General features: G+C 39.0%; 1 protein-coding gene across 1 annotated transcript; it reads right to left on the bottom strand.

The window, feature by feature from the left end:
- Nucleotides 1–26,108: 26,108 nt before the first annotated feature.
- LOC141599963 (beta-hexosaminidase 1) lies at nucleotides 26,109–60,959 on the bottom strand. The gene is made up of 15 exons (XM_074420113.1): nucleotides 60,462–60,959; nucleotides 60,279–60,362; nucleotides 58,839–58,874; nucleotides 54,095–54,206; nucleotides 42,557–42,627; nucleotides 42,273–42,403; nucleotides 40,875–40,891; nucleotides 40,385–40,433; nucleotides 40,144–40,244; nucleotides 38,775–38,834; nucleotides 34,332–34,365; nucleotides 32,894–32,992; nucleotides 27,645–27,704; nucleotides 27,295–27,545; nucleotides 26,109–26,520 (listed from the first exon to the last, which is right to left on the bottom strand). Exons 1-15 carry the CDS (start codon nucleotides 60,807–60,809, stop codon nucleotides 26,345–26,347), a joined length of 1,629 nt encoding a protein of 542 aa, XP_074276214.1. The 5' UTR covers nucleotides 60,810–60,959; the 3' UTR covers nucleotides 26,109–26,344.
- Between the last annotated feature and the right edge of the window lie 11,130 nt (nucleotides 60,960–72,089).

Below are 72,089 nucleotides of genomic sequence, written 5' to 3'. Positions count from 1 at the left end.
TCTACTGCAAGCTTTGGCCAAATTAAAAGTAGCGCATAACTCTACTCCCGAAGATGTAGTCAACTTGGTCTTCCAAGAATCACCGAAGCTAAGTAATCCTATTACTTTCTCAGATGAAGACTTGCCACCTTTTGGCGTTAGTCACAACCTTGCTCTATACATCACTGTCATCTGTCTAAAGAAGAATGTGCCAATGACTTTGGTAGATGATGGCTCATGGTCAACGTCATACCCCTCAAAACGGCATATAAACTAGGCATGAAAGAGTCGGATTGGACTCCCACCAATCAAGGTGTACGCGCATATGACGGTACGCGACGAAAAGTGGTTGGACTTGCTAGCCTAACCATAGCCACGGGACCTATCGAACGAAAGGTCAACTTCCAAATAGTGGACATCGAAGCTTCATTCAACATACTTCTGGGGAGGCCTTGGATTCATGCTTCCAAAGCAGTGACATCCACCCTTCACCAAAAGATCAAGATCCCACTCAATGGCAAAGTTGTGACGATCACTTCGTCGCCTATCAAAGCAATAATTGAGAAGCAATCAAACAATCAAGTCCTTGCGGATCCCATATACGAACTTGGGGGCTTCCAAAGTGTAAATGTCATAGAAAGTGAGTTGGCACCCTTATACTATAATCCCTACTCTAACTTAGTGGTCAACCACATACTCAAAAATCGGATACTTCCTGGAATGCCTTTGAATCCGATTCGGAAGAACACCTTCGCGCCATACAAGAAAGGCAACTCATCGAGAATACCACTTGGACTAGGATACAAACCCACAATTGAAGAAGTTCTCGAAATGCTCGCTCAAGTCCAAAATCGCAAGTATGTAGGAGTCCAAATGAAGCCATATCTCCCCACCTTAAATGGATACTTCGTTCAAGAAGGAAGTTCAGAACTCTTTCACGGGTTTCCCGAGCCTTGGCATTACCTTGAGAGGAAGTTAGCCGGAATCGAGATCTTTCACGATTGCTACTTCATCCCTCCAGAAACGGTTCCTACCGTCAAAACCCGTCAAGCACCTTGCTTAGACAAACAAGCTGTTAGCCTCTTGTTTGGAGAGGACCGATTTGTTAAGGCCGCGCAAGATGAGATCATTACTACGATACTTCAAGACGATCGCTTCAACCCCACCGCTTTGATCACGAAATCGACACAAAGCGGCGAAAGGATGGAGGAAATCAATCAAATGGACCAACAATCAAGGAAGACTCTTCAAGCTCACCACCGGAGAAGGAGAGATGTTCAAAGAAGAACCAAGACGACGAGTTCGAATCGAGTCGGAGTCGGAGTCGAGTCGGAGTCTAGAGAAGTCATTAGAGAGTCTACTCCTGTTGTCATCCCCACTCCCTTCGTTCATCCTAGCCTAGCATCGAGTAGTCACGGTAGTTCGGGGAATGCCCCAACTACTGTTCCTTTGCCGCCACTGACCATGGATCAGTTGGCTTCTTTGTTTCAACTTTACTCAAATCTTAATATGAATAAATCGGGTTACGCTTACTCTTTGCGTTATCTTGAGTGCAATGCATTTATGATGATACGAGGATGACCAAGACCCAGACTTGACCGAAATACCTCCCTACGTGGCCAAAGAAATACTACGGGAAGGGGAAGGGGGACCGATGAATTGAGGACACCGAACCCATCAATGTAGGAACTGAACTAGAACCCAAAGAACTTAGGATAGGGACTACCTTGAGCTCTACCGAACGGACCGATTTCATAGACCTACTAAATGAATTCAAAGACGTCTTCGCTTGGTCCTACAAAGACATGCCATGGATCGACAGGGATATTGCCGAACATAGGATTCCGATTAAGCCAGGCTTCAAACCTGTGAAACAGAAGCTTCGACGAATGAGAACAGAATGGGCTCTAAAGATTAAGGAAGAAGTTGATAAGCAATTCAAAGCCGGGTTCATCAAAGTTTCCGAGTATTCCGACTGGGTAGCTAACATAGTACCCGTACCCAAAAAGGATGGGAGAATCCGAGTTTGTGTTGACTTTAGAGATTTGAACAAAGCGAGTCCGAAAGATGACTTTCCTCTACCTCACATCGACATATTAGTGGACAATCTGCACCACGCATTACTATCCTTCATGGATGGGTATGCGGGTTATAACCAAATCAAGATGGCCATGGAAGACATGCATAAGACCGCGTTCGTCACCCAATGGGGAACCTATTGCTATACAAAGAATGCCGTTCGGATTAATCAACGCCAGAGCTACATACCAACGCACCGCAACTACACTCCTACATGACATGATGCACAAAGAAGTTGAGGTATACGTAGATGACATGATCGTCAAATCCAAGGAGAGAGAGGGACATATTGCGAACCTTCGCAAGTTCTTCGCAAGGCTACGAAAGTACAACATGAGACTCAATCCTCAGAAATGCACATTTGGGGTAACGTCTGGCAAACTCCTAGGATACGTCGTTAGCCAACGAGGTATAGAAATAGATCCCTCCAAAATCAAAGCTCTGATTGAAATGCCACAACCTCAAACAGAAAAAGAAGTCAGAGGATTCCTGGGAAAAGTTCAATACATAAGTCGATTCATATCGAAACTTACGATGATTTGCGAGCCTATCTTCAAGAAACTCAAGAAGACAGACCACACCATGTGGGATGATGATTGTCAAAAGGCGTTTGACCGAATCAAGGAGATATTGGCTAAACCACCAGTGCTCATGCCACCACAACAAGATCAACCTCTTGGTTTGTATCTCACGGTAACAGAAACCGCAATGGGTGCCATGCTAGCTCAAACCGTAGGAAGTGAAGAAAGAGCTATTTACTATCTAAGTAAGAAGTTCTTGGAATACGAGTGCAAATATTCACAACTCGAAAAGACATGCCTCGCTCTTGTGTGGGCAACAAAGAAGCTACGTCACTACATGCTTAGCTACTCCGTCAAGATATTCTCCAAAATGGATCCAGTCAAATACCTCTTCGAGAAACCTGTCCTCAACGGACGCCTAGCAAGATGGACCATGATGCTCTCGGAATTTGACCTCAAATACGTGCCACCGAAAGTAATAAAGGGTCGCGCCGTCGCCGAATTCTTCGCAGAAAATCCCATCAACGACGCACAAACAATAGATACTTGGTCATTTCCCGACGAGGATATACTCCAAACAGATGTAGACTCCTGGGACCTATACTTTGATGGAGCATCAAACCTAAGAGGATTTGGGATAGGGGTGTTGCTCATTTCTCCTGAAGGCGAGCATACACCGATTGCCGTCAAACTCGACTTCGAGGTGACAAACAACGCCGCAGAGTATGAGGCTTGTCTAATTGGACTACAAGCGGCAGTAAGCTTAGGCATCAAAAACCTCCGAGTGCATGGAGATTCGTCACTAATCATCAACCAAGTTACCGGATCCTGGAAAATCCGAAGTGAAAGCCTAGCACCCTTTCAGGCTAGGATAGACCAAGTCGCTCAATTCTTCGATCACGTAACCTACTTACACCTACCTCGAGAAGAAAATCAATTTGCAGACGCTCTTGCGAAACTTGCATCTTTGATAAACATGCCAGATTACATGATGGAAATGCCTTTGTGTATCGAACGACGGTCGGAGCCGGCTTATGTCCATCAAATTACCAATGAAGAAGAAATCACGCAGGAACCCTGGTTCCAAGCAATCCTAAACGAGCTATACGCCTATTGTCTTCACAGTACGTTCTCATGCAAGGAGAGTTGTACAAAAGAACACCTCTTGGTGTAGTCCTACGTTGCCTTGATCATTCACAGGCACGAAAGGTGATGGAAGAAGTCCACGACGGAGAATGCGGTCCTCATATGAGTGGACCTATGATGGCAAAGAAAATCACACGTCTAGGGTACTATTGGACCACAATGGAATCCGATTGCATCAAATATGTGAGTCATTGCCACAATTGCCAAATCTTCGGGAATGTACAACATGTCCCTCCTTCGTTGCTCTATACGATGACATCTCCTTGGCCATTCTCCGCGTGGGGAATTGACATAATTGGGAAAATAACCCCAGCAGGAACAGGAGGTCACTGTTTCATCCTAGTAGCAATTGACTACTTCACCAAGTGGGTAGAAGCGGCTTCCTACACCGCTCTTACGGCCAAAAATGTAGCCAAATTCATACAAAATAACATCATCTGCCGATATGGTTGCCCACATGAGATCATTAGCGATAATGGATCCCACTTCCAAGCCGAAACCGAACAATTGCTAGCCAAATACAAGATCAAGCATCATCACTCATCGCCCTATAGACCACAGACTAACGGCGCGGTAGAAGCGGCTAACAAAAATGTCGTCACAATCCTCAAGAAAATGACTGACAATTATAGAGATTGGCCAAACAAAATACCTTTCGCTTTGTGGGGGTATCGAACATCCGTCAGGTTGCCCACTGGGGCTACTCCTTTCTATTTGACTTACGGCATGGAAGCCGTACAACCAGTCGAGCTAGAAATACCATCCTTGCGTATTCTACTAGAAAGTCAAATCCCGGAGGCCGATTGGAAGAGGGATAGATACGAAGAACTCATCCTCCTGGATGAACGTAGGCTTCGTGCCTTGCATAATGTCCAAACATATCAAGCACGTATCAAACGAGCTTTCAACAAAAGGGTTAGGCCAAGAAACATCAAAGAAGGAGATTTAGTTCTCAAATCGGTCGAGCTCTTTTACCGTCGACCCAAGGGGAAAATTCAAACCTAATTGGGCCGGACCATATCTAGTCAAATCAATACTCCCGGGGGGTGCGGTTAGAATCACGGACCTAGACGGGAATGAGTTCTCAAACCCCACAAATCTCGACCAATTGAAACGATACTATGCCTAGAATAGAACAAAAACGCGCCTCGCGTAAACCTACGTGTCGCTCTTGTGGCACTAAATAAACGGCCCCTGGCCCATTTGAATGTCACTATGCTCTTGCATCTTGGCAAACTTGTCATCCTCATATCATCAAACAAACTAAATTCGCACCTCCCGAGTAAGCAAAGGCTCATGCTTATTTTCTATGTTCATTACAAGCTCTTGCTTCGAACAATTATTCTTTTACATTTATTCGAACTACGCGCAAGGGTTTGATTTCGCTTTTTTTAAGTGAATACGTAGGCAATCCTTCACGGGATTCAACCCACCATTATATTTAAAAATGTAAATAGAAGGACATTTGCATTGCATTTGAAATTCGACAAGAATAATTAAAGAAAATCACAACGGTTTCATAACCACTTAACCTTTTTTATTTCATTCAATTTCTAATAATAATACGGCAAATAATAAAAATAGACTAGGCTAGGATTCTAAAAATCCCTCCTTTCTTATTACAACAATAAATAATAATAATCAAATAATAAATAAGACTTGGGCTATTCCTCCATCTTTCCCTTGCCCTTGTCGTTCTTGTCATATTTCTTGTCACGGCCTCGAGCCGGGCGCTCTTGCACCACTTCAGACCTAATCACCAACGGTCTTTCTCGAGGCCTGACTCTTCCATTCTTACCAACCACCATCTCTGCGACAGGAGTAGTCTTCGATTTCTTCGAAGGATGAACGACTTGGAACCCGGCTTCTTCTTCTCCTTCAGTCAGATGCTTCTCTTTCTCTTTCTCTCCCTCGCGCACCTTGTAGTCCACGGGCTCGCGCTTCCTCAGTCTTTCGCGCTCTTCCGAAGTTGCTGCCTTCCTCCACCTCAGATAAGAGTCCGACACCCACAAAGCATTGGAGGAGAAGTTCAAGAACCACATGTTTCTTTGGGCCCACTTCATAGCCCACTCTCTTCGGCTCTCTGTAGTAAGCGCCATAGCAGTCTGCGGAACGGTGTCAAGCCTAGGGATCATCTGCTTCAACCCGACTTGCCTCATCAATCTCTCAGGGAAGATACATACCATAAACTCCAATCCAGGAATGCGCACCGACCTAGTAGGATCCAAAGAAGACACTCCAGTGACAGACTTTAGGTGCCACCACGGAACGATCCACCTGATCAGCGGGCCATCGTCATTCTTCAGCTTGTTCTTCCAATAATCGCAGACCCGGGTGAAGTCCACCATGTACAGTCGTGTCCTCATCGAAATCATACGGGCATGATAGGAAAGTGCATGAACTGGGGGCTCGAGCAATCGGAGCCGTTCCATAAGCCAAACCTACCAAAAAACAGGGATTAGACACCCAACGAAAAAAAAAAAAAAAAAAAAAAAAAAAAAAAAAAAAAAAAAAAAAAAAAAAAAGAAAAAAGAAGGGTGTCTTTTACCTGTAGGATAACGGGACTCCCCAAAAACGGAAGATCGCGGTTGGACTTCCTATTGTCCAAACCCAAGATAATCTCCCTAAGCATAGACAAGTCGGGCTCTGCGCACTCCATTTGCTCAATAAGACCCAATAGACGGGGATCACCTCTCAAATCTTCATCAACATGTCCCCGAAGGACGTATACATGCAAAGAAACGAAGCCAAATGCTCTCCTCCTCGCAACATAAGAGACAGAGGGTCGGCCCCGTTGATGAATCGGTCTATAAAATCTAGCATCCTCACACCCTTCGGAGTAACAAGACGATCTACCTCAAGTCTAGTAAGTCCAAGCAAATCTCTAAACTTGCTCTTATACCCTTGAGCGTAGAAGGGATGGCGGTAAATGTTCGGGGTCCCACCCGCCAATAGCAGAATTTCCTCCTAAAAGGACAAATATCACCTCCTGGGAACGCAAAAACATGATAATTTGGGTCCCAATAGTCAAGGCAAGCATCCAAGAACGGTTTTACAACCTTAATGAGTTTCAAACTCAACAAAGACCCAAGGTTATAAGCACCCATATCATGCTTCTCAATGTTCGAAAACTCGTTGGTCCATTCCTTCAAGCGAATCTCTAAGGTATTCATGATGATAATTTTCTCTTGAAAATTTATTGGGAGTTTTTTATATGTGAATCGACGAAGAAGAGACGGTAGAATTATTTGATTTAAAGCTTCGTCGACGCTTCTATTTATACTAGTTGCTGTTTCCAAAAATCCGTCAGAACCGACCTGCTTGGGAACAGGCGCGGCGCCTGCTGCGCCTCTTCAAAGGGACGCAGCTCATGCTGCGCCTCTTCCCCAGCATCACTTCTGCGATCTCCGCGTTTGGATCTTTCCTAATTCTATAAAACGAATAATTTCCTATTCCTACGGGATTTTATTTCGGTAAATCCGAGGAATTTACCATGCTTCAGGTTTCCTTAAATCCGCAAACGCGCGTTTCGAGACGACATCGACATTTTCCGCCATTTTCTCACACTTTTATATTTAGTTTTCATTTTAATTCTTTTTTTATTTCATTTTCTTAATTTCTACTTTTTTTCCATTTTCTAACTTATAGATTTCTCTTTTTCTTTTTTTTTTCGGGGGTAACCCTCCCTACCGTCCGGTCATTTCCGGCAAAATTTTTGCATTTTCACGTCCTTTCGAGTCTCATTTTGCACTAATTAAAGGCCTTATGTGTATAAAATGTATGTGTTACGTGAATTTCTATGTAAATTTCGGCAGCATGACGGTGCAAACCGTTGTCTACCAAACCTGTTCAAAAGCTAACCTGCAGGTACAAGCAACACAACCCAGCAGCAAAAGGCACTCAGGCCGTCGTATATACAACAAAAAAGCAAATATACAAGCAAACTGGGGGCTTGCGCCCCAAACCAAATCCAAGTCCAAATAAACTGGGGGCTTGCGCCCCAAACAAATCCAAAAAATGTTCAAAATCAAAACCACGCAGACTACTGCTGGGCACCCTCCAGCTCGGCAACCCTCGCCATAAGAGTGGCGATCTCGGCGTCCCGAAACTCGAGCTCCCTCGATAGACGAGCCGTCTCCTCCCGAGACTGGGTCAACTCTCGCTCCACTCACGATCGGCTGTGGACAACAAGAAATTGGCTCGTGTCAATCAATTCAAACAAAACTGAAAAACCAAAGATCAAGGAAAAACAAATGAGGTTCATACCTGACGACCTCGACCGCCGACGAGTGCCTCGATGGCCGTAGCTCGTAGCCGGTTGGCCACCCTCCAAAGTGCCACAAACCGAGATGGCGCGACTGCGTTTCAAAAGAATTCTCGATGGAATCGAACCAGTTCAATCAAATGTGTTCTTACACGAAAACTATGCAAAATAAGAACTCACCCTCCGGATCGATGTCTTTGCCGATCATCTAAGCCAGCATCCGTCACAGCTACGTCAAAGTCACGCAGCTCGGAGATCGTCGTCCTCCCAGTCGCGTCAGTGTACTCAAGGGTCTCGGGGTACACTGGGGGCTCGATGCCCGCCGCCTCAACCTCCTGCAAAGACAAATAAACTCTCATTAATCGGTGATCTTTCATCGTAATTCCCGAAGTCAATCAAAGAGAAACAAAGGATACTCACCACTACTGGCCAGTACGCCAATCTCCCGTAAAGGAACGCCGAGTAGTCCTCACCGAGGCGTAAGAAGGTCGTCGCCATCGGCACCGGCCAGGTCCGCCTCCTCTCGGCCTCGGAAGCGTCCCGAACATCGTCCTCGGAGGGTCAATGGGAACCGTCAATGCGCCCGAGAACACCGACGAGCCAAACGCTCGCCTAAGTACCACACAGACCCGGGACCGACGCGTCACAACAACAACAGACTCGGGCTCCTAGGTCGAAGGACCTCGGCGACAAAAGGAGGCGCCTCGGCGTACTCCCCGCCCATGTCCGGGCACCCACTGCGACAAGATAAAGGCAAAGGTCATTCCTATGATCAATTTAAAACAAAGTATGAGAAGAATAAATGCATACGAAAGGGATACTCACGCTGCTCAGCTGAAGAGCGTTCACATCCCGCCGGTAGACATTGTGAGAAGAACGCTTGCTCTTCGTCCGGACATGACCCAATCCCTCACCACGGATAGGCTCTCTCCGGCTCGCTCCGTCCTCTTGGGCGCGAGGCCCGGGAAGTAAGAGTACACCCACGCCTGTAAAACAGGATAGTCAATGACGATCTTTCGATCTTTGATAAAAGAAAGGAATTTACTCTGATCTAAAGAAAGGTTCATACCTCCAACAGTAGCCCAGGTCCGACGGCACCAGGGGAAGTCCCCTTCTCCATCAACTCCGGACGAACCATGGCCCTCATAAAGCGGATGAGGACCGCAAAACCAAGAATGACCCGGTCCCCAACGCCCTAGGGAGCTCGGTCGGCAAGAAAGGGGAGAAGCTTCGTCGACAGACCTCTCACCCCGGTCTCCGAGGTAAATCGAAGACAAGAACCACCAAAGCCACGACGAGCCCTCTCTGCTCACCAGACAAGGAGGGGGAGCCGTCTCCCTCCCATCGATCACCACCGATGCCGGGGTCTTCCCCGCAAAATAATCTCGAACGTAGGTACTGGGTACCAAACCCGGCACCGCAACAGCCTTCGGCGACAGGTTCCAGCCAATCAACCTCCTCGCCTCGGCCGAATCCGCCCTCATGCCGGTCTCCGGCCACACCATCTCCTCAGTCCCACACGGCAGACCAGAGATCATGCCGTAGTCCTCCAAGGTGACTCCCACCTCACCAAAAGGCAGGTGAAACGTGGAAGTCGTATCCCAAAATCGATCCAAGAAAGCGCGGACCAGGCTAAGGTTGGCCCGCAACTTCCTCTTCACGATATCCCTCCAAACCTGAACCAGAGGACCGAACGCTCCACGCTCGATCATGGCTCTCTCCTCCGCCGACAGCCGCTCGTAGTGCTCCATCGCCGTCGTGTACCCCGAGAACGATCGGATGTTCCCGGCCTCCTATTATGATTCGAAATAAAGCTATCTTTAGTTTTAAGTAAGTTTGAAAGGAAATTTGAACAAAAATAGAAAGGGATAGGCAATGAGTTAGGGAATTCCTATTTACCAAGCTCTTCACCATCTGTAGGACAAGTGACCCTCTCGCAACCCACACAAGGTGCCTACTCTCCCAAGTCTCACCCACGCGGGAGCTCCTCTCAGCTGACGACCCCCTCGTCCAAGGTGGGCCCGTCTCGGAATCTCCTCCTCCTCGGCAGCCTCCTCCTCGGGAACCTCGTCCGCAGCAGCCATCACCGCAGCGTTGAAGGCCTGCTCCAAAGCCTCCTCCACAACAGCAGCATCTACGTCCATGGGAGTCCTCCCAGAAGTAGAAGCATCGTCACCTGCAACATTAAAGCGAATACAGGCCGCGTCACGTGACGGCGAACCTTTGTTAAGGAGTTTTCGAGCCTCCGGAGCCCTGAAAACTGTCTTTTTCTGGCCATCCTTGGCCATATTCCCGCCAACCCAATCACTCATGTGATAAATTGGGTCAAGTCAAGTCTAAGTCAAAGCCTAGTCCCGGGTTCGAGTCGAAAATTCGGCAGCATTTCGCTATAATGGCGGTTATGCCCTAGAAAGGTGCCCTGCAAAAGTTGTCACCAACCAAAATTCCGAAATGACGGGAAGTTTACCCATCATCCAAGGGTCCCAAATATCAAATTTCATCGCCAATGGGCAATCCTAAGGCCATTTTCGAAGCAATTTACGATCTAGCTGTGAAACCGTCTCAAAATTCGCTCAAGGGCTCAAAACTCGATGAAAATTCAAAGCAAATACATGGTTATGTTCCTAACATTACCTATTATCCATTTCTAGCATCAGTTTAGCGAGACAAATCCATTTGGGGGAAAAGCCCCAAATTTTCGATTAAATGGGTCGAAAACCCTAGATATTGCGGCTCAAAATTCGACAAATACGGATGATTAATGCAAGATTAAGACACATACCTCGATTAGTCATATTTAAAGCAAGCTTTTGAATCCAACCTTGACGAAAATGGTGAAGATTTGAGAGAGAATGGAGTGATTTATGTTTCGAATAAAATGAACATAAACCCTCTGATTTCGCGTTTTTACGCAAGAATTGCCAAATTGGGGAAAAGACACAAAGCAGCGCCGCGCTCTCTTCCAAGAGACGCAGCTCTTGCTGCGCCTCTTCCTTTTGTTCCCTCCATACGAATTTTCAAAAATTCGTTATGAGTTCGTTATTTGTGGGTCCATCTTTGGTGCGCCTCTTCTTCGATGCTATTATATCATTTTGGTCCGTTTCGACGATTTTTCTTTCGTTTCGGCCCGCATTTTATCCAGCGCGGCAGTATTTTGCAGTATTGTCCGAACCCATTTTATCCCGCGCAGCAGTATTTTGCAGTATTGCTCAGTTCGTTTTGCCCAGCGCAGTAGTATTTTGCAGTACTGCTCACGCAAGACTTCTCCCGACGATCAAGATGTTCCTAGTCGTCAATATGTTCTCCAACAAGAGTTTCGCTTGAGACCGACGCAAGCAGATTCAACCTCAACCCCAAGTTTTGCCTGAGTTCGTTTGAGACCAACGCAAGCGGATTCCCCCGCAGCTTTCTACCGACGTCCCGCGCTTTCAATATTTCTCGTTTCCCCACGGAGTCCGACAGGGTGTCGTTCTCCGGAAGTTCCTATGCTCAAACCTTAGGTCGAAACTCATATTCAGGCCTCCTTCCCGTCGATGCTTTCCTTTAGGGTCCCACACCCTAGCACCAATCCTAATATATCTTTTAGGTCTTACCCTTAGCTCCCAAGCTCAAACCTTAGCTCCTATGCACCTCCGAAAGCGTCTCGAGAAGAAGTCTCAGGTATGGTCTTTTCTTATGGCTGGCGAGCCTCCTTACGTAGTCTAATGGACTTTAAACGACCCTCCCCGATAGTCGACAGACTCTAAAATGTTCCCGACGGCAGGTCCTTGGCTCAGACCCCTTGAGCCGCCTCGCGTCGCCATAGTCGTCAGGTTGTAATCTTCGATTGACCTGATGGCTATACTTTGACTTTCGCCTTGTCCAAGCCTCAGTCAAAGTGGGGGCTCAGAGACACCTCGTTTACGCACCTCTCACAAACCACCCGGTGATGATTGGGCCGCATGTTTGGTTCGCGGAACGATTTGTGACAGTTCGTAAGATTATCGTCAAGTGATTGCTCAAATATTAATGTCAACCTCTTAGTTGTCATCTACGTCCCGATACGGTCGTTTTGGCGATAATTAGAGTACATTCGAGTCCGGTCAAAAACCGTCTCCATTTTCTGATAACTGTTAAATCCCGAGTCAGAATGTTCTGGAATGTTCCGGATATTTCTATTCCATATTTCTCAAATTTTATCTTTTGGCAAATAATATCCCGTAATATTTACATAAGATATTAGAGATAATCGAATTAATTCCGTCCTACCATAACTTAAACACGGAAATCTTTCTTAAGCAGGAGGAAACCTCCTGGGAACAGACGCAAAGACAGTGTCGCGCCTCTTCCAAGAGACGCAAGTGGGCTGCTGCGCCTCTTCCCAGGCCCTTCTTTGCATGATTTACGTATCTTTTTTATATCTTTCCGAGATTCACTTCCAAAGAGTCTCCGAAACCCTATTCCTTCACGTGATTAGTATAAATAGGAGCCTTCGTTCCTCATATTTCTCACGCGAGTGTCCGCCCTTCTCTTCTCCCTTTGCATTCTAGACTTTGTTCTTACTAATTGGCGCCTACGTGCTTGAACATTCGACCACGTAAGCTCGGATCTTCCGGTACCACCTCTCCGTTGCATGACCGACCAATTTGACCACTACACTTAATCAATCTAATTAATCAACTTGTTAAATCGTTTTCCTCTTACGAGGGCACTCTTTCATTGCATTCGCGTCGAGCATCACTAATCGATTTTCTTAGTCCTTCTCGTTCCGTCAACATGTAAGTCTGAGGGTGTATAATTCCTTTTATTTATTGTATTTATTTATCATTGTAAGGTTTATGTCGAAAGTACACCGTTAAAACCGATTTCTAAAACCGTCTTTAAAACCTTTTTGCGGATTTCCGGTGAGATGACGTCGAGAAAAGACGCAGCAAATCCGCCGCGCCTCTTCGAAGGAGCGAGGCACCTGCTGCGCCTCTTCGTGGGGCTGCCGCAGTTCCTGCTTCTTTTCTTCTTCTTCGTCCTCTGTAATTCGTTGTTCTTATTTGATTTCGTTTGTTTGTTCTTTAATTCTTCATCATGATAGCATAATTAATTCATGTATATTATTTATCATCATTAACATGTTTAATTCATCATTGTTCCAATTTAAATCCTAAATAATCAATATTTACGGGTTTTCGTCTTTAATATTCAAACCCGGATTTTAGAAGTTCAATCTGTTCATATTGGGTTTAAAGATTCGTCATTGATATATTTGCATCTATGTTCATATGTTCATCGTCATATTCGTCATGTTTAGTTAATAATTCGTTTAGTTAGTTAGTTTAATTAATCATTCATTAACATCAACCCTTCACATAATTAATCCGTCTTATTTCCGTCTCATCCATGTTTTACTGTTTTATGACCTCAATCATATGTAAATAATCTGCTAATAACTTTCATCCGAGTCAATTATCGCAAATCAATCCCTTAAGATTACCAATTAACGTTAACGGTTTGCAGTTCTGGCTTCACAGCCAGAACTCACCACTTGAAACAGACGCGAAAGAATCGCCGCGCCTCTTCCAAAGGGCGCAGTGCCTGCTGCGCCTGTTCCAGGTTGAGTTCTGTCTCTGAACTCCTTTTCTGCCTTGACGTAGTTTAATTAGTTTACGTGTTAATCAACTAATAATCATATTACCACCTTCTGACTTATTCGTATTTCTTTGTTTTATTCTTTTATTCTTTTTTTATCAAATCATCCGTTTTAGCGGTATTTTCGACATAAATCATCTAATCCGATGTAATTAATGTAATTTTCTTTATTGTATTTTTACTATTATTATTTTTTCGTATTATTTGTATGTTTTCACATGTAAATTAACATTAAATCCTACTTCGACCCAATTGTATGCTAATTAATTGTTCACCGACTTAGTATCAATTCTCACATGCTAGGATTAAAACTTGGATGTTGCATTGCATGCATATAGCCGACGATATATCGAGTATAGATAACTTCCCTAATCATTAGTAGAGGCCGCTATCGAGGCGGGCGGGATTAGGTGTTCGATCAAAAGAGCTTCCTAATACGTACCCTCACCCCTTACTCCAGATCTCCGTGAGCACCCGTGTTCATTGGCATCCACGAGAGTCATTCTAGACATAGAATGCTAAGGGTAACGATTGCTTAGTGTTCATGTCACTACTTTGTGTCTTGACATGACACGAGGTATTCGAACGGTTCCAATTTCCCATAAAAATTGGTGGCGACTCCATACAAAATGCAAACGCTTGTTTTCGAGCCCCTTCATCCAAGCGCCCCCGTGGGCGGCCCGCTGTCCACAGGAAGTTTGATGTGTGTCTTTTATATGATGTTTTACACCCTATTTTACACGCATTTCAGAGCTCATTTATGTAGTTTAAGCTACCATTTTCCCCATTTTCGTCTACTTTCGTATTTTCTTGTAATATTGCAGATTATTGCGGAAATGAGTAGATATCGAGCTAAATCCGTCCCCGAGTACTAGGCATTGCATTTGACGTGAAGTGTTCACTCAAGAAACGAACTTGGTGCGCGTATCGAGGCCCGAAAGATGAATTCACGAAGCTTTTGGAGCCAAGTACCAGTTACTTCAGTCGATCGACTGGTCTTCATGGTCGATCGACCAGAGCACGAGTTACAGAAGCTACTGTTCAGCGCGTATCAGTCGATCGACCGGCTGCCTTGGTCGATCGACCACACCGATAAATCTGACGCAAGTTAAAAGATCGAGAAGTTAGAAGCCCATTGTAATTAGGTTTAGGAATGAGAGTTGCGTAATATTTCTATATAACGTAATCTTAGTTTTCAGAATAAAGGGGAAGCTATTATCAAGTCAGTAATATCAGTTAGTTAGGGAAATAATTAGGGTTCTTGAGATTATTTCGTCATCAATAAAGTTTACTTTTGCATTCGGTTTTGATCTTTTCTCTGCAATTCCTTTTACGGTATTCTTCTGTTCTTATATTCAGTTTCATAGCTTTAATTCGTTCATAGTTTAGAATTGCTAGGTTAGATCTCCCGAAGCCAAATTATCGTTTTATGTTAATCATTTGTTCAATTAATTCAAGTATGAATTCGTTAGCTTTATTTGATAATCTTATTGTTGTTTTTATCATGAGTATGAGTAGCTAAATACCCTGTGCTAGAATGTAGGGAATCTGTAGAAGTAGGCGGCATTAGAATTCGTAGGTTTGAGTCGAGCTACGGTCGATAGACCGCCTACCCTGGTCGATCGACCGGCCACGTGAGATATGCTTCGTTTTAATTAATTTAATTGCTATATTTGACAAATCAAGTGCACGCGACTAGTTGAATGCTTAGGAATTGACCAACCCAATAAGATCGAAAGATAGGGGAGGGAAATAGACTGCCTAATTAAGACGACTAAATTAATAAGATCGAGAGATAAGTTAATTTAGACTTTTAAATCACTTTTCAGGACGAAAGTTAGCATTAGTGATATTAGGGACCCGTAGCGAGATCGAAAGATGCTACCTGTTAAGAATGGACCGAGAGAACTTCTTATTTTCCCGTCTCACGTGATTATTTCAGACTTACCTAGGATGCTGCCGCCGAAACTATAGTGAACCGACCATCTTAGCACCCTTTTAATATTTGATTTCATCTACTAGCTTAGTTTACTTTTCATTTATTGCCTTTAGTTATAGATCAACTCAAATCAAATCCCCCTCACATTTGTTACCTTAGACTAAACTATAAATTACATTCGCCTCTCTGTGGTTCGACCCTGACTGCCACTAGCTATAGTAGTAGTTTGGAAATATAAATTTATCTTTGGTACTCTACGACGGTATCATCTGTTATGAGTTTACTCTGTGCTTGCTTGAGTGAATTCATTCCAGGCTCCCTAAATTATTAAATTTAATCTCTGTGCTTACTTGAGAGTAAATTTGATAATTATATCCCCTTTTAAATCAGACATCATCACAAAAATAGTCACAAGAGTCTTTCTGAGAAAAATGTCTGAGAATTAGTCCATATCAGTCTGGTTTTATATTTATTAAAAATACTTAGAATATGTGTAAAATTCTGAGATTTGGCACAGTTTAAGTTTACTACTTTAACTAAATTGTCACCAAGTTTCATAAATTTTCAAGTCCATTTACTATTTTTAAAAAATTCACCAAGTTTATTGCATTCCCTGAGAATTGCTCTTTGCCTGTTTTAGGGGTTTGTCCAAATTGTGTCTGTCCCCATAGCTTACGGTGCAAATTATGGTTATCAGAGCTTAGGTTATAACACAATCCTATCTTGTGTTAATCCTGAGTGAGAGAAAAGTGAGTTCATTTTCCCAGCTACATCAAAAATACAAAAACAACCCAATGAGTGAAGAGAGACTTGCTGGTATTGAGACCATAATAGAGGATCTAGCAAGAAATGTGGATACTTTGCTTAATGTTGTCCATGCTGTCATGGAGAGATTTCCAAACCATGACCCAAGGAGGCAACCACATCATGATCCTTATGAGGAAGCCATCTCTGAATCAGATGACTCAAGAATGGAGGAGGGAATCTATGATGCCAGAGACAAAGATGTAAAGGTAGACATTCCTAATTTCCATGGTAGTTTAAATCCTGAGGATTTATTAGACCGACTTAGATCTGTTGAGAGAGTCTTTGAGTTTAAAAATTATGATGACAGAAAAGCTTTCAAAGTTGCCATCTTAAAACTCAAAGGCTATGCATCTCTTTGGTATGAGAGTATGAAACACCAAAGGATTAGAGATGGTAAGGAACCTGTCAGGTCTGTTGGAGCTTGTGTCCTCCACAAATGAGTGTGATAACATTTGTAAATCTCTTAAAGGTTCACAAGGGTATACTTCGTATTTAATCGGTTGATTAACGATTACCTAATAACGGTTGGCTTGCTAGAAAGTTTGACGTTATTATCATACAGATGGCGGTGATCAACTGGTCCCTAAAGGTCACACCTAAAGAATGTGTTTAAGAGATGTGGTTATGGAAATGTAATCACATTGATGCCTTATATGACTAAACAGTTAGTCAATGTGTTGATGAGACGATTATTTAATGCCGATTAAATAATATTAGTTGAGACGAATTAACTGTCAATTCGTAAATTGAATATAATAAGTTATATTTAATCAATGTATATAATGGTAGCTTGGACGAATTAATATGTTAATTCGTAATTAAATGTAATCGGTTATATTTAATCAGCAAATGATAAATTATACGATATTGTCATTATTGACCCGTATTAATATATCAACCTCAAGCTGTTGTGGGTAGACTTGTTAATATGGAATAATATTAATGACAATTTATATTTAACACATTTTATACATTTTTGGAATAACCGAAAATAAGGATTTTTATCCTCATTTTTGGTAATTGTCAAAACCGAAAATAAGGAAATTATACTCCTTATTAATTTCGGATTTGGGCCGAAATTTTGGAGAAAAATATCTCTCTCATTTAACTCTTATTCGGTTTACATAAGAGGGGAGGAGAGATCATTTTTCAACCCTAATTTCTCTAACTCATTCTTGCCTCTCATCTCAACACAAAAAACCGAAAACCCTAATTAATTTACTGAAATTGAGGGATCGATTCTAGCAACAAGTGAAGGGCATATCTCATATCGTCTTGGGTGCAACTAATAGGCGAATATCATTACGATATTGTTCTTAGGCCGAATTTGCTAGGACCGAAAGTTGATTCTTCATCTCTTTACCTTTTTGTTTATGTAATTTAATTTTATGACTAGTATTCATCATTATAATTCGTTATAATCCTTAAATTTAAAGGGATGCATACAGATAAATCCCACAAAGTCTTGGCTTAAGTTAAAAAAGCAATTAAAAGAGAAATTCATAGCCAAAGACTATACCCAGGACATTTTTATTAAACTGACTCAGATAAGACAAGAGCAGTTATCTGTTGAGGCCTACCTTAGGAACTTTGAGCAGCTAACCCTGCAATGTAAGGTTACTGAAAAACCTGAGCAAAAGATTGCTAGGTTCATTGAGGGTTTGGATCCTAAGATAGCTAGCAGGGTAAAGATGCAGCAGGTTTGGTTATTTGATGAGGCAGTTAACCTAGCCTTAAGAGTTGAGGAACTGGGGAAAGTGAAGCATGTAACACCCAAATTTTCCACCAGGCCAACATTCAAACCTTATACTGGTGTTAAAATCACTGAAACACCTAAACCAGCTACCCAACCCACAACAGACAAAGTGAAAGCACCCATGTATCCTAAAACCAACCCACCTTTGTCCAGAGATAAAATCAAGTGCTTTCAGTGCCAAGGCTTTGGCCATTTTAAGGATTGTCCTTCTAACAGAGCTCTCATACTCTCACAGCTATGGAGATTGAAGAGTGGGAAAGGGAAGGTCTAGTTGAGTATGAGGAAGATGAGACATTGGTCCCAGGAGAAATGGAAGCTGAGGGGGGAACTGATCAAGGACAAGTTGTAGCCCACCCTGACACAGGGCACAGTTTGGTCCTATGGAGGGTTATGCACTCTCAACCAGCTCCTCTAGAAGCTGATCAGAGATCCATGATATTCAGGAGTAGGTGCACTGTCCAAGGGAGGGTGTGTAATTTGATCATTGATGGAGGTAGCTATACCAATGTAGCTTCCACCATTATGGTTAGCAAGCTGAGTTTTCCTACCCAGGAGCACCCAAGTCCCTACAAGCAAAGGTGGTTAAACAAAGGTTCCGAAGTTAGAGTTGACAAGTAGTGCATTGTTCCTTTTTCAATTGGAAAGGTGTACAAAGATGAAGTGTTGTGTGATGTGGTCCCTATGGATGCCTGCCACCTACTGTTAGTAAGGTCATGGGAGTTTGACAGGAATACCACTCACCAGGGAAAGGAAAATGTCTATAGTTTCAAGCACAATGGCAAGAAGGTCACCCTGCCTCCCTTGCCACCAAACCAGAGAGGTTATGGAAGTCCTAATATGCCTGAGGAGGTTAATGGAGTGTTGTTTCTATCTGAAGCAGGCATGATCAAAGAGCTAAAGCAAGAACAACCTGTGCTGTCAGAGGTTCAACCTCTGATTCAGAAATACAAGGAGGTTTTTCCAGCTGAGTTGTCTAGTGGTTTGCCACCCCTGAGAGGAATTGAGCATCACATAGACCTTGTACCTGGTTCTGTGCTCCCTAATAGACCAGCTTACAGATGTGATCCCACGGCAACCAAGGAACTGCAGCATCAGATTGAAGAGTTAATGACAAAAGGATTTGTGAGGGAATCATTGAGTCCATGTGCAGTGCCTGCCTTACTGGTGCCTAAGAAAGATGGAACATGGAGGATGTGTACTGATAGCAGGGCTATAAACAACATCACAGTCAAGTACAGGTTCCCTATTCCAAGGTTAGATGATATGTTGGATGAGCTCAATGGGGCACAGATCTTTTCAAAGATAGATCTCAGGCAAGGATATCATCAGGTGAGGATAAGAGAAGGTGATGAATGGAAAAACAGCCTTCAAAATCAAACATGGACTGTATGAATGGCTTGTTATGCCATTTGGGTTATCTAATGCCCCAAGCACTTTCATGAAGCTAATGACTGAAGTTCTAAGGCCTTGCCTTGGAAAGTTTGTTGTAGTATACTTTGATGATATACTCATCTACAGCAGCAGTTTTTAAAATACTCAGGGAGTAGAAGTTGTATGGGAAGCTTGAGAAATGTACCTTCATGGGCAATGAGGTAGCATTTCTGGGATATATCATATCTGGGAGGGGAATATCAGTTGATCAGGAAAAGATCAAGGCAATGCAGACATGGCCAGTCCCATAAACAATCACAGAAGTAAAGGGATTCCATGGTCTAGCATCTTTTTACAGGAGATTCATCAAGAATTTTAGTACAATCGTTGCACCAATCACTGAGTGCATGAAGAAGGGAGATTTCCAATGGACTGAAGCTGCTCAGCAGTCCGTTGAGAAAATCAAGAAGTTGATGTGTGAGACTCCCATTCTAAAGCTGCCTGACTTTGAACAATTGTTTGAGGTAGAGTGTGATGCCAGTGGAGTTGGAATAGGATATGTCCTGATCCAAGGCCATAGACCTGTGGCCTATTTCAGTGAGAAGTTAAATGGAGCCAAGCTGAAATATTCAACTTATGACAAGGAGTTCTATGCAATCATAAGAGCTCTTACATATTGGAGTCACTACCTAAAACCTAAGCCATTTGTGTTGTATTCTGATCATGAGGCCCTGAAATACATTAATGGCCAACACAAGCTGAGCCATAGGCATGCTAAATGGCTAGAGTTCCTGCAAGCCTTCAACTTTTCAAGCAAATACAAGGAAGGGAAACAAAATGTGGTAGCTGATGCCCTATCTAGGAGGCACTCTTTGTTGACTGTCATGAGTAACAAAGTCCTTGTGTTTGAGTTCATGAAGGAGATGTATAAGGAAGATCCTGACTTCTCTGAGGAGTGGATTACTCTCACAAAGGGAGAATCAACTCAGGGCAAGAAGTATGTGCTGCAAGAAGGGTTTCTATTTCATGGTAACAAGCTGTGTGTGCCAAAGAGATCCTACAGGGATTTTGCTGATCAGGGAAGTCCATTCAGGAGGACTAGGGGGACATTTTGGGGTCCATAAAACACTGGAGATATTACAGGATCAGTTTTACTGGCCCGGGATGATAGGTGATGTTCAGACAGTCCTTAGAAGGTACTCAACATGCCAGAAAGCCAAGAGCTCCTTCCAAGCAGGACCTTACACACCACTGCCTGTCCCTGATAAGCCTTGGGAAGATGTGAGCCTTGATTTCATTGTGGCACTACCTAGAACACAGAGAGGCAAGGACTCAATCATGGTGGTTGTGGATAGGTTCATTAAGATGGGTCACTTGATAGCCTGCAAGGAAACTGAGGTTGCTGCCAGTGTTGCTGATTTATATCTCAAGGAAATTGTGAGGCTCCATGGGGTCCCTAAGACAATTGTATCAGACATGGATACCAAGTTTATGAGTTACTTCTAGAAGACCCTATGGAAGCTGCTGAAGACAAAGCTCTTGTTTAGTACTTCCCACCACCCACAGACAGATGGCCAAACTGAGGTCACTAACAAAACTTTGGGGAGGATACTCAGGTGTTTAGTTAGCAAGACTTTGAAGGATTGGGATTTAAAGCTAGCTGGAGCTGAATTTGCATTCAATAGAGCACCATCTACTGCTACTGGTCACAGTCCTTTTGAGATAGTCTATGGGGTTAATCCACTTATATCCATGCCAAGAAAACAGCTGAACAATTGCTGAAGATGCATGAAACTATGAAAAAACAAATTAAAAGGTCCAATGAGCTGTACAAGAAACAATCCAAGAAGCCTAGAAAGAAGAAGGAATTTGAGGCAGGAGATCTGGTCTGGCTATACCTCAGAAAAGAAAGGTTCCCTTCCAAGAGAAAGAACAAGCTTATGCCTAGAGCAGATGGATCATTTGAGGTCTTAGAAAGAATTGGTCTAAATGCTTATAAAATTGACTTGCCAGGGGACTATTGCGATTCTACAATTAGAACTCTCGGTCGATGAATTTACGTTAAGTTCATCTTTAGCCCGAACCTATTGTGGCTACGGTCGCAAAATACCTTCGTTGAGATCAACCAAATTTTCGAAGTGTAATAACTTGTTTATTACCTCACTTACCCAACGTCAATAGAAGCACCCCGAAAAATCGTATTGTATCCCTTATGAAATTGAGATTCATGGGCTCCTACTATTTGGTAAGGCTGAGTCTCAATCTTTTGAAAGTAAAGGTCTTGTCAATTTATTATCTATCAATTTTAAGTGAGCTAAAAGTCGAATTATCGATAATTATAATTGACACGGTCGAAGACTCGATATGATATGCATGTGTTGTTATGGCGATTTGGCAATGCATGCAACATATTAAAAGAAATGCAAAACAAAATAAAATTCCTAGTATGGCCTTCCTAAAATAGAAAATCAAATAATCTATTACAAATTCGGAAACCAACTCCTTTGGTCCCTTGAATCTTCAAGTGGCACGCCTCCCAAGAACACCGTCTTCGTCGGAACGCCTTTCCGAATGGGGCCGTCTTGAAGAAACTCTAGAATTACAAATTAAAATAAAATACATAGTTATTCCTATTATACATTTGTAATATGAAAAACTAGTAAAAATAAAAGTGATATGAGATCACATAAAATTACAACCGAATCAATATCCCCTTACATTACGGGAAATATCGATTAAAACTAAGGTCATACTAAGATAAAATTACATAATTCAAAATTACATAAATAAAATATGACATTCAACAATGAAATATGCAGCATTATAATATGTACCTATCATGCCAAATTATGTGCCAAATCGCCCTATTTAACTTATATCGTACATATGATCCGGTTTTATGAAAATTCACGATTTTTAACTTTATTAAAATCGCTAAATAATACTAAAATCTAAATTTAGTCCAAGTTAATTATCCTAACTGTCTTAGGACTCAAAAATTAGTCATTACTCAGATTTTGACAATAATTCAACTTGATATAATTTTTATGCTCACTTTTGACCCTAAAATCATACCTTTTATGAAATAAATCCAAATTAAATTACAATAATTTTAAAACTTGAATTTTAAATTTTTGAACATTCTGGAATATATCCATGACACTCATAATGTCAAAAATCATGGTTTAAAATTTTTGAATTTATTTCGAAAAAATGTAGTTGTGATTTATCGGTTTTATCAAATAAAACATCTAAAGCATACGAAAATTAATCTAATCAATTTTACAACTTTAGATCTGATACGTGGGATATAAATTCAACCTAAAATAATTTTCTCATGCCATGTAATTTGTTTTAGCTATTTATGCTAAAATAGTCACTATTTATGTTATTTTTACACTAAAAATTCATAATTCGTGCAAAATGAATCAAGTTCATCTTAAATTTTACACACAGTGAGTAAAATGTACATGTGACAACATATTAAAATTTCATTGCATGTTTTGAAGTTTAACTATTTTTAACCATTTTACCTCCTTTTAATTCATTTTTATCTCATAAAAATCATAAATCATGCAAGATAAATCAAATTTATACGAAATTTTACATACAATAAGTAAAATATGCATGTGAGGTCATATAAAAATTTTAAGGTCAGAAACTATGTCTAACTATTTTTAGCATTTTAAATACCATTTTAATCATTAAAATGTAATAAAATCACTAAAAATCATTAAAATGAGCAATAAAATACCATAAATCATCAAAATGACCTAAATACATTTTAGTACCAGAATATACAACATGAAATAAGATTTCGTGACATTATCTAATAATTACAAGTTTTTAGTTTTAATTAAGTTACTTATAACTCGAAAAAACTATAAATCGATTATGCATGAAACATCCTATGCACTGATACCAATTGTTAGGTTTATATACCTCTTATAAGACATTTCTTATGGTGAACTAATTAACATTTTAACATAAGTTCATTAAGATCTAATGCATACATAACTAAATAAGAGATGAAAGGAAAAATAATGTTCCTTACATTATATATGGTTTGAAATTTGGGCACAAATAAGGACACCTTTCTTATTTGTTCTTGAGCTTAAATATTATGGATGATCCTCCAAAATCCCAAGTATAGAGATTCTCCTCTTGTTGAGCCAAAAACAAAACTCTTAAAGCTTATATACTAATTAACTAGATTAATATATAAGATTTCCTTAATAATTCTAATAATAATTGTATTACTACACTAGTAATATTATTATGTGATATTAGAATTTAGATGAACAATAAAGCAAAGTTTCTAAAACTATTTTAGAGAGATGAGATGAGAATTGTGAGGATGTGAATGATAAAAATTATTAAGAGAAAAAATGAGAACAATTTTCTCATAATAAAGAGAGGGGAGCCGGTTGGGGTGATGTCCCTAAGCCAATGCATGGCTTCCTCTTTTCTTTTTCTCTTTTCTAAACATTAGGTGTGTAAGGCTAGGGAATTAGGGTAATGATCATGCTTGCCATTCAAAATTAACAAACACAATAAACCCATTTTCCTCTTCTAAAACCGGTACCCTACATAAAATGGACTCCATTTTATTTTTGTGATTTTGTCAAATGTCATTTGTTAGGTCATGTGTCACAAACCATGCCCATAACTAATTTTAATGCATATTTATACAAATAAATATCATTTCTTAATAAATTAATTACATATGACAAATTAGCTAGTAATTCATGATCACAAATGTAAAATGGGTCATATAATTATAATTCACAACATTTTGTAATTGTAATTAATCAATCATTCTTAATTTAATTGTTTCACAAACAATAACGAATTTTAGTAATAAAATCTTTTAATTACTAAAATAAATCTTATTTAATCAAATTACAATAAGATACAAATATTCTCACTCACAAATGAATTGTTCAATTTAAGGAATTGATTAACTTGCATCGATATACAATTAATCAACTTATCTATTAAGGGAATTGTCCTATAGGTGTGACCTTAAGGGATCAACTGATCACCACCGTCAAACGACAGTAATGTCAAACTCAAGTTAGTCAATCATTACTGATTAATGTTGATCAGTTGACTATATAAATGAATCATCTCTTACGTATTCTTATCTTGAGATTTAAACATGTGATCGCACTATTGTTGAGGACACTTACTCCAACAGGTTATACTCGATCCACTCGTTCTACTCGGTCGAGTGAACGCCTTAGAAACTACGAGGTATTACATTACCCTTCCTCTCGCCCCTTCCCCCACCTCCGTAGGTAGTTTCTTTCTTTTGACACGGGTGGTCTGTCTATGTGTCTATGTGTCACTGTGTCTGTCGTTCTGTTTTCTTGTCGTGTTTTGGGGTCTATCTTCCACACGTTGGTTGTGCATGTACCTAACTCAGTGTTCTCCCGCCGCTTTCCCCACCAGCTAGTCTTTGCATGTCTATTTGGGGTTGATCCTTCTTTGCATGTCTCTTCCATGGCTTTGTTTGGCAACTTTGGGATATGTCGGTTTGTCCGGGGTTTGAGATGTGGCATGGATGGCTTGGGTGGTACGGTTGGTTTGTCGTTGTTTGGTCAGTTGTCAGTGTTTCGGTCAGAGCCTCGTCTTTTGGTGTTATCGGTGAAGTCGGATGTCTATCTGGTGAGAAGTCTGTCTTGGGTTCGGAGAGTTGTTCTCTTCCTTTGTTGTCTGAGACTCTTTTGGTTGCTTTGAGTTAATTAGTGTGGTTGTGTTGGTTTGGGTTGTGTTGTGTTGTTAAGGGCTAGTTTGTGGTGTTGGGAGGGTTGGATGCGGTGGTTCTCTAATTTCAATACCGTCGTTTAACTTTATTTTCAGCATGTTTTTACAAATAATCTCCTTTTATTGGAGACTCTTCGATAAGAGTAGTTATATTCTAGGGAATGATGGTCTTTCAAAGGCGTCGTTGGTAATGACTATGTGTTGTGTTGGTGGGAGGTTGGTTGAGGGGAGCTCTTTTGCTCTTTTTATCAGCTTACTTTGCTTTCTAGGGTTGTTAGTCTTTGGACTGTTGGGGCCAATCACCATGGTGTAGGAGATTCTGCTCTACTAAAGACAAGCTTGTTCGGCTCGTTCTTACTCCTTTCTTTCTACGCTCTTGTGGCGTAAGTGCACCTAATTCGTCCTATTGGCCTTTGAAAGTTATTAGTTTTGCTGATGACGGGGATGAAGTTGTTCGTGGCTAATCTATTCTTCATGATCGATCTCTTGTTGCTTCAGAGTGTTCTATTGTAATTTTAATTTTAATAACTGTTTATATAGGTTTTAAGTTTGGCTTTGTTGCATTAGACCTGCTTGTTGGATTTCTAGCGAAACTTAGTCAACTAGCTTGTTATGTATCTTTTGGGTATTATAAGTTGTCCTTTTTCACTCCGACAAAAAAAAAAAAAAATTAGTTTTAACAAGGAAAGGGTAATTTCATATTATAAGTTGCTCACTCTCGAGAATTCGGAGGTTCCGAGTATAAGTTGATTATAAATACAGGATTACTACTTAATTTGAGAGAGGGAGAAGACACCGGTTCTGTAAATACATGAGGTATACATGAGCTAATAAAAATACATACAAAAGGGAACAAAATTTCACAGATGAAAAGCCCCAAAAAAAAATGCCTCATGAAACAGATATTTCGTTAAGTGTCTACAACAGGTAACATTGAATACATAAACACGTTTCCTTCAAACCCGATAGCAGGTGGCTTTAATTTTAACATCAAACAGCAAGCCCGTCTGGGATTTACAGGTTCGTTCACTCATACACAATAATAATAGTAAAAATGGGAGCAGAGTATAGTAAATAAATAAAAATCACACAAGTTATTGGTCGTAGCATGAACCTGGACCGGATGGTGGACGACGAGCAAAATAGTTAGTCACGGGAGCAGCTTGAACTCCGCGCATGTTCAGAAGGCAACGAAAGTAATGCAATCGAGGAAGTACTGTGTGGTTTATGTTTCCTGAGGATGTGGATTCCCTACTACTCCACAAGCGTTCTACATGTAAAATGTCGACCAACAATTAGAGACCAAATAAAGCTGGAAATCTCCAAGGCTATACAGGATCCAAACTACATATAGACTACGGAGCGCAATAGAATCCAATAGCAGTCAAGGGTCAATTAGTAATGTTGACAAGGAATGTGATGAGAGCAAATGTAATGAGGCCCAGGAAGGGCAGCAAATGACCAATTCAGATTGAGTTCGGTTGATTTCACAAGATAACTCATTTCATTTAGTTTATGGGTAAATTGGAACTAAGTGGAGGGTGAAGCACCAAAGAGGTGTCATCGACGTGATTCTCGTGCTCAACATAATTCAATGTATGCAAAGGCAGTGTCAACAATGCAAATGAATTCTTTGACACCACTTCCTGGCTGTCAAATACATCCCCCCGAATACCACTAAGTCCACAATGTATAGAACTTAAAATCTCCCTAACCCGTGTTTCAAGTCAAGCAAAGATGTGGTTTGCGGATGACCCATAACAAAAACTGGGTCAAAGAGTAGTACATAAACTAACAACTTGAGAAGACAAGAAGCACAAACAAGTGTCATACCTATATCCAAGTGTCAAGTATTCGGGATGAGTACGCAACATAATATGCAGTCTTAGAGTGAGTGACACACTACTAACCCTTGACCTAGATGCTATATACCCACTATATTGTCCATGGTTCATGGCTTCCATTTCAAGAAGATTGAGGGAAATCCAAACTTCTGAATATGATTACCAGGCAAAAAAAATTGTGACGTGCCAAAATTATTTACCTGCAGCAGCAGCAGCCCGAGGCCAGATTGTTTGCTGAACGTCCGAAGTATCACCAGTCTCACCCCACATGCATACTTCTCCTCCAAGAATCAAATCTTGCTGAGCGGCATCACTAATTCCTTCCAATGGCTCTGCATCGTAGACAGGTTGCCATGGGACATCAAGATGATCAAGATACCAAACACCTTGATTGCTGTAAATACATCTAAATCCTTTAGCAACGGCTCTGGGACAAATACCAGAGACCAGCCTGCATTGATTAAAAGTATTCTTCGCATTTCATTATCTAGAAACAGGGAGAATCTGATGAGAAACACAGAAAGGATTGTTGAAATGAAAGAAGGCAAACCAATTATGCACAACTGTCCTCGGATTCAGTTTTGATGGAAAATTGATGAACGTTTCTTCCCTGCAGTCTCATATATTCATTCTTATCAGATTTTACAACAAAGGGTAAAAGCAATTATTTAAGCACGAGTACCACCCACAAAAATATAAAACACAAGTTATTGAGGTATGAATGATAAAATGGACACTATAAAAAAAAGGATCCGTACCCGAAATCAATAAATCACTTCCACACAAGTTTACAAAGTCACCATTGCATTTGTAGCTTAAGCAAGATCACTCAACTTTGGCTAACAACTTTTCCTATTCTAGATCTAACATTAAATTTACTTAGAGAAGGTCCCCTCTAATTGATTACTGCCTGGTTTTAAGGGCTACGCGTGACGAAGTCCATATACACTTTTCTGACAAAAAAATTGTAAGCCATCATCATGTATTTTGAGGAAATATTCCTTTAGGTCAAGAAAGCCAATACTACGAAGTAATAATTTTAATAAAACGTGTGCGATAAAACTTGGTGTTCATTGATTTAGGGAATGGAGGCAATCCATCTTATAAGACAATTAATGGAGAAATATGGGGACAAGAAAAATGATTTACATATGGTGTTCATTGATTTAGGCGTATGATAGTGTCAAGGCAAGTAATTTGGTGGGCATTAACAAAGAAAAGGGTATCGCGAAAAGATATTGATCTTATAAAGGACATGTATGAGGGAGACACGACTAGTAGAAGGACTAATGTCGGGAAGACAGAAGAGATCCCTATTACAATTGGAGTGCATCATGGTTCTACTCTTAGTCCTTTGCTATTTGCTATTGTTATGAACGAATTGACTAAATCAATTCAATACGAGGTTCCATGGTGTATGATGTTCTTGCACAATAATATGCTATTTGATGAAAAAAAGGATGGAGTTGAAAGGAAATTGGAGCTCTGGAGTTTGGAGACAAACGTTAGAATCTCGAGGTACACTGAGTAGAAAAAAGACGAAACATTTCAAGTGTAGATTTATCGTAAATATGGGGATAGTTTATGGTTAGGTATTTAAGATCTATTATCCATAGTGATCAAATAATTAGATAGAGATGTAGATCCATCGAATCAAATGGTTGAAGTGGAAAAGCGACACTTGGATTTCTCTGTGATTCGAGTGTACCCTATATGTTAAAAGGGTAAATTATATTGTGCACTGCTATTAAGGCATGTACTCTTATTTGGTACTGAGTATTGAGCGGTAAAACATGGACATGTACAAAAGATGAGGGTAGCTGAGATGCGTATGTTTTCCTGGATCAATGGTCACGTAAGAAATGATGTAAATGATGGGTTGAGGAACGAGGTGGTCCGGGAGAAAGTAGGTGTTAGCGTCGATTGAAAATAAGATGAAAGAAAACCGTTGAAGGTGGTTTGGCCATGTGTAGCAGAGAGCTTAAAAGGCAGCACTATGGAGGATTTAATTTAGAGTTCCGAAATGGGTAATATTGTTAGGGAAGGGGAAGACCCAAACATGGATAAAGGATGATTGTGGAGAAAAAGAATTCATATTAGAAGATTTAGTTTGAGTTTGGTATATTTACACGTCTTTTATCAATTTACATGAAAGATTTTTTTTTTTTAATTTTATTTATGTTCTACAACCCCATTTTGCCACTTTAAGATCGGTTTTCACACTTTTCTTACTCTATTTTCTTACAAAAACACTCGTTTCGTCTAATATTTAAGTATTTTCTTTTACTTTGTTTATTTACTTTTGACTTTATTGGCGGATTCAAACCTCGATGGATTCGGATCATGATTCAAGTTAACGGGCCCCCAAACATACCCAACCGGCCCCCCAAACATACCCAAACTATGTTGGGACTAAGGCTTTGTTGTTGATTGCAATAAACCTTGGAATGAGTTACCTAAACCATATTTCATAAACCTTGATGAAATCCCAACATACCTCTCATTTAAATATACTCGCCTCTATTTGAAATAAAATCATGTATGTTGTATCTGATGCGTCATAATTATATACACATTTATGTCTCCCCTTAGTTGCTTTTGAGACGGTTTTGTACTATAATATGTTAATTATATGCCGTTTATATTAGAAATGTCGATACTTCCGCCTTTTGGTGTTTTAATGCAGATTGGATGCAATTAGATAATATTGAGCACCGCAGAGTCGACAAGACGGAGCACGAAAAGAATGACTCCAGAGTCGAGGTAAAAAGCCAAGAAAACAAGAAGACACGAAGAAAGTGATCTACTGAAGTCACTCGATCCAGTGTTGCTTTCGGATCTACGCACTCTATTTACGGTTCTTCTTAATCTTTCCTCGTTAATTATTAATTCAAGTTCTAGTTTCATAATTGCTTTGTTATTCATCTTATTAATGCTTTTAATTATGTTTTCCCTTCATCTTATCGTTGTAGTTATTATTAGTATGAGTAACTAATTCATTAATTGTAATACTCCGTATTTAATAATTATATAATAATAATATTTTATATTTAACGAGTTGGCTTGAGACGGAATAATATAATAATATAATAATAATAAGATACATGTATTTATACACTCACCTTCCTCACCTTATAATCCCACCATTATCCCCTCAAACCTTATTCCAACATAATCCACCACAAAATCCACAAAAGATAAGGGAGAAGAGAGAAAGAGAGGAAAAGGAGATTCCGTCACCACGCCTCAAGATCGTAAGGTAAACCGTCTTATACTAGCCTTTATATTATTTTATTCATACCTTTGACCCGTCCCGACCTTGACCCATCTTTGACCCGCCTTGGACCACCAATGGACGGCCGTTGACCACCCAAAACAGATCATGACCGAGTAGAAAAGGGGGTTTTAGGGGGTTGTGTCATGCGGGTTAGGGCTAAGATTTCGAACGGGTTACGGGCCGGTTTTTGTCTGGGCTAGGGCAGATCCGGGTTGAGGGTTGAGGGTTGAGGGGTGGTCATGGGTGGCCGTGAGGGTGGCTGTAGGTGGCGGAAAAGGGGAGAGAAAGAGGGTGTCGGGTTTTTTGTTGTTGTTGCATCGTTGTTTGTTGTTGGTGCTGCCGTGTTGTTGTTGGTGGCTGCCGGTGGTTGCCCCGTCGTGGTGGGTGACCACTGTACCCACCGTGGTCAGGAGTGGTGGCCGCCGCCGGCGAGGGTGGCTGTTTTGAGGTTGGTTGCGGGTTGTGTGGGTATGTGTGTGTGTGTGTGTGTGTGTGTGTGTGTGGTGGGGGTGGGGGGGGGGGGGGTATTGCGGGTGGTGTGTTGGTCTCGGGTCTTGTTGGTGGTGGTGGTGGTGGCTACTAGTGGTGGTGGTGGTCCGCGGTGGCAGCGGAAGCGGAGGTGGTGTAGTGGGGGCTTGAGGGAGTCGGGTTTTTGGGTAATTGTATAAGACGGGTTTTATTTATTTAATTTAGTCGTATACGTATTAATTAATATAATTATACGTATTGGTATGATTAGATTCGTATAATTATACGTATTTGAATATGTATTAGATTCATATATTTATACGTCTTTGTATGATTGGATGAGTATAGTTATACGTATTTGTATTATTATCGTATTTTAGGAAATGGGTTTTGTGAGACGGTTTTACGAGACGGGCCTAGCTTGTGCGGATTTGCTAAAAGATAGGTTATTGCATTATAACATGATATCGGTTAAGATGATTGGATGAGTCGGTAATTGACATATTCTGTGGTATCCTGCATCATTGTATTTGTCATATATGTTGGACAATATACGGTTGTGTTTGTTGGTGGTTGTTGAGGAGACGGGAGACGGTTGGGAGACCGTCTTCCGCTTGGATCGTCGCCTCTTGGAGCTTTCCCACTCCAAGAGGGAGGGATGTGCACATTAATGACTTGAATTTGGAGGGCCTCGTGTGGTTGAGATACGACGGGTCTGGCAGGGGATCCGGTTGGCTTTCGGACCCGGTACGTCTGGGCGTGTCCCGGTACCTGTTTGTGGTTATCGGTCTGTCTGGGCGTGTCCCGGTACCAGTGTGGTTGACGGTATGTCTGGGCTAGTCCCGGCTAGTACGAGTGAGATTGTCGGTATGTCTGGGCGTGTCCTGGTACCGTGGTGGCGGTTGTTTGATATCATGTCATTCATATCATAGTCATGTTGTATGCTCACACACTCGAGTCGTGTCACACTTTAATTCACTTTAATTATTTATTGAAACTGACGTTTCCATGTATTTGTCACCTCTCTCTTTTGGGGTGGCTTGTGTTGATCCAATGATATCCTTTGGTCATATGGCGAGCATGTTGTGTTCAGTTTGATTAGATAGTACGCGGGAGACGGGACGAGCTTGATGATATTACGAGACGAGTCTAGTTGGCTAGAAGAGTATAGATGTCACGAGTTGTATTTTATTTATTCATTTGTTTACGTTTATGTAATTCATTAAACATTACATTAATAAAATGTTCTTTAATTGGAGTTTTGAAACACTACCTGGGGAAACCGAGATGGTAACGCTCCAATTATCTTGGCCGGATAGTTAGGGTGTTACATTAATCTAGGTTGAAAAGGGGTTCTAGGTTGTTAGAAGGGGGCTTAATTAATGAGTTAATTGTTAAACTGCTTTTAGTTGTTGTTCGATTGTTGTCTTGAATCTATTAGTGGCCAAGATTAGTTAATTAGTCTTGCAAATTAGGATTATCACTGACCGGCTTAAGACTAATATAGGCTGCGACAATTGAATAGACTCGCTTAATTATAACGACCGCATGTTAAGTTAAGATCTAAAGGGTATATTTGAGTCGACCGATCATATGACCTTAAACAACGTAATTGCTCTCTTAATTAGTTAAATCACACAACAGATAACATACCTAGTGAACTTGATCCCTAGACCTTTTAATCTTATTGAATTTGTTATTTTTATATTCGCAATTAGTTATAGAAAACAAAACAACCTTCAAGAATTAACTTAAAGACGGATTAATACAATAGCAAATAGTTAATTACCGCCTCTCTTTGGATACGATACCCTACTTACTGCTAGCTATTAGTTAGTAATGAGTTAGGTTTATTTTGATATAGGTGATATGACTTTAGCCTTATCACTATCCGCCATGTACAAATGTGGTTCACACTTTTGAGTTAGTAATGAGTTACGTTTCATCTACAAGGACTCAAGATTAGGTAGGACGCTGACTTTTGAGCCACACGAGATGTCATATTGCTCACTAATCAGAGAAAGTTTTAGTCAATACACAAAGGTTAGGCATACCAGTTGACAGGGGTCCGATTGTTTGAAATAGCTATTTCTTGAGCTTTAACCACAAAATAATGGTAAGCATCTTTAGTAGTCATGTTCCTGTCAGTTAACCTGCATTAAAAAATTATTACCAAACAGAAATAGGGAGTGTTGAACATTAATACACAGACAAGAGTAGCACCATAAGAAAATAGTAGACAAATAAAGGCTGGGTGAGAAATCAGGAAATGAAAAAAGTAAAAGTAGGTAGAGAAAAAAAAAGGAGTGAGGACTTGTTGGTCTTTCTTCTTTCTTCCCTGGAAATACAAATGGACCCTTTAATTTGGCTCTTGATCACGCACAAAATGACTTCAAACATAAATGTTCATGAAGACGTCCATGTTGCATAACTCAGCACTAAATTCCCTATTATTTCATTCTTAGAGTGTTGAGTTGACAAATAAAACCCCCATTCCCTAACCTCTTTACAATCTCTTCTAAAAGAAAGCCACTGTTGAGGAAGTTGTTTCATAGGAACACAACCGTCATCATTGAAATACTTTCCAATTCACCTGTGATGTAGATTTGGAAGTTTAAAACTCCTAGTAAAGCTTTTTTTAGACTGGGTAGTAGTCAAAGGGAAAAAAAAAGGGACTTGCTATTTGCAACACAAACATTACTTAATCCTACACTTTTTTTCCGACTTTACCTCTCACATTTCTTACCCACAAACAAACCCTGGAGAGAGAAAGAAAGAGACAAGGAGGGGGGGACCATGTAATAGGCGGCCCACGATCACTACCTAATCGGCGACGGAGAGGGGATGAAGGGATTGTGTCGGCGGCGTAGAAGAGAGAAGAGGTTGGGTAGGTTGAGTCGACGATGATGCTAGGTAGGGTGGTCGACAGAGAAAGAACATCGAGATTGACGGCGAGTCTAGGTAATGTGGTCGCCGGTGAGGGCGGGGGGCGGGGTTGAGTAGAGTGCGGTCGTGTGCGTTGACGGACGGAGAAGGAACATTGGGGTTGTTAGGGAGGCAAGACAGGATGGTCGAATGGTCGACTGCGGGGTTGGGTAGGGTTGTCGATGGCGGGGTAAGGGTTGCAAAAGAAGAAAATGAATCCCTCTATTACCCGCGGCCGCCACCCCCCAACTTAATTTCCCTCCTACCCTCTTTGCTAACCAAACAAGTCCCTCCTTTCAGTCCAAATCTCCAACTCCCAACAAGACCTTACATTATTGGCAGGATGGCACAAGGGAGCTTTCCTTCCAAACCTTCCATATATAGATGGGATTTTGGTAAGGGTTGTAGGAGGGAAAAGGGATTCCTCTATATTTTTACCAGATTTTATATGGAATGTTCCACGTATTAATTGTCCATACTCAAATGAAAGTTATTAATATTCAAATGCATCATAAAATAGGAAACAGTAATCAAGATAGACAGAACATATAACACTAAGGAACGTACCATTGCTTTATATGTGGTGTAGTGTTCCAACAATCTGTGAAGAAAAACAAAAAATCAGATTCATCAAGTTTAATCCTTCATATATGAGCTACATCTCTAGCACACCATATTACCTGAAGTTTAATTCCATATATGAGCTACATCTCTAGCACACCATATTACCTGAAGTTTAATTCTTCATATATGAGCTACATCTCTAGCACACCATATTACCTGGAGTATCTGTGTCCGGCACATGACACTCACACTTGGTAGCCTCTACGACAACTAGACTACACACATGTTTCCAAATATAAGTTTTAAAATTTTAATTTTTAGGAACTAAATCCTAGTTTACCGAAATTAAATTCAAAACCATTGTATTTCTGTCTTTTAAATCAGACCAAGATGAACATTATCAACCCAAAAAAAAAGCATCCCCTTGGGCCATGGTAAGTGATTGGCTGGATTTGTCTGTTTTGAAACCCCAACCACTACCTAAAATCACTACGAACCCATAATCTAAAACTACCCCAACAAGATAACCCACTAACTTCTCAACATTTACGTTAAACTTCAACCGCTACCCTCTTTCCTTCTTTCTCTCCATTCAAACGTGCTCTTATTTCCCTTTCTAGTCCATATTTGCTCTTCAACTCTACTCTGTGTGAGCTTAATTCGTTCTCGGCATCATTCTTGTAAGTAAGTTAGTGTTTTATTTTGTCTTATAAGTTTAGGACTTAAATTTCAACCTAAGGACCAACTGCTGCCTTTTCTTTGTGTGTTCATCAATCCATAAACGACGAGAAAGACAGATTTGGTGAAGGTGCAGAATTTGTTGTTGAAGATGATTTCTAACCTGCAACACTTTGTCAAGGTAGCGAGGGCTTGTGTATTTTCGCCCTTAGGGCTTATGTTGTTGGATGTGGGTGTGTTTGTTACATATTGTAATACTAATGCATAAATTAATGCTTTAACGTACTTCAAGTTGAAGGTGGTTAGCTTGTAATTGTATGTTGATGCTGCGCTTCTATCATAGTTGAAGTGTGTGGAGCGATTGTGTATTCAATTTCAAGATGTTTGTGATATTGTTATGCACAAAAGGCCTCCGGGAACGGAACAGTATGAAGGTGTCCCAGATCGAGGCGTGAGATTCTGGTCAGGACTCAGGACTCATGTCCTGCATCGGGATTACCATGCTGTTGTATTTTGTTTCAGCAATGATCCACGGTCGGGAGAACATTGTCCTGGATCGGGGGTTCTGTTAGATTGTCGTGAGTTTTGGTACCCAAAGACGATGTTCAATCACATAGATGATTACCTATTTTGTCCCAACTATCTAATATAAAATCAAACGAATGTTTAATCATCTAATACTTACTATTGCGCCGTGTACATCAAAAATAATGTGATTAAACTAAATTAAAGTGTCGATTGAGAATATACTGAAATGGTTACTTTTGTACTGTGTGCTCAATTATCAAGGCTGTTGAATATCGTTACCATTTGTATAGAAATTTTGTCCTACGCCTATCCGGACTAGGTAAGGCTTGGGTCATTGTTGTAGTGCACTTGAGTAGTTAGCATTGTGAAATATTACACGCTATGAATTAGATCAATTCACAAAAGGTTGTGGTTTGCCGTTTTACGGATAGGTTATTCATAGAGATGCTTGTGTCTATTTTTTGTCGTTTGTCTGCTCTCTAAGCTTAACAGTTATGTCGCTCGAGAGTTTGGTCAATCTTAGACAAGACTAGGATTGAGAGGTTCCATTTCTACCATAAGGTGACGGACGGTGTGAGAAGTTGTTTCGCCAAGGATGTGTTCAGGTGGAACTTGTCGTCTTTCGTACTCATTTGTGGTTGTGTTTTGCACAAAGTGTTGAGCAACACATGTAGATTGTTACTACGGTTGGATTTGTGAATCACATGTTTAATTGGATCTACTATTGTTTATTGTTGATTCGAGTACCTCAAATGGCAGAAGAACAAAATGACTTTAGACCTTGTTGGAACGTATAGGCAGTCCTTTATAATGATTCTTATATAACATACCTAAAGATTAAAAATTCGTGCGTTTTTGGGTAAAATGTAACTTGGTAACTGGGAAGCGCTTAGACTAGCAAACGGGTCAACTGGATTGGGTGCGGGTTGGGTCATTTCGGGTTAGCAAGGAATCGAGTTATTTCAAGGGTCATTTTTGAGGCTTGTAATTATTTAGGGATAATTATCAGCATGCAAGATAAACATTCAGAACATGTCAAATTGGTCCAGGTGAATTCGAGTTACAGCATCGGGTCCCGTATGGGCCGGGTCAACTTTGTCAGGTCTAGAAGCGCATAAAAACTAACCGCTAACATTACATGAGTTTCAAAATCTTGTTGGTTCTCGGCTCTTGTTTAGCTGCTTGCTTGGGCTTTGGGCACTCGACTTGTGGTTAAGGATATATTAGTTGGAACATTTTAATAACTTTACTATAGTTGTTTAAGAGTGAGTATTTATTTCCATTCCAAAGTTGTAATCAGATTAATTTGGTTTTGGATTAGTAAAGAACATTAGCATCTCGGTATTTCCCCCAACGTGGTACTTAAAAATGTGACTAGACTTTATTGTCTAGTGAATTTCACTTTTTGAAAATTCGGATTATAACAAAGATACCTCAATTTAAGCCAAGAACATCAGTCTTTTCGTTAAATAGGAGACTCCGACTCTTGGACAAGCAATCATGAGTCTTGACTCTACTACTTCTAGTTGTGTTATTATAGGATAGGATATATGAGTACAGAGAGACACGCCAAAACTCGTCTCCAAATTTGTTTTACAAAAGAGGGAAAAAGTAATAGATATATGTTTATTCTCATTCTTGATCAATCAAGATGATACGTGCATTTTATATAGTCTTGCATTTTATATAGTCTTTTTTGAGCCTTTATTGCACGTATTTCTATGCGATTCTCGTAGTATTATGCTACAAATGTCCCCCGGATAGTCTACTTTGGTTTGCCTTGCTTTATTTGCAGGAATGGACCCGAAAGTAGCGGAATCATGCCTTTTTCTGTCCCTTAGTATGCATTTATGGAGATGGAAGAATTGGAGCAGAATTACTATGCCTCGGGAATCGTGAAGTCGTCTCGGAAGCCAAATCAACGAGCAAGGAGCTGGTTCAGTGGTATTTACCTCGATCGAAGGCTTTTGTTGGCCAATTTGTTCGATCGAGCAAATGTGGGTGGTTAACAATGCTCGATCGATCGAGAGGACCCTGTTGTTCTCGACCGAGAGGTGCATATTTGAGGTTCCTCGATCGAGTAGTCTAAGTCCTCGATCGAGAGGTTTTGCCAAGGAAGTGTTCGATCGAGGAGTTTAAAGCTCCTCGATCGAGAGGATTTCTATCTGAACGCGAGATTTTATTTCGCGTGAACTTATTTATCTTATTAAGTTATGTTTAATAAATATCTTTCCTATATAAAGGAAAGACGTCATTAGGTTAGGTTATCTTTCATTTATCTTTTAATCTCTTAATCCCAAAATTATTCTTAAGCATTCAGTTAGTTAGCAGACACTTTTCTTCCGTTGTTCGACGTTATTTCGTTCTTTTGGCCGTATCTTAGACTTTGTAATCCTTCTTACTTTCTCTATTCAATTTAATTCTTGTTTTGCATACTTTATTTCTTCCCTATAATTTCTGATTTTATTAGTGTTGTTAATTAATTTATGCAATTCTTTTTTATTCATCTCTATAACATGTCTTCTATTATTTCATCAATTATTGCTAATTTCATTATGAACATGCGTAGCTAATTCTTCTCTTGCTAGGATTAGGGGAGCCATGGTAGTAAAACAATGATGTTATAATTAGATTAGACGGTTTACATGTGAGAATTGATTCATAGCAATTTAATTGTAATCGTTTAGTTGAGTGCACGCTTCTAAACTAGTTAATCTGGTTAAATTCAGACCTAGATCGAAAGATTGGAATGAATAGACCTGTTATGGACAATAGACTAGGAGGGTGAAAGCTAAGTAAGTAGTATTTTAGGGCGGATAGCGAACCGGAAGGACCTTTCCTTTACCCTTCTCACATTAGACCGATTGATCTCATTATGACCGAATTGGCTAATTATCATGGTGAACCGACATTCTAGCATTTCTCTCTATTTTTGATCACATCTTATTTCATCCTTGTTAATTTTATTGTTGTCTTTCTCTTTGCCTTATTCTCAGTTTAGTAGTTTAGAAAACAATTTAAACACCCTCAATTTGTTACCTGACGGACTAGAATAACAAGTAGATATAATAGTCTCCTTGTGGAGTACGATACCCGACTTACCTCTACTATATTAGTTAGAGCCAGTTGGTTTATTTTTGATAGGGTTGCGACAGCCGTGTCACAAGACTCCCGTTGATTCAAAGAAGATGGATTAATCAGGGTTTCGAAAAAATATAAGAACTAAGTTGTCAAAATTACCTGTATTAACCTCATCGCCACCTAAGTGAAAGAGCTCAAACGGAAATAGTCTTTTCAGATCTGGAAAATACGTAGCATATCAAAATCAGCTTAACGTAACATATACAAAAACATCAGAGAATGCAAATAACTTCACATATTGTTGAGTTGTACTCTCTCCATTCAACTTCACTTTGCACATATGCTTTATGCACAAATATTAAGAAAACTATATTATAGTACTCCCTCCGTCCCGGTCATTTGTTGTCCTTTGGTTTTGGCACAAAGACCAAGGAAAGAGAAATGAGTCAATTACTAAATGACTTGTGGAATAAATTGAGTGTGAATGGTCAAATTGATCATCAAGTTCATTCTTAAAATAGAAAGGACAACAACTCACTAAGACACCCCAATATGGAAAAGAACAACAAATGACCGGGACAGAGGGAGTATTAAAAGTACAACAAGTGGATATAAAGTGTTAGGATTTTGTGTAATTTGTGTTTAAGAAGTGGGCCTTAATAGTGGAATTATAGTATTATAGTAATAAAAGTACAACCAAATAAGGAAAGGTGCAATGTGGAGTTGAATGGACGGAAAAGGAATACATGTAATGTGGAGTTGAATGGAGGGAGTATATGATTTGTTTTTAAGACGCCAATTTCATGATAATATGATTCAAAGTATTTTCCGAGCTGCCCGGTGCTACTGATTCTCAAATCAGGTACATAAAAGAGACGATCATTCTTTCAAAGTTCAATTATCAGAATCAATGCCGTCACCATATCAATACAATCTATTCTTTATCAGGAGTGTGATGACATTCTATTGCTTCATGGATGCTATAGCCGTGACTGCCTCTTTCATGCCTTATTAGTCAACTCCCTCTAGCCCCCATGGTTTTAAATCTCGGTATCGGTCGTAGTCGTAGTCGCGGTATCGGTATAATCGGTCCTTAATCGGTCGTCACGGACGGATTGTGGAGAATCTCGGTGATTTCTCGGGCGACATCTCGTATCGGTAGAGTGAAAATCCGATACAACTCGGCCGAGATTTTGAACCCTGCTAGCCCCTCCCTCTAGCCCTCTAGGTTATTTCACTACATATTTGGAAGGAAACAAGGAGACCTGATGAAATGGTCCTCCACTTAAATATACGGAATGGTCATATAGCTCCTGACTAAAAGTCTAAAAACAGATACTCCACTTATAATAATATCTTAATTTTCTGTTTCATCCAACCATAAAACCTAATACAAATGATAGCACTATGCCACTATGACAGACTTCTTCACCAAAAAGTCAAAAACTAGGATGGACTTCCAAAGAGTCATTCTATTGTCCAAACTCCAAAAGCAATGAGAACTGCCTACAAAATCTGAATATTTTACCTTTCATAATACCAGAAACCACATCAAAAGTGAAATTTTTGGACACATCGAGTGGCTCTTTACAAGTTAAAGATGGCCAGAGGTCAGGATATCCAATACCCCTGTACACGAAATAAAATATGACTTTGAAGTATTACCCAATGGTCCATAACATAATTGCAAATCAGAAAAATAAATAAACCAAATTTTTTTAACAGTGGATATAAAAGTAAATATAAGAAAGTCAGACAATATTACATACCATGATTCCGCATGACCAGGCACATCGATTTCTGGCATAACATGGATGCCTGCCGCAAGTAATAGGAGTTATCTAAGGCTAAGCCCCAACAATGCTAAAAGCATTCAGTTTACTCAGGAACAAGGAAAATGGCTGGCAGCATTTTATTAGCAGATCTAGTGTTTTCTGATTGACACTATCACTAACACCAATCTGATGTCTAGACATTTGAATTTTACTGTAACTCATAAGTTTATTTAGTAAATAGTTTGTCAATGAATGGCAAAGCCAAGAACACTAAAGCTGCAACACAGCAATAAAAAGAAATTGCAGTCTATGTCACTGAAGGAACAAAAACTCTTACAACAAAGAGCCACTTCTCACCACTCATTACCAAGACCACCCAATCATCAACTTCTACCACATAATCCAAAGTAAAGAATCCCCTCCCAAGATATGAGCAACAACATCCTAAACAATTACAAAAACATTATTAATTAAAGTCCCATACCTCTGATCTTTGCATAGCTGTGTTTGAGTGATTGCAGGCACATGAAAAATAGAAGAAAGAAATCGATAAATATGGTAATCATAAAAAGATGTTGATAACAATAGTGATGTTGATAACTAAATTATGAAGAACATTACCCCACTGCCTCAAAGGCTCCCGTCTATAATGAGCTAAGAGTGGTTTGTTGTACTTGTACATAACCTTTCTTGTGTGCCCTTGATGACCCATAATGAAAATTGTGTCGAGAATTGCAAACTGACTACAACATCACAATATAAGAAGCACTAACATCTTAGAGAGTCATTTTGTTTTCGTCTATCTTACTCCAAAACCGAAGAATGATGCTTTTTTTTACTCCTTTAGATATGAAGGACATCGTGAATGAAATACAGAATAAATTTAAAAAAAAAAAAGCTCCATCCAACCTCTTGTGAGGGAAAACATCTGAGGTCCAGAGACCAGAGATGTGAAATATGATTTCTACATAGTAACTTTATCAAATTTGCCTTTGGGATATGTTATACAAGTGCGTTTAGTAGGCAAAATAAAATATTGACCAAAACAAGACAAATAATGTACACCCTTCATTCCTGTGCTTGTTTACAATTCACAATAGAAGCTGAAACAGGAGTACCACTCATTTTAACAATAAGCCTATGTTACTCCGACACTTCACTTAACTGTCGTGTCGCATGTCGGTGTCCGACACGACACGACACTTCGACACTTCAATTTAGACCACAAAACAGGAAAATTCACCCCAAATAGCCGTGTCGGCGTGTCTGAGTAACACAGCAATAAGCATAGTCTAATCGACGAGGTCAACAAAACTATCAATATCATCCTTGCTGAAAGCGGGCGGAGTGAAGAGCAAAAACAAAAAGATCCAGCCAATCATCTCACAAGCTTAATGTGGGGTTGCTAGGACCAAGGAGACACAATACAACAAAACCATATCAAATCAGCTAAAACCCGGTCAAGATGAGGCCATGGCCCCAATCTACAGAATTTCAATGACCTTGAGCCCAAGAAGTGACAGATGCAAGCACACAACTGGGGTATTTATGCCCCTGTATTTTTGAAGGAAAATTCCCCAATTTTATTTACTCAGAAAAGAACTTGGTACCAGATGGTGGGACTTTGTCACTCATTTTCACTGTTTCCGCGTGATTTTCTAAACCTACTGGGTATATGGAGTATGCATGTCAGTGGATGAAAAACTACACATCCAACAAAGTGATATTCTGTCCCTCCTACAGCATCTCAGCCGGAAATTTGCTTACTAGCAACATACGTCATGCCGCCACAAGCCCACAACACAGCAAATTTGTGCCATAATCAATTGACAACACAGTTGTCACTTCTCAGTGGGAAACGCATTAACTGACAATCACTTACTTGACAATTTCATAAGCATCTTCCGCTGTATACCGCTCCCACTTGGAGTATGAGCCTTTCCACAAATATGGATATGATGGTGTTTCAAAAGGAAAAGACTCCTCGTCTACAATGTGCCAATGAAGTACGTTCTACTGAATACAATTCTGAAACATTAGAACTCGAAACAAATTGTCTATAATCAAGACAAGAATGTGACAGCTATAAAGCAATTTCAAAATAGACCAGAATGTGGCATTTGCACAAAAAGTTTAAATAGACTTTAGGCGAAGAGAAAAACTTACAAGTTTAGCATACATCATGGAATCAAGAATCTGCTTTATAACATCTATAGGTAGATAATGCCGAGAAGTATCTGCAAGGAATATTTGATATCAGCCGTATAATGAGCCCATCCCCCAGACAAAAAAAAGGTCTATCTCAAATACCATAGAGATTAATATCCGGAGTAAGAACTTTGTATCAAGAATGTTCTCAAGTGCATTAAGTTTTGCGAGAGATGTTTTTACAAGTAAGAGATGTAATGCAAACTCTTGAGTAATGGTTCAAGTTAAGACGATAAAAAGTAAACAAGACAAATTGAGACCATAACCTATCAAGATTAATTTCCCGTGCTATTGCTGATCAAAGAGGGACACCTAGTAACTGCCTAGTACCATCTCTCTTTAGTCTCACCTTGCTTATATTTAGTTCCATCACTTTGGCATAACCTTGTAAATACCCCCAAATTAAGACGCTAGATGCACATAAAAAAATATTCATAAATCAATGAAGCCTGTCCTTTTGCCGTTTTATAGTTCATGGAGGCTCAAAGGCTGATCTAAATATCTAACACTGACAGAAACTTGACCAAAAGGATTACTCAACACCTAAGAGCAGTCATAGGTCAACACCTAAGAGCAGTCATAGGGAATACTAACACCCAAGACCTAAGTGCACCACCAGTGGCGGATTCAGCAATTTAGACTTTTCCAGAGGTCTAATACTAATTCTGATCAGTCATATGGGCAAGAAAAAAACTCATCCCTTAAAAGACACAAAGGTAAGAACAAAAGTTCGCAAGAATTTGACTCAAATACACACATTAATTGTCTTTTGTCATATATCCTCGCCAATATTAGTAATCAATGATTTATACACACATTCAACCAGATCTTACAAATATAAGAAGCGGCTAATTTGACTCAAACCAATTCTGAATACTTGATCTAGACAAAACCCATGTGTACGTATTTGTTTACTACTCCTTATATCATAACGCTCATTGCTCACAACAAAATTCTCGGATAGTCGGATATAAGGATGAATATGCATTTTCATGGTTATTTTGTTATTATTTTGTTCAATGGATTACAAAGTTATGATTCATGAAATTAGTTTGAGATTAGATTTTTTTTTAAGATAGGATAATATTTTTGGCTTGGATGGTAATGAAGTAATAGATAAAGTATAATTTGTGTATGTCTATCTAGCATTGAGACTTAGCTTCGAGGTGAGTCCGAGCTCGAGCTAAAAATGTCGAGCCGAGCCCGAGCTCAGTTCGGCTCGTTTACAGCCCTAATCATTTATATGGCCAGATAGAGAATGATGAATTTGAATTTATATGATATGATTATTGCTAACCAGAAGATTTGCATGAGAAATATAGTCAACTAAAAATGTGGCACGTGATAAGTGAAATTACACAGCCAATTCTTATTAAAGATGGATACGGATTATGTGCAAACTATGAAAGTTCACATGAAATGGTTAATATGTGACAATTAAAGCCATCCGGGTTGCTATTATACACGTTTTGATAAACCTGAAGTTTATCCTAATGAAAGACAAGTGCTGAAACTCACTCGTGTGGAAATTTTATTAAAGGCAATATTAGACATTGGAGATCTAAAAACTACTGGGAGTGTAATAAAGAACTTAAATGTTCACGTATGGGTTGACACTATATTGTGTTGACTTGTAGCCACATATTGATTTTTTGAGTTGATACACGAGGGACATGGGTATTCTAGAAGGAGCTGTCTCCTGCTAACCAGGCTAGCAATATCTTTTAGAGGATGGGCTAGCAATCTTTTAGAGGATGGCCAGGGACAAAACAAGCACACCCTTGTCTTGCCAGGGATACCAGACACAAATCAGGCCAACAGCAATCACAGCACTCAGGCAACATCAACTGCCAGTCCAGGTTCATCAGGCTACCAGTGTAGCAATCAGGCTAGCCACCAGCTCCCACAAGGTGGCAGCCGAATCTTTGTTCAAATAATCACAAATTAATCCTAAGGAGCCAGGTCAAATTCCTAAATCAGACTGAAAAGCTAGTTGCAGGAGGGTAAATTCAGATAAAGCAAAGTTGCTATTTTTGGCCAAACAAGGGAAAATTCTCAACAAAAGAACTCTTGACCTATTTCAGCATTCATTAGATAGAGCCTTGAGCCACAGAAGATGCCTGAACTAAAGCCATTTGACCTTCAACAACCAGCCAAAGAAATACAACAGCTGAAAGGACAATCTGTCACTATCAACCTACAGCTCTTTTGTTCTTGTTCGGTTTGCTTTAATTTCCTTTTGTATCCGTTGTAATATATTTCCAATGTTCTTGTTTGGTTCCTTAGACTAATCCCGGCCCTTAGATGGAGTTATCTAGGGTTTTACTTCTACTGAAACTTCACAAGAAGGCCTATATAAGGACCATTCCTCAATCTGTGTCAGACTTTGATTAATGAAAACCTTGAGATTTCTCTCAAAAATTTGCAAATCTTATCAACTTTGATGCGTCTTAGTTGTAAGTCAGACTTAATATCTTCTTGTGCTTGCTTAGAAGGTGATTAAGGATCTGTGGTGTTACTTAGAACAGGTCTGTGCTTGCTTGAACTATTGTGAGTGCATTGTGTGTTTGTTGTGAGTTTGCTCTATGCTTGCTTGAGTAAATTCATTCCAGGCTCCCTAAATTATTAAGTTTAACCTATGTGCTTGCTTAGGGTGAATTTGATAATTATATCCTGGTTTCTAGTCACAAAGAGAGTCATTCATTCCATCTGAGAAAACTGTCTAAGAATCAAATTGTGTTAGTCTGGTTTTCTAATCATTAAAAATACTTAGGGTGTGTGTACAATTATGAGATTTGTTACGGTTTAAGTTTACCATTTTAACTAAATTGTCTCCAATTTTCATAATTTTCAAGTCCATTTACAGTTTTTACAAAAATCATCAAGTTTTTAGCTTACACTGCAGGTATAAATTCAAAACGCAAGTTCAAGTCACTTTTGTCTTTCAAATTCGTTCACTTGGTTTAAAAGCTCAATATCTCCGAAAATATGGCTATTTTTGGTGTGATTTTTGGTCATACACCTTATTTGGTCAAGTAACGAAGGAGATATGATCGTTTTAAGTTGAGATGTCCAACTTCTACACGGGTGATTAACTGACTCAAGTTTACTTCCCTAAATCGAGTTTTATTATTAGTTTCCTTATTTTATTTTGCCTAATAATTTTAAGGTAGTGTTGTTTATTTCTTTATTGTTTCTTTCCTAATTTTAGTAAGTTGTAATAAGGCAATTTTGCCAATTCTCTAAGGGTCGAGTTTAGGAAAGTTGTTTTTAGGCAGTTTTAGGAGTCCTCTTAGTCGGCCTACTGTACTTTAAATAGAGGGCTTTGTATTCAGTTTCATTCAATTAGAGTTTGAGAATTAATAGAAGAGTTTCTTGTTGTGCTTATTGCTTGCGCGTTATAAGTTCTTTATTTCTTTCTTGCGAGGTTGAGATTTTAGTGTGATTCGCTCCTTGCGAGGTGAGAGCCACCATTCGTGTTCCAATCGAATTCCTTGCGAGGGAGGACAGCGTGATCACGTCATATCCTAGTTTTAGTTTGGGTCTTCCGAGATTTTCACAACTAATTCATATCCTTTTATATATTGTTTTTACTTCCGCTGCAAAATTATCTCTGAAAAGTAAAATTCGTGCTTATTTTATATCAAATTGGTATCAGAGCCAGGTTTAGATTTATTTCTCAATAGATAGATTTATTTCTCAATAGATCTGTCTTGGGAGTTGAGTTTATCATTTGTCACATGTGTTGCCATGTCTCGAAGGAAATTCAAACAATTTTTGAAGGACTTTGAGGAATTTGAGCAAGAATTCTTTTTGAAGGAAATGCAAAGGGGAATTAATCGTATTTCAGCCAATTTAGAAAAGATGGAAAGTTTACTTCTTCAATCTTCTGAAAGAGAGAAAGAAGAGGAAAATTGCAGCAGGAGCTGTTAACCAGGCTAACAATCTTTTAGAGACTGATGAGGCACAAGCAAGGCACACCCTTGTCTTGCCAGGGATGCCTATCAAAAATCAAGCCAGCAACAGCACTCAGGCAACCTCAACTACCGGTCCAGTTGCCTCAACTACCAGTTTCATCAGGCCACAAGAACAGCAGCCAGGCTAGCCACTAACAGCTACCTTGGCCAGCTGAATCCTTGTTCAACTAATCATAAATTAATCCTAAGGAGCCAGGAGAATTTCCTAAAGCATTGCACAGAAAATCAGACTGAAAAGCTAGTTGCAGGAGGGTAAATTCAGATAAAGCAAATTTGCCATTTTTGGCCAAACAAGTAAAAACTCTCAACAAAGAAGCCTTGGCTTATTTCAGCATTCACAGATAAAGCCTTGAGCCACAAAAGATGCCTGGACCAAGGCCATTTTGACCTTCAACAACCAGCCAAAGAAATACAACAGTCAAGAGGACAACCTGTCACTATCAGTCTACAACTCTTTTGTTCTATTCAGTTTGCCTTAATTTCCTTTTGTATCCGTTGTAATATATTTCCAATGTTCTTGTTTGTTTCCTTAGACTAATCATGGCCCTTAGATGGAGTTATCTAGGGTTTTACATGTGGAAGGCCTATATAAGGACTATTCCTGAGTCTGTTTTACTTGGACTTTGATTAATGAAAACCTTGTGATTTCTCTCAAAAATTTGCAAATCTTATGAACTTTGCTAAGTCTTAGTTGTAAGTCAGACTTAATATCTTCTTGTGCTTGCTTAGAAGGTGATCAAAGATCTGTGGTGTTACTTAGAATAGGTATGTGCTTGCTTGAACTATTCTGAGTGCATTGTGTGTCTGTTGTGAGTGAGTTTACTCTGTGCTTGCTTGAGTGAATTCATTCCAGGCCCCCCTAAATTATTAAGTTTAATCTCTTGCTTGCTTGAGAGTAAATTTGATAATTATATCCCCTTTTAAATCAGAAATCATCACAAAAACAGTCACAAGAGACTTTTTCTATTTATTAAAAATACTTAGAGTGTAAAATTCTGAGATTTGGAACAGTTACTACTTTAACTAAATTGTCACCAAGTTTCATAATTTTTCAAGTCCATTTACTATTTTTACAAAATTCACCAAGTTTATTCCATTCCCTAAGAATTGCTCTTTGCCTGTATCAGGGGTTTGTCCAAATTGTGTCTGTCCCCATAGCTTAGCTTACACTGCAAATTCTGGTTATCAGAGCTTAGGTTATAACACAATCCTATCTTGTGTTAGTCCTGAGTGAGAGAAAAGTGGGTTCATTTTCCCAGTTACATCAAAAATACAAAAACAACCCAATGAGTGAAGAGAGACTTGCTGGTATTGAGACCAGAATAGAGGATCTAGAAGGAAATGTGGATACTTTGCTTAATGTTGTCCATGTTGTCATGGAGAGATTTCCAAACCATCACCCAAGGAGGCAACCACCACCTTTCAGAGGAAGAGGAAGAGGGAGAGGGATTGCAATGAGAGGAGGAAGGAGGCAACCACATCATGATCCTCATGAGGAAGCCATCTCTGAATCAGATGACTCAAGAATGGAGGAAGGAATCTATGATGCCAGAGACAAAGGTGTAAAGCTAGACATTCCTGATTTCCATGGTAGTTTAAATCTTGAGGATTTATTAGACTGGCTTAGATCTGTTGAGAGAGTTTGAGTTTAAAAATTATGATGGCAGAAAAGCTTTCAAAGTTGCCATCTTAAAACTCAAAGGCTATGCATCTCTTTGGTATGAGAGTATGAAACACCAAAGGATTAGAGATGGTAAGGAACTAGTCAGGTCTTGGCTTAAGTTAAAAAAGAAATTAAAAGAGAAATTCATAGCCAGAGACTATACCAGGACATTTTTATTTTATTAAACTGACTCAGTTAAGACAAGAGTAGTTATCTGTTCAGGCCTACCTTAGGAACTTTGAGCAGCTAACCCTGCAATGTAAGGTTACTGAAAAACCTAAGCAAAAGATTGCTAGGTTCATTGAGGGTTTGGATCCTAAGATAGCTAGCAGGGTAAGGATGCAGCAGGTTTGGTCATTTGATGAGGCAGTTAACCTAGCCTTAAGAATTGAGAAACTGGGAAAGTGAAGCCTGTAACACCCAAATTTCCCACCATACCAACATTCAAACCTTATACTGGTGTTAAATCACTAAGACACCTAAACCAGCTACCCAACCCACAGCAGACAAAGGGAAAGCACCCATGTATCCTAAAACCAACCCACCTTTGTCCAGAGATAAAATCAAGTGCTTTCAGTGCCAAGGCTTTGGCCATTTTAAGGATTGTCCTTCTAACAGAGCTCTCACACTCTCAGAGCTATGGAGATTGAAGAGTGGGAAAGGGAAGGTCTAGTTGAGTATGAGGAAGATGAGACATTGGGAAACTGATCAAGGACAAGTTGTAGCCCACCCTGACACAGGCACAGTTTGGTCCTATGGAGGGTTATGCACTCTCAACCAGCTTCAGCTAATCAGAGATCCATGATATTCAGGAGTAGGTGCACTGTCCAAGGGAGGGTGTGTAATTTGATCATTGATGGAGGTAGCTGTACCAATGTAGCTTCCACCATTATGGTCAGCAAGCTGAGTTTGCCTACCCAGGAGCACAGAACCAAGAACAGTCACAAGAGTCATTATGGTCAGTAAGTTGTTCTTTTAGACTTAATGTCTTCTTGTGCTTGCTTAGAAGGTGGTTAAGGATTTGTGGTGTTACTTAGAATAGGTCTGTGCTTGCTTGAACTATTCTGAGTGCATTGTCTGTCTGTTGTTAGTTTACTCTGTGCTTGCTTGAGTGAATTCATTCTAGGCTCCCTAAATTATTAAGTTTAATCTCTTGCTTGCTTGAGAGTAAATTTGATAATTATATCCCCTTTTAAATCAGAAATCATCACAAAAACAGTCACAAGAGTCTTTCTGAGAAAAAGAATTAGTCTATATCAGTTTGGTTTTCTATTTATTAAAAATACTTAGAGTGTGTAAAATTCTGAGATTTGGCACAGTTTAAGTTTACTACTTTAACTAAATTGTCACAAAGTTCTATAATTTTTCAAGTCCATTTACTATTTTTACAAAATTCACCAAGTTTATAGCATTCCCTGAGAATTGCTCTTTGCCTGTTTCAGGGGTTTGTCCAAATTGTGTCTGTCCCCATAGTGTACATAGCTTACACTGCAAAAAATATTGAGGCTTTCAATGTTGATCATGAAGAAAAAGAGAAAGTAGAAGATGTGGTTGAAGATGAACTATTTTCTTTCGTTGAGGAATGTCATACAGAAGATACATCATTATTTGATCCTAACCAACCAGCTATTTTTTATGATGAAGGATTTGAAGAAGTTGATGGTGAAATTAACGAGGACGAGAATGAGAATGCAAGTCATGAAGATCTTAATCTTATAAAAATTATGGGTGAGGAATTAGTATACAATTTTTTGGATTCTGAAGTTAAAGAACCATATAAATCACCACTTGATAGATCCATTGATATGATGCTAGACGGTGGAGATAATCAATGCTATTTCTTCTTGAACTTAATGCATGTGGAAACATCGGATGGTCTTGTTATTTCAAGCAAGCATTGTTTTGATTGTTCTAAACTTGTGCAAGGAGGGAGGTGAGGTGGAAAGCACAAGAAAAGATGGCATACGAGGGTCATTGATTTCCATGTAGGATGTCACTATGGCCAAGAATCAATGGAAGTTGAAAATCTTGGAAAATACATTGAAGATGACGAATTGATAGAGAGATCAAAGGTGTGTACAAATAAGTTCCTATGCTCCTTAGATGTTCTTACTTACAAGTTTTCCAGATTTGTATTGATCCTGGTGGGCATAAAGACAAATTCTATACTGATTTTGAAGATTCGAGGACGAATCTTTTTGAAGAAAGGGAGAATGATACATGAGGGATATGGGTATAAATTCAAAACGCAAGTTCAAGTCACTCTTGTCTTTCAGATTCGTTCACTTGGTTTAAAAGCTCAATATCTTCGAAAATATGGCTATTTTTGGTGTGAATTTTGTTGGCGATGAAAGCACATGATGTTAGCTTTCCAACAAGTGGTCATACGCCTTATTTGGTTAAGTAACGAAGGAGATATGATCGTTTTAAGTTGAGCTGTCTTCTACGCGGGTGATGAACTGACTGAAGTTTACTTCCCTAAATCGAGTTTTATTATTAGTTTTCTTATTTTATTTTACCTAATAAGTTTAAGGTAGTGTTGTTTATTTCCTAATTTTAGCAAGTTGTAATAAGGCAATTTTGCCAATTCTCTAAGGGTCGAGTTTAGAAAAGTTGTTTTTAGGCAGTTTTATGAATCCTCTTAGTCGGCCTACTCTACTATAAATAGAGGGCTTTGTATTAAGTTTTATTCAATTAGAGTTTGAGAATTAATACAAGAGTTTATTGTTGTGCTATTGCTTGCGAGTTATAAGTTCTTTATTTCTTTCTTGCGAAGTTGAGATTGTAGTGTGATTCGATCCTTGCGAGGTGAGAGCCATCATTCGTGTTCCAATTCGCGAGGGAGGACAGTGTGATCACGTCATATCCTAGTTTTAGTTGAGGGGTCTTGGTAGATTTTCACAACTAATTCGTATCCTTTTATATATTGTTTTTACTTCCGCTGCAAAATTATCTCTAAAAAGTAAAATTCGTGCTTATTTTATATCATGAGTAGTTGTCACATTTTATATATAAATGAAATCATTGATCTCTCAAATTGGCAATGTATTCAGCACATTAATATATGTTACTCCCCAAAATATTTTGTTATTATACAAAAATGCCCATATAAATTCTCATTGGTGATATGAGAAATTAAGGTCTAAGGTGGTTATAGTTTTTACAACCTTCGGGGGGGAATGATAAGGAAAACCTCGTAAAAAAAGCAACTATGAACTATGTTATGCCCCAACTCAACCTCAGGTTCAGTGGTTTGTTTTCAATAAGAAATACATTAAATAAAAGGTTTATGGAATTATAAATGATGGTATTCATTTGACTATGAAGATGTATTACATTACCACTTTGATCATCTTATCAAAATGTAATATGTTACATTAAATCTATAATTTAATTATAGACAAATTAGCCCTATATGTGGTATAGCGAGCTATAGATTACAACAACAACAACAACATCAGAGCCTTAATCCCAAAATGATTTGGGGTCGGCTGACATGAATCATCCTTTCGAACCGTCCATGGGTGAACGCACGCCTCAAAATGCGAATAAAAAAAGGGAAGATGAAAAACAAAAGGAAGAACGAAAATGTAATGGAAAGAAAATTGAGATTCTTACCAAATTGACAACAAACACACATGAATTTACATATTTTAGATAATAAGAAAATGGCAAGCATGGGCAGTCGGTAATACTCCTATGTAGTAAAGAAAGTTGGATATTCCAGAAGTGACATAGATGCGACATAGATGTTTGAATGATAATAGATGAATGATAATAGATGGCCTGTACAGAAAAGGAATGGTACCATATATATTCAGATATCATTGATCAGTTCTCCGCGGAGTTTAATGGACTAGAAAATGGGGATCTTATACTTAAGTCCATTTTAATTGTCGACATATAATCTATGATTATAAATGAGCTCATGAACTTGAAGTTCATTTATTGACACAAAGTCAATTCAGGTTATGAATATAGAAAAGAAACTATACAGTTTGCAATATCGAGTCATCATCATGTGCATTTAGAGATTAAGTTCGTCATTTGCATATTAATTAGTTTTATTTTATATAAATTATTTTATTGTTATATAACTATTCTTTAGAATTAATTTTATATCATATGCATGAACATGTTTTATAATATTGTTCTAAATGGATAAATGTTAGAAACGGAGAAACATACTCTGATATATTCCAACAAGGATAACTCCAGTAGGAGCCTCTTAAATGATCATCATATGATGATACTTTAGCAATTGAGTTTTGGGAACTCGTGATTATAAACCTCTACGATACGATTAAAACATTATCGTAATTATTTCTAAAATGGAATATTCAAACTTCTGAAGAGTTCACATCAATTGTTCTTGTCTCGGAGTTTGAGCATATGGAATTTAGATTTGGATGAGTTTCTTGATAAACATGTGAAAATACATTATGGTCCAGAAGTACAGAAATAATGTAGTAAAGGTCTACAATGAGGATGTTAATCCATACACTAAGATGATTTGGCAAAAAAAGATCAATTATTAAATGAATTGTTAATTATCGGATTAATTCTCCTGAAGTGAATTAAAATAAATTCAGGAAAGATAGCTACACTCTTTTTCCCTTCGACTAGATTTTTGTCCCAATGGGTTTTTCCTAACAAGGTTTTTAACAAAGTAGCAATATAAGCGTATTATTACGCTATAATCATGATCATCATTATTGTTAAGATGACAGTTATTCTAGGCATATAATATATGTCATCTATTGAAGAGAATTGAAGTTATATCTTATCAGAAGGTGCGAAAATATTATATAAAATGAATATCCAAGAGTCATCATACTATATCCAGATTATGAGAAATATGAAAATTGAAATTATCAAAGATTTGAAGAAATCAAGTTTATCAACTACGATGGATTCTATTGAACGATCGAGAAGTTACATCAAAGCATAGTTCATTTCAAGTTATATGAAGTTATGTATTCATCGGGAGGAGCCATGGTTTTGTCCCGCAGGGTTTTCCATGGAAAGGTTTTAACGAGGCAGCTTGTTATGCGCGTTTGAAGATTAGTGCACACTTTTCCTTTCTAGTGTTTTTCCCATAGGGTTTTTCTAGTAAGGTTTTTAACGAGTCATGTTCTTCGGTAATGGACATCGAAGGAGGAGTGTTACGAAATATTATTATATAGATGTTCATATGTTAGAAGATTCTAGAATAGGGTGTCTTATAAGAACTATAACTCTATTGTATGTGTATATATATACCTCCTAATAATGAAATAAAGATATATTTGTCTCCCTTATTTTCTCTTTACCTTCTCTCTACAATTCTCCTCTTTATTTTATAACACTTTGTTTACTTTTACGATTTTCAAACATTCATTTTATTTTCTTTTTCCAAATGTTATTGTATTTGATTTCTATTTTGTATGTCTAGGTTTTTATAAATGAAAACCGACTTTTGATTTTTATACCCATAGGTTTAGATTGACTTTTGTATCATATTTCCCTTCCCATTCCCTTTTCACTCTTTTCTTTTTACCTCATTTGCATATCAAGGTGTACTAGTGCGACCATTCAGTGACGGTTCTAAAGGATGATTTATGTTAGCCGACCCGCCCATCGTAGAATCATCTGAGATAAAGGTCCCCTAGGATTAGAACATACAAGGCAATACTCTTAAGTCCTACGCACGTGATTTCTAGCTAAATTCCACTTCCGTCAATGGTTTAGGAAAAAGATTTCTTTATCGAAACCATAATTACTCACATGTTTCCTTGCAAAATGCACATGGCTAACTCAATGCTACACAAAGAAAACTTTTGGATTCTTTTAAGATTATAGATATTAAGAACTTACCAATAAGAAGTCCTCGATACACAAACCTTGGCAAGTCTTCTATATACCACGGAGCCTTGAATATCTTCACGGATTTTGATGCATAATCAAATGTGCATAACTGGCTAAACGTCTGCATTGGAACCGAACGAGAATTAAAGATGGGGAAAATACTTATAAAAAAATAATTAAAAAAAAAAGAGAGAAGAGAAGAGAAATATCTACTAAGCCTAACAAAAGCTCCAAGTGAAACCAATATGCATCTAAATAATAGAGATTTCAAGTTCACTCAAGCATTCTAGTGCAAAAGTGAGGGAATAAATTTTATTAAAAAAAAGAAAAAACAAATGAAAAAACATTAGCTGTAGTGAGCATTCACAATAAATCACCCAAGTTCATATTGTCAGATCACTATGAGGGTTTTTTGCATGTGCAGCATTCACCTGAACTCCTGAACTGTCAATAGACTCAATACTGAACTCTCCCTTGATTCCAGTCAAATCAAATAGTGAATCAAATAGTGAATTACTGAGGGACTTGTACAAAAGCCAAATGGAATTTAAGAGATTGGTCTTCTTCATCATCGCAATTTTGGCAACAATGACAGTGTAACACTAAAAAAAACTATGGTATGAGTGTCAACTACGTGGGCATGATCGATGATACTCGGGACACAAATACAGGTGTAACGACGCAGACAAGCAGACAACGGTATCCTATCAGGTATCCGCTCGCCCCAACTAAATTTTTTTATATGGTCCTAAATTGAGGATTAATACATGGACATGAATTTTAATAAAAATTTAAAATTCAGATTTTTTTTCCAATGTAAAATAAAGACAAATTTGAGAAATGAGGCTTAAATGAGCCTTAAACTCGTCAAAATCCTACTATATGCTTCATACACAAGTTCATTCCTTTACTTTAGTCATCTAAACCACGAAATAAGATATTGGCCGTGACGCGGATAACGACATATTTATCATGGTTTTGAATGTTATTGCATTGCATTTCAATGAGGTATCAACCACATTAATAGCACAGCGGACAAGTAGGCCACAATGAACAATACCAAGATCAGTATCAAACGGCGGTTTAATTCATGATTATGAACCGAATTTTGGTCAATTTTGGTGTCTGCTTGAGAAGTTTGGGATTGCATTCCGTTGAGAAATCAGCCACATTAATAGCACAACAAATGAGATTAGGCCATGATTAACGACTGCGTTACTCCGACACGGCTGCCAGGTAGCGTGTCGTGTGTCGGACACGACACGGTGGCCGACACGACACGTGTCTGACACGGCTTTGCCGGAAACGACACTGACACGGCTGTGACGAAAATGTCAGCCAAAAATGAAAAGTGGAACTTACATGGCACTCGGGTAGACACGAGGATTACTGTATAAAGTTCAATGTTAATTCTTCAACGAAAGATGAAGGTCGGCCGTGTCGGCGCCGGAGAGAGTACAGCAGTGGATTTTTGTGAAGAAGAAGAATAAGATCTGGGTTGGGTTATAGTGAAGAAGAAGAAGGGTGAAAGTACAATATTTTTCATTTTGTTTGGAATGGTGGCGATGGCGTTGCATAGTTGTGAAAACTGAATTGTTGAAAAAAAGTTATGACCTAATAAAAGTTGACTAGTCAAATTTCTTTATTTTTAATTATTTTTTGTTAACAAGTCCCAAGGCAACTCTTTGTTTCCATTTGCAAGTTTAAAAAAGGTTCGGTTCATTATTCATGTTTTTTTTTTTTTTTGGCAATCGACTTTATATACGAACTAGAATTTTTAATTTTATGGAAACTGTATTTTTTTTTTTAAATTTTATTTTTATTTATAAAAATAACTTGTCGTGTCGGTCGTGTCAGTTGGTCAAGACACATCGTTGACCGTGTCGGCGTGTCGGGCTAATTCAGAAATTTCGTGTCGGACACGCCGACACGTGTCCGACATCGACACGCCGTGGAGTAACACTGGTAACAGACTAATCCCTATACTCATAAGATACTCGATTTCAAATCTTTCATTGATCTGCACATAGAAATAAAAAAGCTTAAAGAGGCATGAAACTCTTTAACGAATTGCAGCATAAGATGTAATATATCCACCTAGAAAGTTTCTAGGATTGAGCTCAATTATTCACTCTAAAAAATAGCTTTCATTTTTCATATTTCGGTAACATCCTGGCTCTAGCTAGAGCTTAGTCTGCAGAGGCGCACCAAGGTGCTCAGGAGCCAAGGCGCAAAGCGCAAAACGCAACGCTCTACTTTCATTAACAAGTTTGTATTTTCCAAAAAAAAAAAAAAAAATTGGGCAACAATACCTTTTTTAGGAGTTTACAGATGTAAAGGAGTAAAAGTTGGGAATACAACAACAACATTACCGCAGTGCCTCGATGGCTATCGCAAATTGCGGGTAAGGAGGGATGTACGTAGTCTTACCCTTGTTAGCAACACAAAGAGACTTTCCGAATGACCCAAGATGAAAATTGCGTCGAAAAACTACAACGAATGACTGGTACTCACAAAAGAAAGAAGCAAAAACACTTTAGTTAAGGTGGGAATAATGGAGAAAAAATGGCATAATTAAAGATCTAGAGGAATAAATACGGAAAGTGCATACTAGCGAGTCTTGTTAAGTGAACTTTACCCAAAAGCCGCACTTAAAATGACTGAGACGTTTTGGTTAGTGAGTCATCCAAGGCGCGCCTTAGACGCACTTGAGGCGCGCGTTTTTAAACTAAGATGCAGAGAAGAGTTGAATGATATTGCCCCTGAGGATTGTTTTTTCAATCACAATGATCAACAAAGAACTAAATTACATATTTGTGGGTGAATCTTGTCCGGCTATTTATCATATTTTACTCACCCAAATCAAAGGGCACCTGGTTAAACTGCCTCCATAACTCATCCCTCTTCCTCCCACAACCTCCCTCCCTAATCTGAAACTACCGATAGGAAGAACAAGCCACCACATAATAGTCACTATCTCCAGCCAATGACCAGCCCAACAACCATATGCCGATCACTGACCTCAGCCTACCACCTACAACTCAGTCAACTACTACCCGAATGTCTTAAATATCTGGCCATGCCTAGGACAATCTTCCACCAGCATGGCTGCCCCCCTCTTTCATCTATCTCTCAATATAAACCAAAGCTCGTCTGGCGCCAATATAGAACACTCCTCCACCACAACTCCTCCATCGACCACCACACCAAGCAGTAAACCACCAGTCCCAACTCCTCTCCCTCTCCCCTTTTGTATAAAACTTACCATTGTTAATAAAAAGTTGGGATGGTATATGGAGCATGATGATATACCAGGAATGTGGTAAGAGTGCAAGACAGTATTTGCAAAATTTAGGATGACAGATGAAACTTGAGAGTGATGTAGTAAGATAGTTTACAATTATATGAGCTTGTCATTTGCCATGATTGAAATATACACGCAAATATAATATTGTGGTGGTATGTTAAATGCTTGAACTATACAAGATGAAACTTGAAAGTGGCGTCATGGAGCCATGACATGGTGGTGGGTGTTGCGTGCTGCCAGAGTGGAAGATGGTGATGAGATGAATGGTGGTATGGTGTGAAGTAGCTCGCTGATAGTGGTGGCAGTGGTGCACTGGTGATTGACTCTGCACTGGAGATGGAGATGGTGATGCTGCCTGAGTTGTAGGTGGGAGCCATAGGACCTGCACCAAGACACAAGTTGGGGCTGACGATAGATGTGCAGAGCAAGTGGGGACCTGGGGACCGGAGGCAGTGTGTGGTCGTGAACTCGTGATGGAGAGTTGAGGGATGATTGGAACTAAATTTGAATTGTGTTGATTAGCCAATCATGCATTCATGCCTCAATTACCCTTGCTGCATAACAAGGTAAATACACAATCCGTGTAGAACCCTTGCTTCTGTATACCATAATTAGATTCATTAAAGTTCGCAAAGGAAGAACAGACATCTGGACAGGGTAACTTGTGAAGTCAACTGGAAAATATTTTCCTCAATGGCCTTGTCTAAAGTTCAAATTATTTGAATAGCAATATTTGGGGAAATGAAAAGCAGATACAGATACAATCTGAGTTTTTTTATTTTATCGGGAAACGAGCGAAGGTAATTACATCGATCAGTTAGCATAACTATCACAGTATCTTTCTAGCTATCAGAGTTGATTGACCAATAATATAACTCAGTTATAACACAGATAACCTTTTTTGATATGTAGAATAAGAATCTAGCATATAAAGTATGGATGAAGCATTAACGCAAATTGTTGCAAGACAGTGAGGTCCTCATATAAAACTATGGTTTCATGGAAACAAGAAATTTTAAGAAACAGCTCTATCCTTTCAACATAAGTGCTTACTCTAGGGACCACTCATATAACCCTTTATTTCCAAAACAAGAACATTAGTCCCACAATAGATTTACACTTATAAAAGCAATAAACCAGCACCTATTACATCCCATTCAAAATCTTGACATTCATTTCTTGTTTTCATAAAAGTTGCCTCATCATCTGGGTTGGTTATCTGGCAGTTAAATTTTCAATTACTTCGATAGGTGATGAAAACATGGGTAACTTTGAGAATTATGATTTGAATGAGACTATTACAAAGCAGGCAGCTAAATACTAAACCTAAACTATATATATTCTCAATAACCAAACTGATACATGTTCCCAATTACCATGCATTAATTCCTTATAGGATAAGCAAAGAGTCTTATGTTAAACAGAAAATTATGAAAAGGTGTGCACCTCCAAAGCCCGCAGTGCTCCATATACGGTATTGGCCTATAAGATTAAAAAAAAAATCAACTCTTTAGATTCTATCATTTCCTTAAAGAAAAGTACAAGAATATGCAAACTCCTAAAAGTAAGGATGAAAACTCAAGAAGTTTTTCTAGAGACTAAACTCCCTTACAAGAGTGCTTCACTGGTAATATAATAAAGCTCAACAAGTAGAATTGTAAGCCTAACCACTTCAACAACAAGATCGAGAATAGGAACGGAAAGCTCAATCATTAATTTGAAGCAACAGATTACAAATGTATGTAAACAAAATAATGCTTAACAAGGTTTACACAAGCTCAAAAGTTAACACAAAGTCCAATAGAAGTACAGAAGAACATCAAGTTAACTAATCTTTGAAATTTTGAATCAACTAAATTACAAGTAAGATGAAAAGGAACTCTACAAGCTCAATAACCCCTTCTACAAGATAACAGCAGCTCAGACACGAAGCTTGATAAGGAAATGGTCTACAAGTTATCATAGCTTGCTCCAGAAGTGCAACTAAAAGCTGAGACGTTTGTGTGCAAAGCTCAAGAAGTGAAAATCAAAGCTCAACTAATAATTTTTGAAGCAAAATGGAAAATATATAGATGCCAAATTCAATTTTATACAAGTTCAACATGTTTAACAGTACAAATGAAACTCAAGAAGTTCAACAAAAATTGGTGAAAGACGATTGCCAGAGAGAGTGGAGGAGAGAGAAAATGACAAAAGGAGAGATAAAATGCGTGTAGAAAAGTTACCGAGTTTGAGAGAAAAATACTTTGGGTGGGGGTTTTTAAGTTAAATTGCCAGTAATAGAATGAAAACTCGGAATGTTTGTTATGGGCTCCGCTCCATGTATAAGTTTGTGGGCTGCGAGTTTTTTTTTATTAGGTTCGTTGAAGGTAAAATATTTGGTATAGTCTTTACTCTTTAGTCTTGGTACTATTAAGCAAAGAAAAATGACAAATAAAAAGCGGGAAAAGAAAACGATAGTGTAACACCAGTGCAGAAAGGGTGATAAGTGCTTCAGTCATAACATTTCGGCTAAGCAAACTAGACAATATGATCTTTGCATCTTTAAACTAAATCATATATACCATCTGAATCGACTATCAACACTAGACTAATGTTCCATAATTTGTAGAAAAGTTTAACTTTGCCATTTTCTCTTTCACAAAAGTCCTAACGAGTTCGCCTCATTTTAGAATTATGCACGAGCAAATATAGAATGAGACCGTAAACTTTAACTGCAGAAGTTCTTAGTATTTATATCGGGTTTTCTAGTAGAAACAACAAAAGTCTCAATTTTCCATTTTTGCATCCCATAGATCTCTTACTTTCCAAAGAAATCAAAGGCAAATAATTGTACGTAGAGAAGCTCATTTTAAAATAAGGGGGGAAAAAAGGAAAGAAATGGACCTGAATTTTGGCAACACCGACTATGGACGTATGGTCTTTCCTTGTAATCTCCAAAGAATAGCTCTCATCCACCCCTAACTGAAGCTGTCCGTCCACATTATTACATGAAAAATAATTCAAAAACACAACAAAACAAATGAAAAAGTTGAAGAAAAATAGAATAAGCGAATGATTAACAACTACCTCTTCGTCAGGGGAGCGAAGAACGATCTGGAGAACACTAACGTCAAATACAGATGACTGAAGAAACCGAAATCTGCTGGAAAACCTAGCGACTTGTTTGAAAATGAGGTGTTTATAGCGCAGGAAACCGTCAGAAAGTATATCGGAGTTACCGGAGAAGGAGAGGGAGAGGTCAGGATCAACGGTCAAAGTGTCATTTCCGGCTGTGAAGTGCGCTGGTAAAGGCCATATGTAGGTCAGAGAGTCGTCGAGAGTGGCCGTCGAAGCCGAGAGAAAGACGAGGAGAAGTGCGGCAGCGGTGGTGGTAAGGAGATACAAATTCAAGGATTTCGAGGTTGTCGGAATCATGGTGGATAAGGGAAGAATGATATTGGTGAATCTGGCGATCAGTCAACTTGTCACTAGAAGTATATGGGATGGGGAATGGGGGATGGGGGATTGGGGATTGGGGAGGAGTTGACCGTCACCTGTCAAATTTCCAGTGAGTGACATGCTATAATTTTTGAGCAATAAAGTTTTTGACTTTTAATTTAAAAATTTCGAGTTTTATTATAAAGTTTTTAAGTTCATTTACTTAAACATTAATACTTAAATTAAATATTAATCTCAAAAAGTTATATTATAACTCAACAAAATTACATAGAAGCTCAGAAAAATTTGTTTTTTGACATCAAAAAACTAAAATGTAATTTATAAATTTTATAGAACTCAAAAAAAAAACTCAAAAAGTCATTAACGAGTCGTTTGGTTCACCATGGAAAGATAGAATTCCCGGGAAGATTAAATTCATGTGAAGTTGAAAATCATGTGAATTGTAGAAATCTTGTTTGGTTGGATGTGGGAACTTGAATTTATGTGGGAATTCCCACTTACCTTAAGGCTAGGTAAGTGACTTCCTACATTATGTAGGAATTGGAGTTCCATAGGAAGTTCTACGTCCCATGAATTGGGCAACCAAACAAACCTTCATTTAGCTACTTCCCATGATTTTCCAATTCCTATGAATTTGGAAGGCAACCAAACAACCCCTAAATGTGAGGTAGTACATCTGATGTACAATCCTTTTTCTCTCAAATTTTGAATCGAGCGTTTTTTAGGGGGAAAAGTAATAAATTGCCCTCAGGCCCCAACCAGGGGTTATGTGTAATTTAGCCCTAAACGTTTCTAAATATGCAATTTACCTCCAAATATTTGAGATTATGTGCAAATTAACCCAATTTTAACATTCCGGCAATTTTACCTTGCCTACTGCAGTGTATAACCCAAGGACATGACAGAAATGAAGTGATTCTGGCAAGAACTCAGACACAGCTTCCTCAATGAAATAAAGTTTATAAATTTGAATAAAATAGCAAATGACCTCCTAAATTCATGAAACTTGGTGACAAATCACTTCAATGAGTAAACTAACACTGAGTAAATTTTCGGGATTTTTGAGACCCTCTAAGTATTTTTAATAAATTGCTGAAGACCGACTGACAGGTGAACTCAGACAGTTTGACACAGGGTTAATGTTTGGGATTGAATGAGGACCAAATTATATAATTATCAACTTAAATCCCGCAGAGCATTCACAGGGAAGCAAGTTAACAATTTGGGCGACTCAAATTGGAAAATATCACTCGTAAGCACAGATAAAATCCAACTTAGAGCCAACTGCAAAGCTAAACAACCCACAATCTGAGCACGGGATTGAATATGCTTCACTAACAGGCTTTGTTCAACATCTACAGTTTAAGCACAAGATGTTAACAGGCCCGACTCTTAACTACAGACTAAGCACAAGTTAAAGAGATTCAAATTTGAGAGAATTCTCAGGTTTTTAATTCATCAAAAGCTACCTCAATGTAGATGGGATAGATGTCCTTATATAGGCGTCTCCTTGCAGTTCTGTTACAAAGTAACCCTAGAAATATCATCTAAGGGCCAGGATTAGTTCTTAGGATACAAATAAAGTACTGGAAATATATTACAAATGATCATAAAATGATTTAAAGGCAAACTGAAACAAAACAAAAGAAATTGCAGGTGATAGTGACAGGTTGCTTCCTTGGCTGTTGTGCTTCTTTGGCTGGAAGTATAAGGACAAGTTGGTGCAGTTGAGGCCTTGACCTTGGCTCTAGGTCATATCTGAATTATGGAAGGACATGCAAAAAGGACCTTGGCAACAACTCTCCCATTGTTTAGCCAGAAATAGTAATTTGCTTTATTCCTTTTGTCCCTTTCTCCAACTTGTTTTCAGCTTGAGTTTTCTCTTGATTGCAGTGTGAATTAAGCATGGCTCCCTAGGACGTTTTTGGGCTCTGGTGAGTCATAATTATATACATATTTATGTCTCCCCTTAATTGCTTTTTGATACGGTTTTCGTGTTAAATTATATTAATTACATGCCTTTTATGTTAGAATGTCGATACTCCCGCCTTTTGATGTTTAATGCAGGAATGATGCATTTGAGGAGCAAAGAAATGAAATGGGCATCGCGGAGTAGGCATGGAGGAATACACGAAGCATGGCACGTGAATCTATAAGAATGAAGGAAGAGAAGTTAAGAAGAAAACACGAAGAAAGGAGCTGAAACAAGTGGTGCCTCGATCAAGTAGAGCTGGGCTCGATCGAGGAAGCACGTACTCGATCAAGTACAACGGGGGCTCGATCGAGGAACCTCCAGTTTCCATATTTTCCGCAAATTCCTTAAGTCGGTTATGTTTTATTATAAATACCTAAACTCGTACCCTAGGTTATTTATGCTTTATTCTACCTAGTTTCGTATAGCTACTCTAAAACTCTCTTACAATACTCTTAGTTTAGTTTATTTATTATTCGCATCGGATTTATTGTTCTTCATTACGGTATTGTTCTAATCTTTCCTCGATCATTAATTCAGTTGCTTGTTCATCTTTTATGCTTTTAATTATTATGTTATTCATTAATCTTATTGTTGTTATTTCTTTTATCATGAGTAGCTAAATCTATTATCTAGAGTGAAAGGAGATCTAGGTTGTTAGAAACGGGTTAACTTATGATTTGATTGTTAAATTGCTTTTAATTGTTGTTTGATTATCGTCTTACTTCTAATTAGTTGATTACTGATCAGAATTGATTAATTAGTCTTGCATAAACTAGGATTATCACCAACCGGGTTAAGACTAGTATAGGCCACGATAATTGAATTAGACCGACTTAATGATAGCGATTGCATGTTAAGTTAGATCTAAAAGGTCATATTAGAATCGACCGATCATATGACTTTCAACAATATAAATTGCTCAATCAATGAATTAAACCTTACCCTTGGATGACTACCTAGTGAACCCGATCCCTAGACTTTTTTAATATATTTGAACTCATATTTATTTACTTGCAATTAGTTGTTAGCACACAAACATTCAAAACCCCCATAAAACTGTTATCTTTAAGACAAACTTAGACATTAGCAAATAGATTATTACCGCCTCCTTGTGGAACGATACCTTACTTACCGGTAGCTATTGTTAGTAGTATTATAGGATTTATTTTGATTAAGGTGATACGACTTTAGCCTTATCAAATTTGGCGACGTTGCCGGGGAGGCAACAATTTTCTGTTTGTTTTTAATTTAGTTTGTCTTTTGTTTAAGGGAACTTCAGTTCCTTGAGACAGTTTTATCTTTTCTTGTTGTTTTCGTGTATGCCCAGGTCTAACATGTAATACTACGGTTTTATGTGTCTTAAGGTACTCTATCGAGTGGGGCTTACTCTGTCGAGTAAGTAGCTTTTTACGCAAAACAGTGGTCTGCCTGTAGGGTACTCGATCGAGTAAGGGTCACTCGATCGAGCAAGTCACTTACTCGATCGAGTAACTGAGTTTACGGGTGATGTTTGACGGGTTTTGTTAATAATGCGGGATTAATATATAAAGCTTTTGTCACTTTTCTTAAAACACTTTTACACCCTAAAACCTTTCAAAGAAAAGATTAGAAGTTACGTTGATTGTTCTCGCCGCATTATTAGCAAACCCCAAGGCTAGGAGTGTTGGATTGCATTGTTCTTTACGCCGTTGTGATCCTTGTGTCGAGGGTAAGCTTTTTATATAATTTTTATAATGTTTTGTTAAGATTGGTTAAACCCTAATTGGGTGATATTTGGGGGTTTTGGGTGATTTATATGAATGTGGTAGTAATTGCATGTATGTATGTTATAGGAGGAGGTTTCGTTGAGGAAAGATTCTGATTTAGCTGCTTGATCGTCTGTTGGTGTTTGCTTTCCAGGTAGGGTTTCCCTACTCAGTATTGGATACATAATGTGTTTGTGATGGTGATTGTTGGTTAATTATATTGTTGGTTTGATTTTAATGGTTGTTGGTTGTCTATGTTGATTGGTTGTGTATCTGTCTGTGATCTTCGGGGTGCGTCCCTGGCTGAGTGGAGTCACTTGCGGGAGTGGCTTCATGCCCTTTATTCGCCCCTTGTGGTTTCCGTCATAAGGGGATGTGCACATTAATAAACTTGGGTTTATCGCTCGATGAAGATGAGCGGGGATTAGGTGGGAACGGCTGCGGTCCCCCACTGGAGGCGAGGAGTACTTGTTGCGATGGGTACTCTAACAGGGCTACACACTTTAGTGTGTAGTCAGTTGTGTGGAGATTAGAGTTGGAGACTGGAGATTTGTTTGAGCTGTTTGTGATATTGTTCCTTTATGGTATTTATTTTATGTAATCAGTACTGGCCCCGTTAATTGTTTTAAAAATTGTTGTGATCCATTCAGGGATGGTAAGCAGTTGTTGAGCAGGTATGATGGCTTATGCGAGGGATAGCTGGGATGGAGTCACCACCAGTCTTAGAGTCTTCCGTTGTGTTTTATTTAGCTGTTTGAGTACTTTGGGTTTTGGAGAACAATTGTATTTCTTTTGACAGTTTTTGGAACTTGTTGTATCACCTAAACTTTACTATCATTTAAATACGTTTCGTTATTGTCTATTTGAGTATCATTGCCTCGGGTAACCGAGATAGTGACGTTTTCATACCTTAAGTGGTCCTGATAAGCACTTGGAATATGGGGGTGTCACAAAGTGGTATCAGAGAGACGATCTTGAAACCTGTAACCAATGAACCTAATGAACATAGGGAGTCAAACTAAAATGAACCCGGGTAGGAGTTTTAGGAGCTAATGCAAAGACTTGGGAGACGTCCTAAAGTCACGAACTCGCCCTACAATTTTGAACCGGTCACTAAGGGGTGTGTGTGGGGATCGCTATGTGTTTACTTTGTGCTTTGTGTATCTATATAGTAATGTGTGGTATAAATCGGTGGATGCATGCATGTGGAGGATAGGAGATATGAAGTAAGAGATGATGATGATGTGGTTTGTATGTTGTTTGGTTGAAAGCATGAAAACATGATGTTTGATTTATAACGTGGCATGTTAGAAATACGGAAGGAAAGTTGTTTGTTTGAATATATAAAAGATACGTATATATATATATATATATATATATATATATTGTTGTTTGTCGTTTTGCATAAAAGTATAGAAAGTTGGGAGTGCGAGTTTGAACATGCGAGTAGTGTACGAGTCTGCATGACTCGATCGAGTGGGGGGCACTCGATCGAGTAGGTGAGAGACTCGATCGAGTGGGTGTGACTCGATCGAGTAGTTAGTTTTTCGTTTCTGGGCAGAAGTCTGTTTTGGGCACTCGATCGAGTAGGATTGGGGACTCGATCGAGTAGGGCTAACTTGATCGAGTGGGAGGTTGGCTCAATTGAGTATGTTTTTGGGAGCTTTATGGTCAGGTTCTGGAGTTGAGGCACTCGATCGAGTAAGTGGGCAACTCGATCGAGTGACCTCAACTCGATCGAGTGGGTGATGGGGCTCGATCGAGTAGGTGCCGTGCAGGCTGTTTCGTGTTTTGAGATATGGGATGTGTGTTTATGTTTACCCTTTTCTTATATAGTTTCAAAGATGCCGCCAAAGAGAACAGCATTGTATGCCAGGGCAGAGAATATAAGTATTGATGAGCTCGTTAAGATGTTGGAGCACCAAGATGCTCTTACTGAGGCCTTGAAGAGAGTGGGGAAAGATAAGGATGAGAGACCAGATCACTCCAAGATTAGTGTGCATATTGCGAGGTTTAATCCTAAGGAGTACTTGGGAATAGGGGCGTCAATTCTGCTGGATAATTGGCATAGAGAGATGGAGAATATTCTCAATCTAGTTTATTGCCCAGAGGAGTTGAAAGTGGAACAAGCTGCATTCTACTTGAGGGAAGCTGCCGGTGAGTGGTGGGATAAGGTTAAGGTGAGTGCTTTGGATTTGTATGTGAAGCAGGGGTTACCTGCGATAACTTGGGATGAGTTTAAGAAAGCTATGAGGTGGGAGTTTGTACCAGAGCATGTGCGTAGTAAGTTGAGGGAAGAGTTCGATGATTTTAAGATGACATATGACATGACAGTTGCTGAGTACTACCACAAGTTTAATGAGAAATCTAGGTATGCTGAGGACATGGGGCTGAGCCAAGAGAACTTGACATTGAGGTTTGAGAAGGGGTTGACCCCCAAGATTATGGAGAAGTTACCGATAGGAGCCCTTACTGGTGTTAAGGAGGTCTATGAGCGTGCTGGGAGGGCCGAGAGGTTAGTTGAGATGACCAAGGAGAGAGTTTCTAAGAAGAGGAAAGCTGAGAGTGAGGGCGGTGGCCAGTCTAGTTACAAGAAGAGCGGCCATAACCAGGCAAGAGCGTATTCATCAGGTTCGGGGTTTAGTGCTGGAGCTTCTTACGGGCGTGGTCATGGGAGTGGTAGCAGTAGTTGGGGTATGACCTGTTATAACTGTGGCGGTATGGGCCAGAAGAGGCATGAGTGCACCAGTGCTATGAGTGGGGGTTTCCAGAGACCATCGCAGAGGAGTTTTTCGCAGGGTCCTTCACAGAGTTATGCTAGTAACATGCCGGTTGGGTTGTGGAACAACAGGGGTGGCCATAGTAACAACAATGGTGGGGCTAACCGCAATGTCGGTAATTCATTGATAGGCTTATCGCGTACCTATGCAAAGATAAATTCCCTAAACAACAAGTTAATGTAGCAATAGGGGTCGAACACAAGGAAACGGGAATTACTTCGTGAATTGCTATGGGTAGATTTTTATCAAGGTCGATTACGATTTGGTTTGGTTTGATTGTTTGATTGACTAATAAAACTATGATGTGAATTATATGATTAAAAGAGAGTCTAAGGGGTTCGGGTCACACATGCAAGGGTAAATATATTATCATGATAAACTTGGTACTAACAACATTGTCAATTGCTTAGGCTTAAAGATACCCATCTTACGATATTAGCATCAACCATAGACCGGGTCCTAGAGAAACTCTCGTCCATGACTAGGTCGTCCTACTATACATGCTTAGTCTAATTCAATTCCGTGCCTCTCGACTTATAGAACGAATAAACAAACTTAATCAATTGAATAAGGCCCTAAACAAAGATTAAACATTGTGGCACAAGCATGTGATAGAAGCAATATGAACAATATTATTATTAATCTATTTTATCATGTTATATAGTTGATTTATGCATGGCTCCCCTAGCCCTTAGACCAGAAATTTTAGCTACTCATATTTGTAAAGGAAATGCAAATGATATTTAGATTATAAGGCATATTGTAGTAATTATAACTAAAGTGGAAATTGTATACTAATGATGAAATGTAAAGGACTAATACTAAACTCATAAACAAAATACAAAATGTAGATAAGAGAAAGATTACCAAAGTAGGAGCTTGATAGAACTAACTTGGAAACCAAATGCTTGAATATATAAATAACCAAATGTTTAACAACTACAAGCTTAACTAAATTGTAAACTAATGAGAAAACTAATGAGAGAAATTATAGTGCTTAAGGCTATGAAAGAGTAAAATGAGACGTGAAGAAGAGATGCCCAAAGCCTCGGAATACCTCTCCTATTTATAGGAGAGGAAAGCAAAACGTAAACATTGAAGATGTCTATGGCCCCGATCGGGGTTGCATGGCCCCGATCGGGGTCGTGTGTCTCTCGGTTAATTCGCTTAATTCCTCACTTAATTTCTTGAGGAATCCAATGTTTGCGATAAATGCTCCTTAATGCACCCGGTTAATGCTTCATAAATCTTTCATTGAGCATCTAAATGAGCATCCTAAGTTTGTTAGAATCCTAAGCTTTTTCATCTTGACTTGGACTTGATCATTGGGCCTTGACTTTGATTGTTGGCAACATTTGCAATTCTCACTTCAACCCAACAAATCTTCATGCAAACTCCCATGCTAGTCCAATGTTAGGCCTTGTTTAGCTTAGTGAACTTGGTGTATAAAATGGTAGGAAAAAGCCTCTAAATGCTTAGATTCCTACAAAACCGTAACAAACACAACAATACACCTAGAACACAAGATTAGCTCAAATATATACTAATTAAAGTACGACGAACAATAGAAACCGAGCTAAAATGAGGGGTAAAAGTATGTAAATTATGCACTTATCAAACTCCCCCAAGCTAAACCCTTGCTTGTCCTCAAGCAAGAAACCATATCCCATCAATTGCAATATCCAAGCAAGCTAAGCATAATGATTTAAAAACCCGAAACAACATGGGCAAGGAATAAAGCAAGACATGGATGAGATTTACATGACGGCGTAGCATGGAAAACTTTGAATGAACCTTTGAGCTCTTGCGTGATCTTTTGACTTATGGACTCTCACGGGACACTCAAACTCATTTATATGTGAAAGGACAATTTTTGTGAATAATCACTCAACTATCCTCGACTTATAATAATGTGCCCGCAATCTAATATGGTAATCAATCAAAACTAGTAAGCCAAAACAATCAAATGCAAGCATGATAAAGAAGCCAAATGGGTAGGAAGAAGGCAAATAAACATGGGTAAGAAGGGGGAACAAATGAATTATGGTAATGTGGAGCTAAGTCAAGCTAGCAACTACCAAATTGTAAAAGGTGCTCAATCCCAATTTCAACCCAATTGTGCAATTTCAAACCATGAGAAAACTCTCCATAATGTATGAATAATTCTTGAGAATTTCTCACATCTTCTTCTTCTTCTCTTTTTTTTTCATTTCAATGCAAACTTCTTTTCTTTCATTTCACTTTCATGTTTTTTTTTTTCATTTCTTTTTTTTTCAACCTTTTACTGTTTTTTTCATCTTGCTCAATTCATCATTTTTTTCATCTTCCTTTTTCATTTTCTTTTTCGAGCATTAAGACCAAGCTCACATGATATTCAAACTTTGAAACAAATCCCAATTGAGCACCCAAACAAGACAAACAAAGCTACTAGCTCAACAAGGTAGGCAAGTTATAATGTAGCTAGGGAAAATTGTTTGTGAAGGGGTCAAGAAGGCAAATATATTCATGTGAATGGCTCCAAAATGCTATAACAAATGAATGCATGCTTACCAAGAGATGACATGAGAACCATACTTGTGCGTTTTGATGTAACACACATTATAAGGAGACACCTACACTCACCTAAGAGAGACCGGATATGGATGCGTCGGTCAAAAGAGGCTCTACCTTACCATTTTGTAGCTTGCCACAAGTCAAGATCAAGCTTATTTGGTTCATTCTCCATCTCCCACCTACTATGTCAAGACATCCCCATGTAGCTAATATCCCAACATTAAAGAATAAATCATTAGCAACAAGCCATTATTAGGATAAGCAAAGAGGAAAGTAGGCTACAAGCAAGTACAAAGCAAAAATTTCTCTCAAAAATTTTCAAATTTTCTACACTACATGCAAACTATGCTATATGCAAATGCAATATCTTCCCCCAAGCTAAACATCACATTGTCCTCAATGTGCTAACTATCCAAATCACCCAATCAAACCATAAAAATGGCTCAAAGCACAAAACATGAAGGACTAGAGGTTATGTTCAATGGGATGCAAGATCTAAACTAAAATGCAAAGCAATGAAAAACATACTCGACTTGTCAATCTCCCCCAAGCTAGCATGAATTCGGGGGGATGTATAGCTTCTTTGTGATTAAGGTGAAGAATTATAGAAAAATGGAAGAGAAAGGAAGAGAAGATACCATTGGGTGTGAAAATAATCGAAAGAATTCGATTCTCTTTTTGTTTACCCGTATAAAAAGAAGGCCGGAAAATCACAGAACCACGACCCCGATCGGGGCCACCCAACCCCGATCGGGGTTGACCTCCTCTTTGAGTTTTGACTCTTTTCCGCATTGATTTAATTCCCTTCTTGTTTCTCGAAAACCACGTCCCCGAACGGGGTTGTTATATGTGGAAGCGTGTTAGATTCTCTTTCCTTCATTTTCACCTAAAAATCACAAAAAGAAACATCGTTAAGTCGAGTATTTTATTACTAATCTACGAAAAACAATTAAATTGTAGAAATTTAAAAACAAAAATAAACAAAAGCAATAAAAAGCTTGGGTTGCCTCCCAAGAAGCGCTGGTTTAACGTCCCGCACGACGTAAGAAGCTATTTGATTCAAGTTTCATCTTTGAGCTTGCCACCAACCAAGCTCCATGTCATAGCTATCTTTGCATTTCTCAACCATTTGAAATTCTTCAAATAAAATTTCCCTTTCTTCCTTTTTCCACTTTTAGCAATAACGTCCTTAGCATCATCACCTGCAAAGCAAACAACACCCATATCGTCCTCCAACGGATCCGTTAGTGAGGATCCAAGCATAGTAGAGGCATAAGAAGAGTCCACAGTGCTAAGTAAATAACAAGACTCTTGTAACATTGGGCTTCTAATGGTGTTGTTTTTGCTGAAGGAAACCCGGTCATCACCCACTTCCAACGTTAACCTCCCATTTTTCACATCAATTAACGCACCCGCGGTACGCAGAAATGGCCTACCCAATATAATTGGGGTTTGTGAGTCCTCGGCCATATCAAGAATGAGGAAGTCAACGGGTATGAAAAACTTGCCAATTTTGACGGGAACATCTTCTAAGACACCTAGAGGTCGCTTTAAAGAACGGTCCGCCATTTGCAATGTTGTACTCGTGCATTTTAAAGCACCCATGTTAAGTTTTTCACAAAGGGAATAGGGCATGACACTTACACTAGCACCTAGGTCACAAAGGGCCTTATCAATGGTATATTTGCCTATAGTGCAAGGAATAGAATAGCTACCGGGGTCCTTAAGTTTCGGGGGAGACATATTTTGTAAGAGTGCACTACACTCTTCGGTAAAAGCAATGGTCTCAACCTCATTGAAGGATCGCTTCTTTGAGAGGATTTCCTTCATAAACTTTGCATAAGAAGGGACTTGGGTAATCAATTCCATAAACGGGATGGTGACTTGCAAATTCTTACAAACTTCCAAAAATTTAGCAAACTTACCTTCCTCCTTGTGCTTTGCTAGACGATGGGGAAATGGTATTTGAACAATTTCTTTGGGAGGAGCATCCTCCACATCTTTCACTATCTCTTTCTCAATGGGAACACTCACCTTTGTTGGAACGGCATCACTCTCCTTAGCATTAGGAGAGACTTCTTCAACAATTACCTCATCACTTTCTTTGGGCATAGGAGACTCAACATTCTTGGCATCAAGCTTGCTCTTCCTCTTTAGCATCAATAATCGATGAGGAAATGGCACACGATCTTTAACAATAGGC

This window comes from Silene latifolia, chromosome 9 (genome assembly GCF_048544455.1).
Source record: "Silene latifolia isolate original U9 population chromosome 9, ASM4854445v1, whole genome shotgun sequence".
NCBI classification, from domain to species: domain Eukaryota; kingdom Viridiplantae; phylum Streptophyta; class Magnoliopsida; order Caryophyllales; family Caryophyllaceae; genus Silene; species Silene latifolia.
Note: the sequence above shows the minus strand (reverse complement) of the source record. Positions and strands in the feature narration are given on the sequence as shown.

What these genes read in the sequence shown, in the direction of transcription:
- LOC141599963 (XM_074420113.1), bottom strand. Translation starts at nt 60,809, where the DNA reads ATGATTCCGACAACCTCGAAATCCTTGAATTTGTATCTCCTTACCACC. An exon ending in TCGGTGTTGCCAAAATTCAG is followed by an intron (nt 58,875 to 60,278) that starts GTCCATTTCTTT and finishes TTAATCTTATAG; the next exon opens with GCCAATACCGTATATGGAGC. An exon ending in TCGGGCTGCTGCTGCTGCAG is followed by an intron (nt 26,521 to 27,294) that starts GTAAATAATTTT and finishes TTTTACATGTAG; the next exon opens with AACGCTTGTGGAGTAGTAGG.